At 44.5% G+C, this 72,089-nt stretch overlaps 4 protein-coding genes across 23 annotated transcripts in view; 3 read left to right on the top strand and 1 right to left on the bottom strand.

Annotated features, from left to right (window-relative positions):
- clasp2 (cytoplasmic linker associated protein 2) overlaps window positions 1–22,654 on the top strand; it is a 145,329-nt gene extending 122,675 nt beyond the window's left edge. For 12 of the 17 annotated variants that reach the window (XM_079523486.1, XM_079523482.1, XM_079523481.1 and 9 more), the window contains 11 exons: window positions 4,954–5,094; window positions 8,088–8,231; window positions 8,781–8,887; window positions 9,758–9,808; window positions 10,474–10,615; window positions 14,800–14,986; window positions 16,242–16,435; window positions 16,991–17,119; window positions 18,173–18,379; window positions 19,372–19,488; window positions 20,437–22,654. In XM_079523486.1, coding sequence (XP_079379612.1) covers window positions 4,954–5,094; window positions 8,088–8,231; window positions 8,781–8,887; window positions 9,758–9,808; window positions 10,474–10,615; window positions 14,800–14,986; window positions 16,242–16,435; window positions 16,991–17,119; window positions 18,173–18,379; window positions 19,372–19,488; window positions 20,437–20,511 — 1,494 coding nt within the window. In that variant the 3' untranslated portion in view covers window positions 20,512–22,654. The remainder of the gene's footprint in view (window positions 1–4,953; window positions 5,095–8,087; window positions 8,232–8,780; window positions 8,888–9,757; window positions 9,809–10,473; window positions 10,616–14,799; window positions 14,987–16,241; window positions 16,436–16,990; window positions 17,120–18,172; window positions 18,380–19,371; window positions 19,489–20,436) is intronic. The other 5 variants (XM_079523487.1, XM_079523478.1, XM_079523477.1 and 2 more) reach the window with 1 other exon arrangement.
- A 7,879-nt stretch (window positions 22,655–30,533) lies between these two features.
- LOC306938737 (small ribosomal subunit protein eS27-like) lies at window positions 30,534–30,818 on the bottom strand (the record flags this gene model as incomplete). The annotated part of the gene is made up of 1 exon (XM_079523004.1): window positions 30,534–30,818. Exon 1 carries the CDS (start codon window positions 30,813–30,815, stop codon window positions 30,534–30,536), a length of 282 nt encoding a protein of 93 aa, XP_079379130.1. The 5' UTR covers window positions 30,816–30,818.
- A 549-nt stretch (window positions 30,819–31,367) lies between these two features.
- Window positions 31,368–33,955, top strand: LOC306938736 (serine/threonine-protein kinase VRK1-like; the record flags this gene model as incomplete). Its single annotated transcript, XM_079523003.1, has 1 exon — window positions 31,368–33,955. Exon 1 carries the CDS (start codon window positions 32,702–32,704, stop codon window positions 33,953–33,955), a length of 1,254 nt encoding a protein of 417 aa, XP_079379129.1. The 5' UTR covers window positions 31,368–32,701.
- A 13,101-nt stretch (window positions 33,956–47,056) lies between these two features.
- Window positions 47,057–71,233, top strand: ubp1 (upstream binding protein 1). 4 transcript variants are annotated; one of them, XM_079522697.1, is made up of 15 exons: window positions 47,057–48,472; window positions 54,773–54,924; window positions 56,044–56,120; window positions 56,293–56,398; window positions 57,892–57,998; window positions 58,454–58,606; window positions 58,944–59,054; window positions 59,988–60,095; window positions 61,247–61,353; window positions 62,142–62,199; window positions 62,741–62,834; window positions 63,351–63,441; window positions 64,038–64,156; window positions 65,778–65,972; window positions 66,485–71,233. In XM_079522697.1, exons 1-15 carry the CDS (start codon window positions 48,357–48,359, stop codon window positions 66,520–66,522), a joined length of 1,632 nt encoding a protein of 543 aa, XP_079378823.1. In that variant the 5' UTR covers window positions 47,057–48,356; the 3' UTR covers window positions 66,523–71,233. The 4 variants fall into 4 exon arrangements, with proteins under 4 accessions (XP_079378823.1, XP_079378822.1, XP_079378825.1 ...); XM_079522696.1 differs by having other exon boundaries at window positions 62,124–62,199; XM_079522699.1 differs by lacking the exon at window positions 59,988–60,095.
- The last annotated feature ends 856 nt before the right edge of the window (window positions 71,234–72,089 follow it).

Here is a 72,089-nt window from a genome sequence, read left to right as displayed (position 1 = left end):
TTGTTGGGCACACCGAAGCGACGTAGACAGTTGCTTCTCTAGGGCTGCTTTCATTGCACCCTTTTACATGTTCTGTCTATAATTTCTGGGCCTCGAACCCCAGAATTCTGCCTACCACCGTGGATACGGTTGGGTTACTGTTTCAGTTATGTACAGGCATTTAAGCGTGCTTCGCTCTACTGCCTACCATCTCCAGCCAGTGTCTGTGATGTACTGGGCCAGTGTGCAGTGGACTTGGCCCTTGGGATGTTTAGACTTTGTTCGTAACATGTTATGTCAACAGTCTATCTTCCGACCCACTAAGGGGTCGCTCGATCCAGTCAGTCTCTGCAGGAGGTCTTGCCTCATCTTGCTGGTTTCATAGCAATGCTCTTGTTGGGTATACAGTCCAGGCGGCGGACATGCTTCCCATTTAAGCCTCTTGGATCCGATGATGTTTCGTATCACTGGGCATATGTACGGCAGAGCAGGATCTTTGGCCTTGAGCGCTTGGCGCGTGGCCAACTGTAGTTTTCCCTTCCGGCGCTGACCGTTAGGGCAGGACACTCTGGCCCACCCCTGGCCAGGCGACTTCTTGTAAGTCTTCTCTACACTGCCACTTTTGGTGTCGTGTATCCTTCACAGGATAGGCAGAGGCAGTCGCACAGTAGTATGGTGCCACCATACTGGTCAGGAAGTATGAGTTTCCATGTTTCCGCCTCAATTTGTTTTTCATATTGGGCGGGCTATACGCGACTTGAGGTTCGTTTTTGGTTACCACTGCAGCCGAATCATCTACTGCAGCTTCTCGATGAAGTGCTTTGGCCTCCCCACAGACAGAATCCCCTGTCACAGTTTAGGGAGAGGGTGCATTCTCACCCGGGTCACCTTCGGCTGCGTAAACTGACCACTGACAATCATGCCTATTGTCCGAACCCTACTTGATTCTTGTGCATCCTGCACCAGGGCGTTGCACGCCAACACAAGTAAACTGTGGTTTAGTTGAGACAAAGCACCACCATGTTGCTCTGTGTTTTCAATACCTGCCTGTGATATTGGCAGCCTTAACCTCTCCACCAGGAGAGTAATTGTGATTGAGAACTGTTATGAGAGCCTATTATGTTAGACCTACCACATGCACTTGGTGGTCAGAACGGCTCTTCATTGGCTATGATGGCTCTAATAAAGGTTGCGCTCTCTCTGGACAGCGCCTGTCACACTTTATTGTGGGTATGCCATCAGCCACGCTGACGGGGCGAGCAATCGCCCCCTACCATCTGGTACGAGGTACCACTCTACCAGGTTTGGATGGACTTTGTCCCCAGCCCTTGGATCGGGCCGTTCTCAAATGGCTATCTGCTAGTACCATTTGCCCTCACTGCGACCCTACGGAAGTGAGTAGGTTGTCTTCAGGCCCTGCCCAGTGCCTGAGACTGGGATGCCGATGGGTCTGGGTTTACCATTCGCTAATCCCTCTTATGTCTTCAAGGACTTTCTGCCTTTCACGTTGGCTAGCCTATCATTTTTAGTTTGCTCCACAGCCAGGCATGGAGCATTCTAGTACCTGCCTATTGTGCCCTGTCCGGGCTCTGTGGCACGGCATAGCTGTGATGGCTGTTTGGTTGTTTTTGTATGAGTAAAGGGCACAGGAAGGGCTGTGCCTTGATTCAACAGAGACTAACGCAACACTTAGAGGTACTTTGATTGTTGCGTTGAGGTAGATTTCTTCAGTAGGCCTCAAGGCCTCCCCAGAGGCATTTTGACATGCCAGACCAGGGGGTGGACATCTGTGCTGCAGTGCAGCCAAATGGGCTCCATCTGTTTTGGGCTTTTGCCAAGAGTCAGCCAACCTGACTCCCTCACCCTGTGGTGACGGTTGTTTGGCTGTCCATTAGATCTGCAAACCGACCTCGGTAAGCGCAGATTCCTCGTGACCATGTTGGTATGAGTCATCCAGGTGATGAAATCACCGCCCTCTGGCGGTCAGTAGGTATGAAATAGAACGCAAGTTATGTATATAACTATGGTTCTATGAATACCGGATGACCGCCAGAGTTCATTGTCACTCGGAATCCCGACGAAAAGATTTCATGAGGATGAACCCTGTGAACTGGGCACCTATATCGGTGGCTCACGCCCACAGGGGGTCACGAGTGACAGTGTTGGTATTAATATTCGACCTCTGCGCGTGCGCGCGATGTATATCCAGGTGATGAAATCACCGCCCTCTGGCGGTCATCCGGTATTCATAGAACCATAGTTATATACATAACTTGCGTTTCCCCTAATATAAGCCCTCAATGGGGGTTGGGTTTTTGTGCTAATTTGCTTATTTCCATTGAAATAAGTAGTAAAGTGTGCCGCTTGGGATACTATTTACATTATGAAGAGAGGATATATACAAAACAAATGGAAATAAGCGAATTAGCACAACACCCCAATGCCCCATTCAATTCAATGCAATTCAATTCAATTCATTGAGGGCTTATATTAGGGGAAATAGCCAATAATGCGCTTTTGCACAAAATAACACCTGGACCTCTTTGGTGGGGACGTAACAACTACAAATAAAGGTAAGAAAGCCTTCTAGCATGGAATTCTCCTTTAAGCTAGTGTAGAGTAATGTGAGCCAATCTGCAATTTAATGATACCAGTGTCTGCACACCAATAAGCTTGTGGCTCTTTAGCCTGTAGAAATTAAAAGCACACTGGTTTGCACCAGCCCAGAACTACAACTCTGTTCATGTTGATGGAAATCAACAGTGATTGATTGTGTGCGTGTACGTGTGTGTACGTGTGTGTACGTACGTGTGTGCGTGCATGTGTGTGTGTGTGTGTGTGAGAGGAGGGGGAGGGAAAGATGCGAGAGAGGGCTGGGTAAGACTTGGTAACCATGGTAACTGTTGCACTGATATGACCTCATGCCTGCCTGCGCTGGCAAACCCCCCACCTCCCACACACACATGCACGCCTCCGGCTGTGATTGGACAACAGCTGATGGTGGCTGGCTTTGTGCTGCAGTCCTACCCACACCTCCCTCAGTGTACACCTCCCTTCTCTACTACCTAACAATAAGCACCTCCCTCAGTGTGCACCTCCCTTCTCTACTCCCTAACAATAAGCACCTCCCTCAGTGTACACCTCCCTTCTCTACTACCTAACAATAAGCACCTCCCTCAGTGTGCACCTCCCTTCTCTACTCCCTAACAATAAGCACCTACCTCAGTGTGCACCTCCCTTCTCTACTCCTTAACAATAAGCACCTCCCTCAGTGTACACCTCCCTTCTCTACTCCCTAACAATAAGCACCTCCCTCAGTGTGCACCTCCCTTCTCTACTCCTTAACAATAAGCACCTACCTCAGTGTGCACCTCCCTTCTATACTCCCTAACAATAAGCACCTCCCTCAGTGTGCACCTCCCTTCTCTACTACCTAACAATAAGCACCTCCCTCGGTGTGCACCTCCCTTCTCTACTCCCTAACAATAAGCACCTCCCTTCTCTACTCCCTAACAATAAGCACCTCCCTTCTCTACTCCCTAACAATAAGCACATCCCTCAATGTACACCTCCCTTCTCTACTCCCTAACAATAAGCACCTCCCTTCTCTACTCCCTAACAATAAGCACCTCCCTCAATGTACACCTCCCTTCTCTACTCCCTAACAATAAGCACCTCCCTCAATGTACACCTCCCTCCTTTTCTCCTTACCGATACGCACCCCCCTACTTTTCTCCTAACGATGCACACACCTCCTCCACATTCTTCTAACGGTGCACATCTCCCTCCTCCATCTCCTTTTAGTGATGCAAACCTCCCTCTACTCTCCTCCTGGTGAAGCACTCCTCCTGCCTCATTCTCCTTCCGACAGTGTTCACCTCCCTCCTCCTCCTCGTTGTAACGATGCAAAACATCCCTCTACTCTCCTCCTAATGCACGCCGCACTCCTTTTCTTCTCCTAACTTAACGATGCACACCTCCATCCTCTGCCTCCTCCCTCATTCTCCTAACGATACACACCTCCCTCTCTTGTCTTACCCCCTCTCTCTCTCTCTCCCTTTGTCCCCTTCTCTCTCTTTGTCTCTCTCTCTCTCTGGACACGGTGCACTCTCCTCTCCTCTCTGTGAAGCGGAGGAGCGGGTGTTGCGGGCGAGGGCGAGGCAGGTCAGGGTCCGGGCTAAACTTGTTCCCCCCCAGAGTGCGGCGCCACGCCTGCTCTCTGGACGAGCAGGTCGCAGCCTGGAACCAGTCCTGTCAGGTAGGTTTTAGTGCGCTCCGGGGGGGAGCAAATTTCGCAAAGCGCGCAGTTTTTCTTTTTCTTCTTTGTTTATTTCATTCTTTTTTTCTTTTTCCTTTTTTAACCGATAGTGGTTGGTTGGTTGGTTGGTTGGTTAGTTAGAGGAGGAGAGGTGGAATGAGGAGGAGGAGGAGGAGGAGATAAACGACGTCGTTTGTTGGAGGTTTTTGTTTCTGGTTGTGTTTGTGTTTTGGTGGTGTTGCCCGTCGCTCGCTTAGCGTCACCGTCATTCCTCGCTGTTTGCCATTGGTTCCCGTTTCGGGTTCATTTGTGTTGCGAACACAGTGGAACGGCATGTCCATTATGTGCACTCTAACCCCACCCATCACCCCCAAACCCCCAACTCTCATTGTCATGTCCCTTTTTCCTCACACAGGGAACCATCCCCAGCGTCATTCCTCAGAGAACCTACGGATGGCGCTGTTCATCTCCTCTACCCATTCATGTTGACTGCAGTCCCCCCTTTCTTTGTCCATGCATTTCCTAAGTGTATATTTGGGTGTGCAGAGCGAGTATCACAGCATTTTGAGGATACATCTGTCTAACAGCCTTTTGCAAATATGCGTGTGTTTGCGTGCGTGTGTGCGTGCGTGGGGGGTGTGCGTGGGCGGTGTGCGTGTGTGTGCGTGGGGGGTGTGCGTGTGTGCGTGCGTGGGGGGTGTGTGTGTGTCTCTCAGGTGAAGGTTGCCATCCTCAAGTACATCGAGACGTTGACGCTGCAGATGGACGCCCCGGACTTCGTCAACTCCAGCGAGACTCGCCTGGCCGTCTCGCGCATCATCACCTGGACCACGGAGAAGAGCTCGGACGTCAGGAAGGTACGACCTCGCGTCACACACATACTGTATTATATTATTGGCCAGAAATGGCTCGCTTCACAACGCATCGCAACGTGACATGCTGTGAGCGGCATTGATGTGGCCGTAAAGGGGTGTGTGTGTGTGTGTGTGTGTGTGTGTGTGTGTGTGTGTGTGTGTGTGTGTGTGTGTGTGTGTGTGTGTGTGTGTGTGTGTGTGTGTGTGTGTGTGTGTGTGTGTGTGTGTGTGTGTGTGTGTGTGTGTGTGTGTGTGTGTGTGTGTGTGTGTGGGGGGGGGGGGGGGGGGGGGGGGGGGGTTGCTGATCGCTCTGTTCTAATGTAATATTGATTTCTCTGCTGTCGGGAAGATGAAAAATCTATTTTTCAGGAAATGAAGAAAACTTTATATATATTTTTTAAACAAAGCAATTCTGACTCATCAAAGTTGATATTGTGACTATATTACTTGCATGAGAGAGGGAGAGGTGGTGGAGTTTGAGGGACCAATGGAGTTAAGAGGTTTTGTCCAAACGAAGCGCTTTTTACTACTTTCCATTGGTTCAATATTTTGTTTTAACCAACACACGTAAAGGGTGTTCAATAGCACTTTATTTATGGGAAAGAAATCAAACCTCAAAAATTCAACAATTTCTAACATACAGACAGCCCAGTCTCTGTTCTAATGTAATATTTCTAACATACAGGCAGCCCAGTCTCTGTTCTAATGTAATATTTCTAACATACAAGGCAGCCCAGTCTCGGTTCTAATGTAATATTTCTAACATACAGACAGCCCAGTCTCTGTTCTAATGTAATATTTCTAACATACAGACAGCCCAGTCTCTGTTCTAATGTAATATTTCTAACATACAGACAGCCCAGTCTCTGTTCTAATGTAATATTTCTAACATACAGACAGCCCAGTCTCTGTTCTAATGTAATATTTCTAACATACAGACAGCCCAGTCTCTGTTCTAATGTAATATTTCTAACATACAGACAGCCCAGTCTCTGTTCTAATGTAATATTTCTAACATACAAGGCAGCCCAGTCTCTGTTCTAATGTAATATTTCTAACATACAGGCAGCCCAGTCTCTGTTCTAATGTAATATTTCTAACATACAAGGCAGCCCAGTCTCTGTTCTAATGTAATATTTCTAACATACAGGCAGCCCAGTCTCTGTTCTAATGTAATATTTCTAACATACAGACAGCCCAGTCTGTTCTAATGTAATATTTCTAACATACAGACAGCCCAGTCTGTTCTAATGTAATATTTCTAACATACAGGCAGCCCAGTCTCTGTTCTAATGTAATATTTCTAACATACAGACAGCCCAGTCTCTGTTCTAATGTAATATTTCTAACATACAGACAGCCCAGTCTCTGTTCTAATGTAATATTTCTAACATACAGGCAGCCCAGTCTCTGTTCTAATGTAATATTTCTAACATACAGACAGCCCAGTCTCTGTTCTAATGTAATATTTCTAACATACAGACAGCCCAGTCTCTGTTCTAATGTAATATTTCTAACATACAGGCAGCCCAGTCTCTGTTCTAATGTAATATTTCTAACATACAGACAGCCCAGTCTCTGTTCTAATGTAATATTTCTAACATACAGACAGCCCAGTCTGTTCTAATGTAATATTTCTAACATACAGACAGCCCAGTCTCTGTTCTAATGTAATATTTCTAACATACAGACAGCCCAGTCTGTTCTAATGTAATATTTCTAACATACAGACAGCCCAGTCTCTGTTCTAATGTAATATTTCTAACATACAGACAGCCCAGTCTCTGTTCTAATGTAATATTTCTAACATACAGGCAGCCCAGTCTGTTCTAATGTAATATTTCTAGCATACAAGACAGCCCAGTCTCTGTTCTAATGTAATATTTCTAACATACAGACAGCCCAGTCTCTGTTACATTACATTACATTACAGTCATTTAGCAGACGCTTTTATCCAAAGCGACTTACAATAAGTGTATTCAACATAGGTAGGGAACAAAAACTACTAATCACCAGAAGTCTTTAGTGCATTTTCTGCAAAAACAAGCAACCAAGAGTATACCTAGCGCTAAGGTAAAAGTGCAATATATCAGCTACCTATTTCCTTAAACAGATGAGACAAAATAGCTAAATCAAATGAGCATGAGCTAAAACAATTAAGTGTATCGACTAAACAAGATCATTTCTAACATACAGGCAGCCCAGTCTCTGTTCTAATGTAATATTTCTAACATACAGACAGCCCAGTTTCTGTTCTAATGTAATATTTCTAACATACAGACAGCCCAGTTTCTGTTCTAATGTAATATTTCTAACATACAAGACAGCCCAGTCTCTGTTCTAATGTAATATTTCTAACATACAAGACAGCCCAGTCTCTGTTCTAATGTAATATTTCTAACATACAGGCAGCCCAGTCTCTGTTCTAATGTAATATTTCTAACATACAGACAGCCCAGTCTCTGTTCTAATGTAATATTTCTAGCATACAAGACAGCCCAGTCTCTGTTCTAATGTAATATTTCTAACATACGGGCAGCCCAGTCTCTGTTCTAATGTAATATTTCTAACATACAGGCAGCCCAGTCTCTGTTCTAATGTAATATTTCTAGCATACAAGACAGCCCAGTCTCTGTTCTAATGTAATATTTATAACATACAGGCAGCCCAGTCTCTGTTCTAATGTAATATTTCTAACATACAGACAGCCCAGTCTCTGTTCTAATGTAATTTTTCTAGCATACAGGCAGCCCAGTCTCTGTTCTAATGTAATATGTCTAACATACAGACAGCCCAGTCTCTGTTCTAATGTAATATTTCTAGCATACAGACAGCCCAGTCTCTGTTCTAATGTAATATTTCTAACATACAGACAGCCCAGTCTCTGTTCTAATGTAATATTTCTAACATACAGACAGCCCAGTCTCTGTTCTAATGTAATATTTCTACATGCAGGCGGCCCAGTCTCTGTTCTAATGTAATATTTCTACATGCAGGCGGCCCAGTCGGTGCTGATCGCTCTGTTCCAGCTCAACACCCCAGAGTTCACCATGCTGCTGGCAGCACTGCCCAAGACCTTCCAGGACGGAGCCACCAAGTTGCTACAGAACCACCTGAGGAACACGGGCAACGCAGCGCAGGTCAGAGGTCACCACACACATAAACACACAACACAACACAACACAAGAATCATCCAGAAGACACGGTCCACTCTCCTCTCCTCTCTGTTGAAGCCTGGGAGGAGCGGGTGTTGAGGGCGAGGCAGGTCAGGGTCCATGCTAAACTTGTTCCCCCACAGAGTGCGGCGCCACGCCTGCTCTCTGGACAACATAATAGGTGTCCCTCTCAGAACGTGAGGCCCTGAGAGACTCCAGTAAACCGAGTATAGGGTTTTTACTGGTTAGGTGTTTGTGTTTATTTATTAGAATAACCCAGTTTATGGACTGTAGTTATTATTTTCTTCAATGTACAAGTCTTTTCATTGTTCAAGCGTTCAAAATGTTTGGTGATGACCATGTGGTCAAAAAGATAATGATTATACTGCAACATAAAATACTGGGGCTAAAAACATAAGTGGGAAAGGCAGTCTCTGTATTTACCACAATCTGTCACACGCCTACATTCTACTGTAGAAGTGAATGATGATGTTGACTGTATGTATGTATGTTGTTGATTTCCTTTGTGTTCAGGCAACGATGGGCAGCCCTCTGACACGCCACACGCCACGCTCACCAGCCAGCTGGTCCAGCCCGCTCACCTCCCCCACCAACACATCCCAGAACACCCCGTCACCAAGGTAACACACACACACACACACACACACACACACACACACACACGTTATCAGATGATTTCATCGCCATCATAAACCCTTATCAAGACCATGCAATGGAGCCAGTATGGACATTTCCTACATATTGACGTTGTTGTCAGCCATTGTCCGATGTCTCGTTGTCCAACTACTAAACCTATTACTAACCCTAACCTGGCTCAGTCTTAACCGGCTTTAAAGTACATAAAGCATACCGCATGCACAGTTTCATGTTGTTTTCGCTCCGGCGGCAGTAATTTCACTGCGTAATTTCACCGCGTTTGCTAGTCACCTACTCACGGTAGGCAGTATGTAGGAAATGTCTATATTGCTCCTTTGCATGATCTGATAAGGAACATATTGGTGATTATTTGTTTGAGATAACATTCAAAGCAGGTGCGCACGCACGCACACACACACACACACACACACACCAATCAGCCTTGTTAGTGGGTGGGAAGGAAGCCAGGAGGAGAGGTTGATCTCTCACCTTAAATTAAATCCTCATTTCCTACACCCTCTCACGGAGGAAGCATGTAGGAAACGAGAATGAGACTTGACATGAGTAGCAAAACGGCCCTGAGCCAAGAAAGTATGGGAACCCCACTGTATGACCTACACCGACCAGTAGGGGTCAGTAGTAACAAGTGAATTGCTTGTACCGATTCTCAAAGCAGTCTTTTAAAGGTAGTGTAAGTGTTTTGTTAAAACAAAATAGTACATGATAGAACATGAGGTTAATGTAACAGTGTTTAGAGCATGATGGTTAAAGGACAACCAAGGTTCATGTTTGGTGGTTATGAGAGAAAGTAAAACATGAGTTAATTTTTCATTTACTGCTTTCTTTCATTTTAGCGATTTCAGCATTTTTTTGACGGGGGCGGGGGCATTTCTCAACACCAGCAGGTTAGCCATATTATTTTCATAATCATATGTGCACAGGTTAGATTAACCAATTGACTTGAACAGAACTTGGCTGAAATGTGTCCCAATAATGTCTGTCTGTCCGTCCACAGAAAATGAAGAAAATCTTCATTTTCGTTTTTACGATCTTTAGCTGCGTTTTTTCGTCGGTTTTCCGAAAAACGTGTCCAGTGTGCAACCACCTTTAGTGTGTGTGTTACAGTGCGTTTGACTAGGAGTCTAGGACAGTGGTTTTCAAACCTTTTCATATCAAGGTCCATTATTTATTCTGCATTTGAGCCACGGACCACAATTTGATGACATTTAGCCTCTCAGACTCGAGAGATAACGGGCAAACAATCAAAAGAACAATTCTTATTGTGTAGACCTTTGGCAAATTAAGTAATGCAGATGTTTAACAATAATTTAAGTCTTGAGAGCGTAAAATGAAACCAAATGGACACTTATGGGTCCATTTGGTTTCATTTTAAGCTCTCAAGAGTTAAAGACCTAATGGGTGCATTTGGTTACCAACTCTCCATCATTTACCTGGGTACCACCTGGAACCCCCTCAAGGACAACTGGTGGTCCCGGGATCAGTGGTCTAGGACACGGAACATGGTGTTAATGTAACTGTAACATATATTATTCTGTGTGTGTTTTCCCAGTGCGTTTGACTACGACACAGAGAACATGAACTCGGAGGACATCTACAGCTCTCTGAAAGGAGTCACAGAGGCCATCCAGAACTTCAGCGTCCGCAGCCAAGAGGACATGAACGAGCCAATCAGGCGGCGGGAAGGAGAGGAGGTAAGGGGAGGGCGTGTGTGTGTGTGTGTGTGTGTGTGTGTGTGTGTGTGTGTGTGTGTGTGTGTGTGTGTGTGTGTGTGTGTGTGTGTGTGTGTGTGTGTGTGTGTGTGTGTGTGTGTGTGTGTGTGTGTGTGTGTGTGTGTGTGTGTGTGTGTGTGTGCGTGTGTGTGTGCGTGTGTGTGTGAGAGCCTGTGGTGACGTCAGTTCATGGTAACACGATCAATAAAAATGCATCCTGGTGTTAAAGTTTTCAGTCGCCACGACTGATTTCAGTCATATGGATTCCATTGTGGATGGTCTTTTTTTCGATTTACCGTAGTTATTTTAAAATTTGAGTATTTTAATTCAAACTATCAAAAGAATACATGTTATATAGAACAGCGGGAACAACCAAAACATAATCATTCTACTGTACATATTAGGACTTGGCCTGACAACATGTTACAATCGTGCGATTTCATTTAGCTTTAATCCACGCATCCTAAAACCTGAGTTATACTTGGTTGTGCGACGCACACACTGAAAACAGCTGATCTACAAACTCACACCGTGTCACAGCGGCCATACATTGTGAGCTTGTAGATCGTCTATTTTCGGCGCGTGGCACCAGCTTGCAAACTACTTGAAATGGCCCTCAAGGCCTTCTACAGCTGCTCATGCATTCTTTAGTCGGCCTGGTTTTATTACGACGGCTGGCAGTTTTCACTCACGAAGGGTTAAGTGCAGGTTGTCCGCTCATTACAGCTATAATATTTGGTTTATTTTTAATATGCCGTGGCGTTACTTTTACACCACTTGCCAAGCCGGGTGTCTGGTTGCTCTCCTGGCTCGTCAGATGGATGGCAGAGATAGTTGAGGTGAGTCTTTTGACTGATTGATATCGCACAAGGCAACAGATCCCTCCCAGGGGAGGCGGCAGCTAGTAAGAGGTTAAAATGTCAAGTGGCTTCTTCCCGGCTTTACGGATGCCACGCAAGCCCACCTTCTGCCACTCTGACACCGGATCTGTCCCGCCGAGCCCTCCCATGGCGTGGGAACTGGGAGATGTACAACATGCACCCGGGGCCCCGGATCGAGAAACGGGCGTTTTTATCGTCCAACACGGATACGGGAGGCTGTGAGCGAGAGTGTCGAACTCGTGTACATGTCAGCGCGTTATTTTTTCTCGCGTGCTCATTCAGAACAAATTTATGACGTGGAGTAAGTGTACGAACACCCACTTAAGTTCGCTCTTCCTTAAGTTCCCTCATGGAACCTTATTAAGGCACGGCATGGTCCCTGGCATGGGGTGGGTGGGGGGGGGGGGGTGTTGACATTTGACTGACATTTTCCTACTCGAGGTGAGCCTGAAATCAAGCTAATCCGCCCTCTCTACATACTGTACACACGCAGATGGACACACACGTTATCAAGCCAGCCAATCAAATCACAGCACACTAGAGTCATCAAGTTGCCACTAAGAGAACGGCGCTAGTTGGTAAACATAAACGGAGGAAGGGGTCATCGGCTGGTCTCATGTCCCTCCCAACGATACACAACAATACTTGGTAAACTTGACCACCGTTGGCTCTGCATTTGGTCTGCTATTAACCCATTTCAGGCGGGAACCCCTTTTGGTGTTTTAAGCACTATGTTATACTATGTTATAGCTATTGAAAAATAGCAGATCTACAAGCTCATAGCGCGGCACCGAGTGCCGCGCTACGAGCTTGTAGATCTGCTATTTTTGAAAAATCGTGAAAATGTGGCGCAAATCTTTGAATATATATATATATATATTCTTTCAGAGCGAACGTTTTAACTCAAATCTTTGCTTCTGAGGGGTCCCTGGAACAACATATTTTCAGATCGGGGTCGGCGGCCAAATACATATCATTCTGGGGCTCTCTTGTTTGAGAGCCACTGACATAGAAACATATTTTTTTCAGAAAACTGTCAGAATTTAGAAGACATTTACTGTATAAGCTCAACACATCACGTCGGGGACGTGTTGAGCTCTTGTTGGTCTGCCTATAGAGCGCCGAAGTCCTGACGTCACTCGCTCATCCCCTGGTTCACGTCCTGACGTCACTCGCTCATCCCCTGGTTCACGGAAGTAATTCCTCTATGGAGAATAACATTGGGTCATCCTAAAATCGTCTCTTATAAGCATTGTGGTCCAAAAATAAACAAACTGTCTCTGCGATATTGTCTCGGAAGTGTCTTTGTATCGTTAATGACAGTCAGTCACTCATATTTGATAGTCTGTTTCTAGAGAAAATGTAACTAATTCTGCAGCAGTAACATTAGTATGTTCTTGTAGTCAGTTGATTCTTCATATCCATATGAGTGAAACGGCCTGGATGATTTGTTTATTTTTCAAACGCAGTTCTTATATGAGGAGATCTAAAATTCCCCCATGGGATTTATAATGCAAATAAAAAGTACATGAACCCGTGGACTTAGCGCCCGATAATATTGACCTCAGACTTCGGTGCTCTATTGTTGACAAATGTTCACCCCGGAATAGGGATGCAAAATAAAGTGATGGTACAGTGTTGTTATGCAATGATCTCAGTACAGCGAGCCAACACAGGCTGATGAAGACATCAACGTCATGATGAAATGTGAATGGGAGCAGACCAGGACTGCTTTGTCTCCACCTCTGGACTCTCCTCAACGTTAACTACTTAAGCCCTCTATACTTTACCGTAAAACCAATAGCGAAAACGGCCATTGTGAGCTTGTAGGTATGTAGATATTACTACTTTGGCTGTTTTAGAGAACTAGATTTCGCCTAGTGCGCCCTGAAGAATTAGCAGTGCCGATCAGAGCACTCTACAGTATGTCACCGTGAAGCTTGGCCTATACAATCCACATGTTAGGTTTTGTGACATCCACCTTTATTTTTCTCCCTCTTTTTTTTGTCAACATTTTTGCCTATAATGTCATACCCAATAGGGACACAAGCCTGAATGTGGTTAATGGCGCCGTACTCAATACATCTTACAGGAGGGAAAAGTCCCGGTCTGTGTTGGTGTGGCTTTCATCTTCATGTTGAAGTGTCCGCTGGCAGTGCCAAACATTCTGTCACCCTTCCACGTGTTCAGAACGGGGACAATAAGGACAAACATTCTGTCACCCTTCCACGTGTTCAGAACGGGGACAATAAGGATGAGACACGTGTGGTTGTTACTAGGGAGTCCTGGGGTGATGTCACAGTGGAAACACTGTCCCAGGTGACTGCTGTGTGTAGTTAAAACCAGTACTGACATCGGGTTCACATCAGGACATCATGCTACAGCACTGCTGTACACGGACACTGTGTTTCGCTCTTTCTTCAGCTGCATATACTTTACCTCGACATTGTGTTCACATTGTGATCACAGTCTCTGTCTCCATGTTTAACCCTTTTTGACCTGAGATCAGATTCTAAAAATGTCTTCTACATCCTGACAGTTTTCTGAAAAAGCTATGTTTCTATGTCGGTGGTTCTTCGATTTTTCAAAAATAGCAGACCTACAAGCTCGTAGCGCGCCACTCGGTGGCGCGCTATGAGCTTGTAGATCTGCTATTTTTCAATAGCTAAAGCATAACATAATGCTAACACCAAAAGGGGTTAGGGTTAAAGGTTAGTGTTTTGTTCAGGGAAAGCTACAGTGTCAGCTTGGTGGAAAATACGCCACTATTTACTACTACTGCTTACTTGTAACAGAGTATTTCTATCACTTCTAGATTGAATACATAAATGATCCACCCACTCTCAGCTTTTCTTTTTTTTTTTTCTTTCAGAATATTCATCTGAACTATTGATAATCACAGAGACTTCTGTGCTTTAGCAGATTATTATTATTTGTATTTAATTTTTGTCAAACCGCCATCCGTTCAATAGTTGGCATCCATTGAGAATTGCCTGAGACAAAATAGTGATTCAAGGACCCCCGAAATATGTATTCGCCCATGGACTCTCATCTCAAAATATTTGTGTTACATGGATCCCCAGAAGCAAAGATTTGAGTTAAAACGGTTTGCCTTAAAAATATAGGACTTTATATATTCAAAGATTTGCACAAATATCACGATTTTTCTAAAATAGCAGATCTACAAGCTCATTGTATAACTGCCATTTTTGAAGAAGATTACATAACACAAATGCTTTCCCGGGTTTCACTGGTTTAATATTCTACCTTTCATCTTTCTTCCAGGGTGGCAGCTCAGATGGACGCTCGGACTCGGTGGACAGCGGCCGCATGGCCCTGGACAACAAGACGTCGCTCCTCAACACTCCCCTGCTCTCCTCCAGCCCCCGGGGATCCCGGGACCACTTCTCGGACTCTCCGTTCAAACACAGCATCAAAGACAGCAGCCCGGACCCAGAGCATCTCTCCGATGGTACGCTCACTCATTTTATACACAGCCATGACGTCGCTGTCCGGCAGAAAACCTATCTACATATTCTACCTTTTTCTGTTTTCCGTAAATTAATTACACTAGCCCTTACCCGTTGTGAGATGTTCCACCCCCAACCCCCCTGTACTGCACCCTGGGTGCGTTTTTAATTCACTAATAAATTCATTATTAATTTATAATTTGTTAAATTGGAAAAAGGGCTTCGTTAAGACCTCCATATTATTATGGTCAATGCCTGTGTGAAAAGTGGGAGCGATTGGTGCAGGCGGTGAGGAGATAAGGCGATGTTTCTGACAGACACACAGACACACATTCAGACATTCGGTTAATTTACAGCGTCACACCAAAGGATTAAAAGTAGCGGATCTACAAGCTTGTGGATCTGCTACTTTTGCTGCTTTTGAATTTGTAAGTAACAGTTTTGGACATATGAGGTTTCCACCCGACAGACGACATGAAAAGATAACATTCTTATACGGTTGCAAATAGCAGGTTAGCTATGTGTTTGTGGCTGCCTTTTATTAATAATGTATTGATATTTGAATCACTACTCTGTATCTTATTTAGTTAGTTAGTTATTATATTCAAAGGGACCTTTTTATTAAGTGTTTATTTACTCTGTGTCATACTTAACATTTTATTTATTGAATTGCTTTGCTGTTGAAATGTGCTGTAAAGATATTTTTGCCTTCCCTAACACGGTTACACCTGATTTATACATGGGTGCACATCGAAAATAGCTGATCTACAAGCTCTCAAAATGCGTTGTGAGCTTGTAGATCTTCTATACCAGACACACCTAAACCTAACCCCAAGGTTTACCAGACAGTGGCCTTGTGGTTAGAGTGTCCGCCCTGAAACTGGGAGGTCGGGGTTCGATCCCCGGCCGGGTCATACCAGAGACTGTAAAAATGGGACCCAATGCCTCCCTGCTTGACACTCAGCATCAATGGGTTGGATTGGGGGTCAAATCAACTAATGATTCCCGAGCGCGGCGCACGCTGCAGCGCACCGTTCCAAGAGATGGGTCAAATGCGGAGAACAAATTTCACTGCGGTAACGTCTGTGACTAATCGTACGACTTTGACTTTGACTATTGTCAGTGTGCCACACCCACGTGCAACTTCTGTAACGTACGACTCAGGATTTAGAAACACGGTTTAGAGTTGTAAATATAACATGGTCGGTTCTTAGGCTCACTGCATTCTCCCCATTGGCTTCCTCCTCACTTTAACAGACAGAGGCCTTGACCAATCGGAGCTGGTGGCCGAGCTGCTGAAGGAGCTGTCCAATCACAACGAGCGCGTGGAGGAGAGGAAGGCGGCGCTGTGCGAGCTGCTGAAGCTGATTCGTGAAAACACTCTGCAGGTCTGGGATGAGCACTTCAAGACCATCCTACTGCTGCTGCTGGAGACCCTGGGAGACAGAGAGGTATACACACACACTAGGGCATTAAGCAACTAGTCGACTAGTTTAATAGTCGACTAGTAAATCCACTAGTCAACCTTGTTGGTACTAGTTGACTAGTTGATAAGAAGGGAAAAAAAGTAAATTTTTCCCGGTTTTGTAGGCCTCAAGATCAGGTAGATTATAGTTATAGTCACCATGTACACAGTTGTTCAATGTACAAATATTTATTTTTAAAAAAAAAGAAAGAAAAAAAAAGTTTATTTTTTTAATTTATTTTATTTTTTACATAATAGGTAGTTAAACAACTAGTCGACTAGTAAACTAGGCAACTAGTCAACTAGTAAAAATGACTAGAAGTGAATGCCCTAACACACACACAAGTAAAAGAAAACGTGTTAAACTGATTTTCAAGATAACGTGAGCTTGTAGGTCAGCATGCAGTTATCTTTTGCTATTCGTCATACAAAAACAATATACGAAGGTTCAGTAATATCATTCAGAGCAGCCAACACTTGTGATCACCACTATCTGGCCAAATTGTCCACCTCCCTCCTCTCATTGTCTCATTGTCTCCAGCATGTGATCCGGACGCTGGCTCTGCGCACGCTCAGAGAGATCCTGAGCAAACAGCCCTGGAGGTTTAAGAACTACGCCGAACTCACCATCATGAAGGCCCTGGAGGCACACAAAGACACGCACAAAGAGGTACGCACGCACACACACACACACACACACAAAGACACGCACAAAGAGGTACGCTACGCACACACACACACACACACACACAAAGACACGCACAAAGAGGTACGCACGCACACACACACACACACACACAAAGACACGCACAAAGAGGTACGCTACGCACACACACACACACACACACACACAAAGACACGCACAAAGAGGTACGCACACACACACACACACAAAGACACGCACAAAGAGGTACGCTACGCACACACACACACACACAAAGACACGCACAAAGAGGTACGCACACACACACACACACACACAAAGACACGCACAAAGAGGTACGCACACACACACACACACACACAAAGACACGCACAAAGAGGTACGCAGGCACGCCACGCACGCGCTCACACACACACACACACAAAGACACGCACAAAGAGGTACGCAGGCACGCCACGCACGCGCTCACACACACACACACACAAAGACACGCACAAAGAGGTACGCACGCACGCCACGCACGCGCTCACACACACACACAGACAGACACGCACAAAGAGGTACACACACACACGCACATACACACAAAGACAGTTCCACAGCACATACACTGGGCATACAGGTGAGCAAAATTCTGTTCTCCACAACTCATGGTGCTTCACATTTTAAGCCAATTGACACATAAAAACATTAAAAGGTATTACATGTATATACACAGCATATTACAGAGGACAGGGCACTGCACCCCGTGGGGGAGCAGCAGATCCAGAGGCTAGCAGTAATACAAACCTGCTTGTGTGTGTGTGTGTGTGTGTGTGTGTGTGTGTGTGTGTGTGTGTGTGTGTGTGTGTGTGTGTGTGTGTGTGTGTGTGTGTGTGTGTGTGTGTGTGTGTGTGTGTGTGTGTGTGTGTGTGTGTGTGTGTGTGTGTGTGTGTGTGTGTGTGTGTGTGTGTGTGTGTGTGTGTGTGTGTGTGTGTGTGTGTGTGTGTGTGTGTGCGTGCGTGCGTGCGTGTCTGTGTCTGTGTCTGTGTGTCTGTGTCTGTGTCTGTGTCTGTGCAGGTGGTGCGAGCGGCAGAGGAGACTGCGGCCATGCTGGCTCTGTCCATCAGTCCAGACCAGTGTGTGAAGGTTCTGTGTCCCATCATCCAGTCGGCTGACTACCCCATCAACCTGGCTGCCATCAAGATGCAGACCAAGGTCATAGAGCGGGTTCCCCGTGACGGCCTGGCCGCCATGCTGCCCGAGATAGTTCCAGGACTCATACAGGTTGGTAGTGGCACACATAGATAGTTCCAGGACTCCTACAGGTTGGTAGTGACACACAGTACACACACATAGATAGTTCCAGGACTCATACAGGTTGGTAGTGGCACACAGAGATAGTTCCAGGACTCCTACAGGTTGGTAGTGGCACACAGTACACACACATAGATAGTTCCAGGACTCATACAGGTTGGTAGTGGCACACATAGATAGTTCCAGGACTCCTACAGGTTGGTAGTGACACACAGTACACACACATAGATAGTTCCAGGACTCATACAGGTTGGTAGTGGCACACAGAGATAGTTCCAGGACTCCTACAGGTTGGTAGTGACACACAGTACACACACATAGATAGTTCCAGGACTCCTACAGGTTGGTAGTGGCACACAGTACACACACATAGATAGTTCCAGGACTCCTACAGGTTGGTAGTGGCACACAGTACACACACATAGATAGTTCCAGGACTCATACAGGTTGGTAGTGGCACACAGAGATAGTTCCAGGACTCCTACAGGTTGGTAGTGGCACACAGAGATAGTTCCAGGACTCCTACAGGTTGGTAGTGGCACACAGAGATAGTTCCAGGACTCCTACAGGTTGGTAGTGGCACACAGTACACACACAGAGATAGTTCCAGGACTCCTACAGGTTGGTAGTGGCACACAGAGATAGTTCCAGGACTCCTACAGGTTGGTAGTGGCACACAGAGATAGTTCCAGGACTCCTACAGGTTGGTAGTGGCACACAGTACACACACAGAGATAGTTCCAGGACTCTTACTTTTTCGGAAACCTCTCATTCTACTGCTCTGCCAGCAAAATGTGGAATGCCTTGAACACCATCCATTAAAGCCAAGGATGTGTAACACTGGTTTCTTTCAAAACTGGCCTGACACAGGGACAGACCCAGCCAGGGACACACATTGCTGGCTCAAAAATTACAAAAACTGTAATAACCCTTTAATAATTGCTGTGTGTGTGCACGGACAGGGCTACGACAACTCTGAGAGCAGCGTGCGGAAGGCGTGCGTCTTCTGCCTGGTGGCCATCTATGCAGTCATAGGAGAGGAGTTGAAGCCACACCTCAACCAGCTGTCCAGCAGCAAGGTGACCACGCCCTGTCCCAAGTTATCAGTCATTTGGATCTGTCTACAATAGCTTGTAGATATTTTCAGTAGATATTTAGATTGTTCAGTACTAGATTTGTAGCAGATATGTTTTCAGTTTGTTTATTTATTTATTTATTTTTGACCATATAAGGAGTTCCTCCCTGTCCCCAGTTAACACCTGGGGTCAAAAAACCTTAGGTTTCGTTTTTAGGCTAGGTGTCCCAGCCTTCATCAGGATAGAGAGGGGCCTTCCGCCAATCATGATCGAACGGGGGCGGGCCTTGGTGTGTGTGCTGTTGGCTTGTCGCGAGTCCCCCCACTGTAATGCGTGCATGTGCACATCTTGTTACCGGGGCGGACCAGGGTTTTTTCCAAATCACTGAATGCTCCTTTAAGATTAGAGCATTGGCAGTGGCCATTATGTTCAGAAGCATCAATCATAAAGGTTAAAGCCTCAATCTGTGATTTCTTCACCTACATTGGAAATATTTTAAAGGGTAAATGAATGGTAAATGGTGCATTTTATCCAAGGTGCATTACATAGATTGTGCCGTATGTAGAACAGCAGGAGCAATATTACTAAAACATCATAATTGTACATATTGTGTTCATTGTTTAGGAATCGGTGCGAGTGTGGGAAGCTCCTTTCACATTGTTTAACAAATAGCACATTGGCCACAGGCGCGTAGCGTGGATCAAATGATTTACTGGGCAAATTAGCCAATAGGTGTGAACGGATTTTGCCCACTTTTGTTGTTTTTCTTGTATTTTTCGCCCCCCCTCTTCAAAGTTAGACTGGGCAAGCTCTAAACTGACTGGGCCACGGCCTGCGTGGCCCAAGGAACCCTACGCCGGTGATTGGCCATACAAAGTCGTTTTATTTAGCTTTTATCCATGTGAATATTCATTCATTCTTTTTCCTACATCTCTCTCTCTCTCTCTCCAGCTCAAACTGTTGAATTTGTACATCAAACGCGCCCAGTCTGGATCCAGCGGCGGTGATCCTTCTGATGTCCTATAGGAGAGACAACGCCCCCAACAGGCCAACTACAGAACTGCAACTCTGCCCACCCCCCCAACAACAATGCACCCTAACCATACACACACATACATACATACAAGGAAAACACACTTTAACACAAGCAAACCGCTTTCACACACATACTCGCTTACACCAATGCGTGCAGATATTGTTCTCTTGAACAGGTTTTTTTTTAACTGTTTTTATTTTATGTTCGAAATGAAATTAATAAAATTCATTGAAAATTCAATAAAATTCATTTGTTCATATTGCAGACTTAAACATACTTTCTCCAGCAGACACACACACACACACACACACACACACACACACATACAGTGTTGGGAAGCCCTTCGCCACTGTCTTCATCCATTTCCTGCCCTGGTGCTTGATGGGAGTTGTAGTACTACATAAGAAGAGGAATGTTGTTTTCCTGACTGACACTGATGCAAAGAACAAACTGGTTACGACTCCCTCTGTAAACTGTATACGGCCCCTGTGTACACACCCACACACCCCCCGACCGAGGCTTAATTTATGCTCAGTAGTGTGAGGGTGTCGCGCACCAAGCTTCACATTGCGTAGAGTAGCTATAAAGCACGCATAGGTAAAGTGTCACTATCCTCCGTCCTCCTGCACCTCATTTCTTCATCCGTGTGCCTCGTGCAAAAGAAAACACACCGACAACACCAAACAACACCCTCTGAACTACAACACCCAACAACACCCTCTGAACTACAACACCCAACAACACCCTCTGAACTACAACACCCAACAACACCCTCTGAACTACAACACCCAACAACACCCTCTGAACTACAACACCCTCTGAACTACAACACCAAACAACACCCTCTGAACTACAATACCCAACAACACCCTCTGAACTACAACACCCAACAACACCCTCTGAACTACAACACCCAACAACACCCTCTGAACTACAACACCAAACAACACCCTCTGAACTACAACACCCAACAACACCGTCTGAACTACAACACCCTCTGAACTCTTCACCCGCCGGGCTCTCCAAGAGCGACGGGGCAGGTGTGTGTGATGTGTGTAGTTCCCGGCGGCCAGGACGGTATAGGAGGTTATATTTAAGTGGTGTCACAGGCAGCAGGAAGGACCATATTTGGGGGCGATGAGGTTTCTTTTGCTGCGATATGCAGTACATACATAATACTCTCTCTCTCTGTCTGTCTCACTTTCTTTCTATCTTTCTGGAAAGGTGCTCATGAGTCTCCCCCCCCCCACCCCCAAGGTACGAGCCACCGACAGCAGCAAGGCAGCGCCCCCTATAGCCCCCCCCTCCTGGACAGAGGCGTTATGATGTGCTTGGCTATGCATGAGACACATTTTGTTTTGTTTTTTGGGGGGGGGGGGGGTCCCCCCAGTGGCCAGGGTGGGTCCTACAGTGCTCACAGTCTGTGAATAGGATACCGGGGGCGTGGGGCGAAACCTTTAACCACTTGAACCCCACTATCCATATTGTGGGGAAAGCTTGCGCAGAAAATAGCCGAACGGCGTCAACCATTTTAGGGTTTAAGTGGTTACAATGAAAAGGAACAATGTCCACCAGCGTTTCAAAAACTAGTGGGCGGTGCTCGCCATCCCCACCGCCCCCCCAACTCGTCTCGGATCCATCCGGCACCAAGCTAGGTGTTGCTTTAACGACATGGATTATTATCACATGGCGGATATGTATCTGTATATGAAATTAAAAAAAATAATTGGATATTCGATTATGGTGTCATTTAGGAGAGTCCACCCCCTCCTCCCCCCAGGGAGGGGTGCACGCGCACCTGCTGCCCATTTCTTGTTTTTATTATTTTGATGATTTATTTTCTCTCCGTTGCGCGTGCCGTAGTCTGTCTCTCTCAAAAGGCGATTTCTCTCTTGGTTGAGAAATGTGTAGAAATGTATTATTTGCAAGAGCTGAGAGAGGAAAACAAAAATGTCATGTCACCCTTTTCTCTTTCTCTCTCTCTGTCTCTCTTGCTCGCTCTCCTTTTTCTCATGCTTCTCATGTTGTGTCCGTTTTCTCTTGTGAGTAACATTCTAGTTTTCATTGTTGTTTCCTCTGCACATTAAAAAAAAGCTGTGCTTACAATAAAATAAAATGAGAACTTGTACAGACCATGATAAAACACTGTCCTGTCTGTCTGCTTTAAAACAACACATTGTTTTATAATGCATTTGTGCAAGGGCCACGTTTATGAGGCAATAGAGATTTCATCCTCACCATGGAAGGGCCGTAACAAGAGGACATCTCTACAGAAGAAACATGCGGTGCATGTTTTTGGTCCGACATACTAATAAGTCCGGCAGGCATTAGTCCGACACCCTTCCCAAAACCCAAAATCGAGTTTTAACCTGCCACGCATGTCGGGAGCCATGGGTTAGTTTAACCTACCACGGATTAGTTTTAACCTGCCACACATGTCGGGAGCCACGGGTGAGTTTTAACCTGCCACAAGTTAGTTGTAGCCGACCACGCATGTCGGGAGCGACGGTGTTGTCGGAGTAATGCCTTAGTTTTTCTTATTTTTTTCTTGTATACCAAAAATAGCCTATCTACAAGCTCACAACGCGTCGCTATTCAATCGGCAATTTTTTGGATTGTTTTTGAAAAACAAATAGATTTATGACTATGTCTTGCCCGGAGTAAAGATGCCATGTTGAAAGTTAAAGTTATGACGTGATGTGTTGCCAAAGCACAATTACAATTAAACATCACAACTAATGTGAATAAAAGCTGGAACTTGACAGAAACACCTTTACACAGAGAAGATATGTAGGCCTATGAACAGAAAACAATTGTGGTTTACAATGAAATATCTATTTTTAAGTGATAATTTCAAAGCACACTCAGTGAGGCACACCACATCAGTCGATTACAGTATATTCACACTGTTTTCAGAACATCAGATTTGTGAGCACAGGACATACATTTCCAAAATCTACAGTCACTGTTTCAGAATGAAGGGCTGTGGGGCTGTGCTTGTTTTACTGTTATGCCTGTCTGAGGCTGCCAGGCTGGAGCTGGGAACATTGATGTATCCAGTGTTGATCAGGTTTATCAGATTGGTGAGTAGGTGTGAGTAGCTGTTCTGCCTGTCTGAGGCTGGGGCTCAGGGGGAGAGTGGACGGGTCAAGGTTGAACCAGGAACCCTCTTACAACCTGACATTTGGACTGAGCTGAAAGAGCTCAGAGACATGGCAGCAGAACAATGACTGCAGCTGGGGCACATGGAGGCCAGGGTGGCAGCCAGCGAGGAAGAAGCCAAAGAGCAGAGAGACGAGGTGTGTCGTCTGGAAGCTACCGTGGTAGAACAGAGAGAGAAGCCAAGGAGCAGAGAGACAAGGTGACTGATCTTCGGGTGGAGCTGAGTGTCACCAAAAATGAGATGAAAGGAATGGCAAAAGAAAATACAGGTTAGTCTGATCGAGATGCTACATGCTTGTGCAAAGCTAGATTTAGAAATTGTGTTTGAAGAAGTTGTAAAGATACAAGCTGAAATTTGTTAATGTTTTCATAGTTTACAAGTGAAGAAAAGGCCGCACACTCAGCCACAATACATGCAGGATCATTTATTGAGTACCAATGATTCGACCTGGAAAGGTCGTCTTCAGGGATCATGTTTCATAGTTTTACATAAATGTTTCGCTGCCATTTTTGAGCGGTGCCAAACATGAGTGATCGCAACATTTAATATAGACAAATATGCAATAGCCTACTATGCAAGAACATCATATAAATGAGCAGAAAATGAAAATAAGAATATGTATAAGTAAACAGGTGGGGGGGGGGGGGGGGGTTATAGGCTTTGACTTTTACAGGGGCCAGTTCCGAGTTGCAGCCACCTGTAAGTGCTCTTTTGGGGCCGTTTTGAAGAAGAGCAGGGATTCACATTTTGTGTTTGACTGTTGGTAGGGCATTCCACATCTTTGTGGCATACGAACGTAATCCCTTGTTTGAGACAAATCTGGGTTGAACATGATAAGTGGAGCTCCCTCTGATGTTGTGACACCGTCTCCACACCTTAGCGCAAAATGGTCTTAAGCTGCGCGCAGCTTAAATTCTGAGTTTTTAGACAGCTGGTGGATGGAAAAGAAGCTCCACCTCCGCAGACTTTTTGCGCGGAGGAGAGCGTTTCCGGGAATCTGGCCGTCGCGCAAAAAGTCTGCGGAGGTGGAGCTTCTTTTCCATCCACCAGCTGTCTAAAAACTCGGAATTTAAGCTGCGCGCAGCCGAGAACGTGCGCAGCTCTTTCGATAGTGTGGCAGCACCTTGACTGTGTGGACGTCATTGACATTTTTGTAGTTTGATTATGCACTCAAATTAAACTGCATGAGAATTAATAATGGACTTGATACTGATTGATTGATTGATTGATTGATTGATTGATTGATTGATTTCAGCCCACCGCTGTCTACCATGGAAACAAAGGTAACTGCAACTGAGAGCCAATTAGAGGAACTGTGGAGTAAGTACATTACACATGTCCTCCACGACCTACACTGGTTCCCCATCAAACAAAATTCACTAGAAAATTATGCTCACCACCTACAAAGCACTCAACAACCTGGCTCCCCCTACCACTCAGATCCTCTCAGACCCTATAACCCCTCCCGGCCCCTCGGGTCCAGTGAAGCCAACCTCCCGAAGGTCCACAAGGCCAAGTACCGCACCTGGGGGGGGACAGGGTCTTCTATGTTTCTGCCCCCTCCCTCTGGAATGCACTCCCCAATCATCTCAGAGTTGCCCCCTCCCTATACTCTCCTTAAAAACCTCACTCAAAACCCACGTCTTCAAGATAGCTTTCCCCAGCTGAGGTCTGGTTAAGATGTCCCTGTCCTCCCATCCATTGTTTATCCTTTAAGTTGTTATTAATGAGAAATTACTGTATGAAATATGTTGTATGAAATATGTTGTATGAAATAGCGACCGCTTTGTTTCACTACTTTGTCTTGTTGAAGCTGATTGTTGGATGTAAGCTGCTACACTGCAACACAACATTATGTAATACATGAGATGGTGTTAGGTGTGAATTAAAAGTATAATATATGCTTTCATAATATTATAAACGATGTAATAATTAGTGCATGGGCCAACACTGATATTTTCACAAATTGGTACCACCTAAGGTGACCGTAATGTTTTTGTATTTTTGTCTCTAGTTCATATTTTGGCATGATACATCTTCCAAATCAGTAGCTTAATGCCAGTTATATGTGAACATACCATTAACAACCTATATAAGGCAAAATGTTCAAACTTTCATTATGCTAATGAAATTAATGATCTGGCTGATATTGGCCGACAGCTGGTTTTTCCTCGAGAGATTACTACAACCACCCTGAGACCTGACCTGGTGCTCTGGTCCCCTTCTCTAAAAAAAGGTGTACATCATCGAACTCACAGTACCCTGGGAGGACGCAGTGGATGAGGCTTATGAGCGAAAACACCTCCGTTATGCCGAGCTCGCGGCTGGAACGCTGAGGTCCGCCCTGTAGAGGTGGGATGCAGAGGGTTTGTGGCAAGATCTACCACCAGACTGTTTGCAGACCTAGGAGTCAGAGGCCAGAACCAGTGCTCAGCCATCAAAGCTTTATCGGAGGCAGCCGAAAGAAGCAGCCAGTGGCTTTTTATGAGGTGGAAAGACCCCTGCTGGGTCCCGAAGTAGCAAGCCAGGAGGTATGCTGTCAGCTTTGGCTTGACTCAGGGAATAGGACGCCCCTGCCATGCATAGTCCCACGAGAAGTTTGCCATGCATGGCTCTCTTTCTCGTGACGAGTCTGGATTAACGCAAGCTCAGGTCTGATCAGCCTGTAGCTGGCCACCTTGGGGAGGGTGTATAGCATAGAGCAGGGGTGCCCAAAAGGTAGATCGCAATCTACTAGTAGATCACAAAGGCTGTGCAGGTAGATCACATGACATGCCCCTAAAGAGTATTTAATTTAAATATATTGAAGAAAAAAAAAGATTAAAAAAAGAAAGAAAACATTTCTCCCCCTCTATTTCCCATTCCAAGTGCATTTGTCTTATACTGTACAGAATATAACACGAACTCTACTATTCCGAAGCCCCCTCAGGTACAGATTTAAACTATTTTCAGCAATGGTATAATAATTGATTTGGTGGGTAGATCTTGCCGAGCTGGTCATTTTGAAAGTAGCTCTCAAGTCAAAAAGTGTGGGCACCCCTGGCATAGAGTATATAAAAGGATAGAGACTGAACTGGCGCGAAGCTCCGCCCCCCCAGCTATTCATGTCAGTGGAAGTTGCTCAGTGGCGTTTTGAAGCACCCGGAAGACTGACGGAAGTACCGTCTCAGAACGTCTACTTCCGCATTTGACCACCAAATTTTGGTGGTCAAATGCGGAAGTGCAACCGAGCGCTCAATGTTAAAGCCCAGCTGCACAGGGTTTTCCGGTCATGAATCCACGGGTCCGCCTGTAGTCCCTCCTCCTACCACTAGGGCCCAGTGCTTCAACGTTGAATAGCCTCACTGGCCCCTTGGTGTATAGTGTCAGGGCCGAAACATCCCAAGATCCAAGGATACACTACTGATGATGCGTATCCAGCTCCCACCATTCACCACCACTCATCACCAAGACGACAAGATGACACCAAGACATTCTACCATTCATCACGACAACACTCTTAGGTATGTGCTTGCACAAAGGAATTTACATCTTATCCTGTGTTTGATAAACTACATTGCATTGATTAGTAATGTGACGTGTCAAACTAGGGGGTTTTCAGGATTGAATCCATTCCAAGCATTAGTTTTGCATGAAAAACACTCCTTGGCCTAAATTCAGCGATAGCCACTTGCCCAAATGTGCACAAAATGTGATGACCTCATCACATTTGTGATGATGGCTATGGACGTTTTTAGCCCAAGGAGTGTTTTTCGTGAAACCCCTAGATTGACATGTCACATGCTACTTAAAGGCATATTCAGTGATTTCACTTAATTCAAATATCACTTATTTTTTCTTATTTTTTGGATAATCCTCCCTACTATAAAGTGTGCTGACCATATAAGGAGTTCCTCCCTGCCTAGTTTCGGTTTGGGCTTTGGGTGGCAAAGCCTTCATCCAATCAGGATGAGAGGGGCCTTCCTCCAATCATGATCGAGTGGGGCGGGCATTGGTGCACGTGCTGTTGGTCTGTTGTACTTCCCCCCACTGTAGAGCGTGTGCATGTGCACATCTTGTTACCGGGTGGACCGGGTTTTTTTCCAAATCACCCCAATCACTGAATGCTCCTTTAAAGCATAATGACATTTTGAAGGATTTTCCTCATATAGGTTGTTAACTGGTCTACAAGAGTCACCACTAGATGCATTGGCAACGCATACAATCAAACTACAGGTATGTGGTGATTAAATCATGTCAATTAACTTTATATAATCAATTAGTTTCCACAAATTACATCTATCAGGCTATCGAGAGATTATTACTGTATAATGTACATACAACTTCAAGGTGTGTTTCCTACATAAACCAGTGGACAGGATGAGATGACAGAAGTTTAATGTCATTGGTTTTACGTGTGATTTAGTTTTCATATTTGGCTGCTGAACCCCATTCAAAACAATTCTTCAAGAGTTTTCAAAAGTTATTTTTATTTTTTAAATAGTGGCTCTACAAGCTCACAACATGTCTCATCATAACGTTGTGTGAGGTTGAGTACACCTGCTATTTCTATTACAGCCCAAGTATAAAATAGGGTTGAAATTGTTAAACATATTTTGCTGGAGACCCTGGTAACCCCCCTAAGGATCGTTGGGGTCCCTGGAACCCATTTGAAAATGAGGTGTCTTCAAAGCACCAGCGAAAGAAGTCTTATCACTTCAGATTTACTGCCTCTTCATCAATCACCGGCTTTGCAGATCCAGATGTATAAAAATTAGCAGAGACTCTTTCACAACACTGGTTTATATGCATGGGAATTATGACTACATATCTAATGGCATCAACATAGAGCTGGAGGTGGGAGAATATTGTGCACTCTGCACAATAATATACACTGTAGATTTCTTTAAACCAATATCGATATTGATAACTTCCTGCTTCTCAGGACCCATACAGATACTAATAACCGATAATAAATATACACATAAAGAATACATACTAGTCAAAAGCATTCTTGTTTGTCTTCTTGTATGTTTTACTCGTTATCCTTTTATCGATTCTGTTTAGACTATAAAACATCTAGAAGACCAGAATGATGAAGTGTTTTTTTGCGGCTTACGCCTTTTATTGGTTTTTGAAGGGACAGACAGTAGGCTGACAGGAAACGGGAGAGAGATGGGGGAAGACATGCAGTAAAGGCCGTATCGGGCTCGGGAGTCGAACCCGCGGCACACTGCGACTGGATTACCAGTCGGGTGCCCAGACGGTTACGCCACCGCCTGGGCCTGATGAAGTGTTTTTGACTTTGAAATGTATACCCTGAGAAGACCACATTTACAGTTGTTTCAGTCAACCTATTTGTGCTAATAACGCAGATGACAGGACGTTTGTGCAGTGAGCACTTCAATGGTTGATAGGTTGGAAGTTGAACAGCAGGCGTCACACTGTGTGGACATATTTGTGACAATATGACATGCCCTAAATAGAGATGCCATGTGGAAAGCAGATGAAAGTATGTTATCCTTTAACATATTAAAAAACAGACGAGGCGTCAGACCTGAAGATATAACCATAAGATAGATATCTCCCCTTGTGTGTATTGTACGTATATTGTCTTGTCTTGTCTTGTTTTGTTTTGTTTTCGGTTGTATGTATTGTCAATTGTCAGTCGTTTCGTTTACATGTATGTTCGATTAAAATTCAATAAAACATAAATTGAAAAAAAAGATATGTTTCCAGTCGCTTCAATCGCTTCACTTTGATCGCGCAGATTGGTAAATGGTGCATTTTATATTATGTAAATGGTAAATTTATATAGCACCTTTTATCCAAGGGACTTTACATAGACTGTGCATTACATTCACCCATTCACGCACACATTCATACACTGATGGTGGAGGAAACCATGCAAGGCACCAACCAGCATCAGGAGCAATTAGGGGTTCAGTGTCTTGCTCAAGGACACTTCAACACTAACTATGGGGGAGACTGGGTTCGAACTGGCAACCTCACGGTTACTATCCAGCCACTCTACCCCTGAACATTGGCTGTAGGCCCGCTGACACCGTAATTTAACTTTGGGACTGTGTAACCATGGACCTGCTCGTTCACCCAAGACGGCTTGGTTCTTATTATCTAACACAATTCCTGCTACTATATCATTTATGAGCAGCAAAATTAGTTCTCATGTCTTAAGTTTGCAAAGGTTTGTATATTGTTTTTTCCACTGTTGCCGCAGAGTCTCGGTGGTCAGTTCAGTTGGAACTGGATGAAACCAAACAGCCAGAAACATTTCCGGGTTCCGGACAACATCAATGCTGATTAGCTATCAGGACGCGATGGGTGGAGTCTGGGCCGGGGGAGGCAAAGGTCGCTTTAGTTGGATTTTTCCAGCCGGGGCGAAGATACAGGCGGCCATTTGCGTCGCCCCGTGTCCATTCAGGCAACTTCTCGTGTTTGCCTTTTATTTACTTTTCTCAGACTGACTAACTATAACTGATTGCTTGAGAATGAGATGATGTATGATGACGTATGATGATAAGAGCGCCCCTCACTTCACACGGGTGTGATTTTTAAATATTTCTTTGAGGGAATTTCTGACTTTATTTCTGCCTTTTTTTTAATCTCAGGTCACCCCTGTAAATGACTTTTTTCGTCCCTCTTACTAGAGGGATTACGTGGCTAAACTGAAGTGATAGATGAATTCCAATTATCAAAGTGTTCTGAGGCACCTCTGGACTTGCGTCGCTTACGGCACCCACTTTGAGAACCACTGCAGTACAGTGGAGAGAAACAGGAAACGGGCAGAGTCGTGGAATCAACCCATAACATAACCGAACCTCTCTCTGCTTCGGTTCCAAGTGCTGCAAACTAGTTCTGCTTCTGTTGGTTCACGTTGTGGTGAGACTTCTTCCTGAAGGAGCAGCCCTCTGTGAGTCGTGCCTTTCCTCCCGACGGCTGACAGAGGGCCGTGGCACAGCGGCTGCAGAGCACCACCGACTGGGCGTGGCTGAACAGGGTGATGATCTTGGCACATCCTGGACACTTCACGTCCATGAAGTACGAGTTGGGACTCTGCACGAGCCGTTTCTTCTTGTGCGTTCTCCTCTGCTCCTCGGGGGACGGGTGCAGCAAGTCTCTGGCGAGCGGCATGTTGGCGAGGAGGAATCAAAAAAGTTGTTTCTCTCTCAAAACTTGAAGAAGTCAGGGTGTAAGCCTTCTCAGTAAAGCTGCTCTCTTGACTTTCCCACGCTTAGGGTTGTTCTGTGTCTTAAATAGGCTACTGTAGGCTAAAGGAGTTCTGCGCTGACATCACACACACAACACAAACTGTTGCCAGGCAACACCGATTTGTGCAGACTCAGAGGTATCCTGCAATGCACTAGTGTCTGGCTTGAGGGTCAATCTGACCTCGAGCTATATGCACACATAAGGGCAAATTGGTCATATATGGGCAATGCATTGGCATATTGCCCATATATAAGCACATGCCCATACCTTTATAATGTATGGTCATATGCCCATACATTATATGGGCATATGACCATATATGGGCAATTGGGCATATAGCCTACTGATGACATCACTGACTCATGGTGTATTTATCACATAAATGTTATAAATCAATGGCACGCAATAACATAACACAAGTTCCCATTACATAAAGAAATTAAACAATTGATTGATTGGGCATTTTATTAACATGTTGAAAAAGTATGGCAGGTACAATTTAAACAAGGTAGGCTAAAGCCCTCACAGCCACATCTGTGTCACTGTTATGCCCATATATGGAGATCCCCGATAAAGGGACTGACAGATATACCATAGGGATTATAGGGGGGGCATTAAAAGTCCATACTTGGCTGCCACATGACATCATTTCCAAAAGCCTTGTTTAACTCTTGTCATGCCGGGTTAAACAAGTATTAAATACTGAAACCTTTTTTTTTTTGAGGGGCGCCCCTCCTATGTCCAGCTTGCATATTGGGTGGGGTTATTCATTCCCAATTTGCATCGTGTAGTCCCGTATGCACCAAGTGTCCTGAATTTGGCATTGTATAAGACATGTGGGACAAATTAATTTAACATTCCATATCCCAGTTTCAGTCTATAATTTAAGCTGGCGTTTAGACTTTTCTTATAAATTCACAAATATGTGTGTGTCACAATGCGTGCATGCTGCGTTCGCAACTAGAGCGGTGCCCGTTGGGCACTGGCCTACTTGGAACGATGCAAGTTGGAAATGAATGCCCCACCCAGTTATTATGTTCGTCTCCCTTTTATGACCATATATAGAGTTCTTTGTCTGGCATGCCCACATATGGAGTCTATGCATATGTCAGAACATAATTGTGAAGAACAGGCCAGCTCCATATATGGAGATATATATATCTGGTCAGTATTTTCACTGAAATTGAGTTTGCTGTCAATATATGTGCCTATAAGTATTTAAAATTGTCTACTACCTCCACTATTTGTCCACTAATCGTAATGGACTGCACAGGTTCCTTTTCATGAATGACAAGTTATTTTGTTTTTGTCACATTGATCCCTAAGGAGCTTTTATCACACGGGTTCTGAAGAGATGACACATGTACTCTGTATGCTTCCTCCCCCGCTGTGTCCCCCTTCTTCAATATGGTAACCAGGGCCATATCATCTGCATATTTGAAACAAATGAAACATATCCCGCATGTTCTAACTGGAATTCATTTGTATATAAGGAGAAAAGTAAGGGGGATAAGATAGTGTGTAGAGTTTGTAGATTTATGGTACGTCAGTGACATCAAATCATAGACGTAGACTATCCTCCAAGTACTCTGACAAATTGGGTACTGGGAAGGACACGTGTATCCGTTTTTCGATATGCCCATATGGAGATGGTTGACATCATAGTACTGACGTCATACATGACTGATGATGACATACTGGCCACCAAATATGTTAAAAAAGGCTTTCACTGTATTCAGTACTTTCACTGCATCCAGGTCAGTGCCAGTGAGAGATTTGTTTGAACTATATTTGTCACGAAGTGTCAGATGACTCCTCCTAAGAAAGCCAAGGTGGCAGGGAAGAGGAAAGGTCCAGCTAAACGGAAGTTGGCAGAGGAGTTCCCACCCGGAGAGGTCCTCACAGATACTGTGCAGAAATCCTGGAAGCTGGGTGCTCCAATTGGCCAGGGGGGCTTTGGCCTAATCTATTTGGCTGATGAAAGTTCAGTAAAGGATGTAGGGGCCGATGCTCCGTATGTGATCAAAGTGGAGCCCAGTGACAATGGCCCATTGTTCTCCGAGCTTAAGTTCTACATGAGAGCTGCCAAGCCTGATCTGATTCAGAGTTGGATGAGGGCTCATAAGATGAAATATCTGGGAGTACCAAAGTACTGGGGCACTGGCCTGCACGAGAGAGGAGGATATAGGTACAGATTCATGGTAATGGACAGGTGTGGCACAGACCTGCAGAAGTTTGAGCAGAGCGGGGGGAGATTCCCAAGAAAACTGGTCCTGCAATTGGGTCTACGTCTTCTGGACATTCTGGAGTACATCCATGAACATGAGTATGTGCACGCAGACATCAAAGCCTCAAACCTTCTCCTTAGCCACAGGGACCCCAACCAGGTGTATTTAGTAGATTACGGGCTGGCCTATAGATACTGTCCAGAGGGTGTCCTGAAGGACTACAAAGAGAACCACAAGAGGTGTCATGATGGCACCATCGAGTTCACCAGCATCGATGCCCACAAGGGAGCCCCACCCGGCAGGAGAGGGGACATGGAGATCATGGCTTACTGCATGGTACAGTGGCTGTGTGGCCGCCTGCCCTGGTCAGACAATCTCCAGGACCCCATCTACGTCAGAGATTCCAAGATCAGCAGTTGGGAAAACATCTCCAAGTTCATGTCCAAGTGTTTCTCTGCTCAAGACAAACCGGATGAAATCCGCGAGTTCATGGAAGTGGTGAAGTCACTGAGCTATGCAGACACGCCACCATATGACAAACTGCGCTCCATCCTGCAGTCTGGCCTCAAGGCAATCGGAGCCCACGACGACGGCAAGCTGGAGTTTGCCACCCCGCTCAACAAAGCTGGTTCCGCGTCCCCAGTTAGGAAGGCTGCTGCATCCCCTGTGGCATCTACTGTTAGGAAGGCTGCTGCATCCCCTGTCAGGAAGGCTGCTGCATCCCCCGTCAGGAAGGCTGCTGTCAAGAGAAAGAAGGCTTCAGATGAGGAAGCAGGTGAGCAGATGAGCAAAGCAGACGGAAGTCCCATGAGGAAAAAAAAGAAGGTTCCATAGCAGGACGACATCAGAGAGGAGAAGGTTCCATAGCAGGACGACATCAGAGAGGAGAAGGTTCCATAGCAGGACGACATCAGAGAGGAGAAAGAAAAGAAGGTTCCATAGCAGGACGACATCAGAGAGGAGAAGGTTCCATAGCAGGACGACATCAGAGAGGAGAAAGAAGGTCCCATAGCAGGACGACATCAGAGAGGAGAAAGAAGGTCCCATAGCAGGACGACATCAGAGAGGAGAAAGAAGGTCCCATAGCAGGACGACATCAGAGAGGAGAAGGTCCCATAGCAGGACGACATCAGAGAGGAGAAAGAAGGTCCCATAGCAGGACGACATCAGAGAGGAGGAAGAAGGTTCCATAGCAGGACGACATCAGAGAGGAGAAGGTTCCATAGCAGGACGACATCAGAGAGGAGAAGGTTCCATAGCAGGACGACATCAGAGAGGAGGAAGGTGCTGACAAAACACACAGAGGTGAGAAGTCCCATGAAGAGAACAATCAGAGGACATCAAATCAGTTGGAAAGAGGGTGTGAGAAGACAAGACGGACGTTTTGTGAACATAAATCACACCTTGTGAAGTGAGGGGCGCTCTTGTCATCATACAGCATCATACAGCATCATCTCATACTGGCCAATCAGAATGCCTGTTGCCTGCGATTGGTTAGCTGATTTGCTCGTTTAGTACATTTACATAAAAAATGTCCCTTCAATGTCAATGGCGTTTAATGTTTTGATGTTTAATTTACGTCATATTTAGTAGAATTGACCTAATTTCTCTGTTCATTGTCAATGGCAAAACTTGAGATGTGTGGGGACAAGATTTAGCGGACATTTGACCTGAATTCCCCTTTCATTGTGAATGGCAAATCTGTAGAGACAAAAGCTGTTTATAGAAGGGGCTAGCGCCCCTTAAAAAGAGGACCCCAAAGAAGCAAAAAGAAAATGTAGCAAAAACGCCTGACAACCTAAGATAATTCCCAGACCCCGAAAACCTGTCAGCCCAATGTCTAGATTGGTGGAGATGGAGAAACCGACATTCACCGAGAAAGGACAAGAAAAACCCAGTGCCAGACCCAAGAAAAAACCTCATCCTCACCGTCAGGCCCCGAATGCCCATTACTCAGATTGAGTACATTTCCCAGTGGCCTGCCTTGTGTAATCTGATGTGGCATGCGAGTCATGGCCTTGCAAAACAAGAGGAAAAGGAGTTTTATTTAAATTCAGCCCAGAAACTCTGCTTGCAGTGCAGGCCACATCAGTGAACACGGCAGGCTGATTTTTTCATTTTCTTTCTTTTTCCCCCTCTTTTTTATGTGACCTGGCTGGCAGAGCCTGCTGCTGCAAGAGAAATAATAAGTCACCCGTCAGTCAAACTGTCTATTTCTTTCTTTTCTTTTTAAAAAAAAAATGTGATTGTTTTATATTGTTCTCCACCTGCTCCAAGACCAGCGCTGTCTGTCATAACCAGATGTAACGTGGTGTGTAAACAGAGGAGGCCGAGTGGCCGTGGAGCAGCTATAGAGGGTATGTGCGTGACATCATCATCATACCCAGAAGTTATGCAGGAACGACTACTGAGTGGCAAAAACGACTTTCTGGCTTTGACATCTGATTGCACTAAACAATGTTAAAATCACTTTGCCACTCAATTTTCCACTCACTTTATGCATGCGCATACCCTCTCCTACCCTCCTGTATTGCTTATTTACTGCTCAAAATATGTGTCCTGGATTCATGAACCCCAAGTCAAGATCCACGTATGGCATGATGTCAGTATTTGGGCATAATCAAGCGACACAAAACAGTCAGACACCTATCTCAAGTTTAAAGAAATCACACCCGTGTGAAGTGAGGGGTGCTCTTATCGTACATCATCCATTCATTGTCAATGGGAATTTAATCTATGTGTAGGACAAAAATAGCCGATTTGCTCGTCTACATATGACGTAAATTGTCCATTCATTGTCAATGGGAATTTAATCTATGTGTAAAACAAAAATAGCCGATTTGCTCAGACACGTAATTTCTCCATTCATTGTCATTGTGTTAGGACAAAAATCTACACTGTATAGCTCAATATAGGCGGGGCCCTCAAAATCTACACTGTATAGCTCAATATAGGCGGGGCCCTCAAAAACTTATAACAGGAATTTCAACACAGATGTCCTATACTGTACGTTCTACAAAAGCACTAAACCAGTTCTTTAGCTCGTTATCGTGGGGGAACCCTATTAGCTGTTATCGTGGGGGAACCCTATTAGCTCGTTATCGTGGGGGAACCCTATTAGCTCGTTATCGTGGGGGAACCCTATTAGCTGTTATCGTGGGGGAACCCTATTAGCTCGTTATCGTGGGGGAACCCTATTAGCTCGTTATCGTGGGGGAACCCTATTAGCTGTTATCGTGGGGGAACCCTATTAGCTCGTTATCGTGGGGGAACCCTATTAGCTTGTTATCGTGGGGGAACCCTATTAGCTCGTTATCGTGGGGGAACCCTATTAGCTTGTTATCGTGGGGGAACCCTATTAGCTCGTTATCGTGGGGGAACCCTATTAGCTTGTTATCGTGGGGGAACCCTATTAGCTCGTTATCGTGGGGGAACCCTATTAGCTCGTTATCGTGGGGGAACCCTATTAGCTCGTTATCGTGGGGGAACCCTATTAGCTCGTTATCGTGGGGGAACCTTACTTTAAGTTGGCCAGAGTAATGTTTACTGTTGAATAAGGATATGCACAAAGAAGGGGGAGGTTTATTGCAAACACATCGATTCAAAACAATGAAAAACTATGGGGTGTCGGTCACTCAGTGGTGTGTGTCACTGTATCGGGTGATGTTTGTGTGAATTGTATGATGTGTGCAAGATGGTGTTGTAACGTGTGTGAAAACATAACTCCGTAGGGCTGAGGCCAAAACAAACAACGTGCTGGTCCAAGGGAGAGAGAGTTCAAGGCTTACCTACCGCTGGGAGCCAGGTCTTCCCAGTTGTACATTGTATGTTGTCGAACAGGCTCCTGAAAGACCAAAGGAACAGTTAACACATACAGGCCCAAATCAAGATAGCCATCATAAATTATTCTATTGAAAAGAAGTTGATGTTTTTGATGGCTCGAGTCTGCAAGAGGCTGGGTGTCTAATATGAGAGTTGTCTGTGTTGTCCAGAGCTAATCTCTCAAACTGATGAACTGATAAACAGTGTACTCGGTATGCATAATAATACAAATCAAGTGATGGTGCGTGTGAAGTGAGGGGCGCTCTTATCATTGTACATCATCATGACGTAAAATAGACACTATGGCGTAAAGTGGTCAATTAATTGTCAATGGAAATGTAATGTTTGTGTAGGACAAAGTTTGAGCACATACACCAAAAGCTGGGCATAGGAGGGGCGCGCACCCCTCAAACATAATGTGTTAAATATACATTTTATATACCGGTAGCCTATATATAAATCAATGTGACCCCAAGTAGGGTTGTGTGGGAAGGTGATGGTGGCAACGGAAAAAAGGAAAACTTAAGATGCGTTGTAAATGCATTTTCTAATAAATATTCCAATTAACAGAATATTAGAAATTTCACAAATATTTCCTTGGTAAAATCGGGTCCTGGTATAAAAAAATTAAATACAAATATTTGAAAACCCCTGATGTTATACTTCCTCGATCACCTTTTTCATCACCTTGTCAGAATAACCTAACTAGTGCCTGCAGTATATTACCTACATGATAAGTAAAGAGCGAAATAATTGTAGTGATAAACTAGAACTGCACTCTGTCGAGTGCCTACTTGCTTGTTGCACACAAGTAGGCCATAAATGGCCTACTAGTGCGCAAGCAGAGCGCGCAAGTACTGTTGACCGCTACAAACGGTCAAATCTCAGCTTCTCTGTGAAAGAACGTTTGAAATATTGAATTATTAGGTTTAGCTATTTGCTACGTACCTAGTTTTTGGAGGTAAAAAAGTAGTAATGTAATTAATACGGATGAGTGACGGCTTTCGATGGTGACGTATATGTCGATCAGTGTCGGGTGGATTAAAGGAAATGACTATGTATATGTAATTTGTAAGTTGATTAGCGGTATAATGTGGTTACTTTGCATATGCCCCGTTTGATGCGTATGTATCGTAGCAGCATATGACGTCAGGGTATAACTGGTATAACTACTCTCAATGATGGCGTAATAAAGATGTGGATTAAAGGACCCAATGCCAGGGTGTAATTGGGATGGTGACGTAATGACGATATGTTTTAGTGTCGGGAGGATTAAAGGTAATGCCCCTATGTATACATGTATGTAATCTGACACCACTGCCATATCAAGCACAAGTAGTCATTACGTCATACGCTGGCATGGCGCATACACATCAAACGGCGGCATACGCATCGAAGCACTGGACGAAAACTATTACTTGTGCGCTCTGCTTGCGCAAGTAATAAAAGTAATAAAAGTAATAAAGGCAGTTGGCAGTTTACTGTCATAGTAAAAGCTGTGCTAATATCATTTTACACAAACCAATTAATAGAAATTGATTCAATAATGAATTAATGGTGGTAAATAAGTGCATAGTAAGTATAGTATACCTACAGTAGGCTATACAAAATGTGTGTGTACATATAACCATATATGTTTTTGTCCTGTGGCTCCTGTCCTGTCTTCTGGATATAAGTATAGCCTACCTGTGAAGTTGGTCAAGACTCCAAAAAGATTGTCAAAAGTCATACGTATACATACATACATACATGTATGTATGCCATTTTGGGGGTTTTATTTCTCCCCAAAACGCCCAATGGAACAATTATAGGCTACCATGACGGAAAAATAACACTAGCAAAAAATTTAAAATGCAAATAAACTTGAAGGCAGAAACTGAACAGTTACAGAAACTACAACAGGCTTTCTCCAAACGCCCAGGGCCAGGTAGTTCTCTCCTGCTTGTTGCTTCAAGACTAACCTGAACTCTCTGCAGTGCCAAGTTGCCAACCTGACTGTTCTATCAGGTGGAACTAATTAACTCATCAAGTGACATCAATTAGTAATTGGTATGGTAAACCCTTAACACTCATTATGAAGCAAACACACAGCCCAATGAGTCATTCAACCAATTACATGACATTTTGTAAAGCAATCCAGTAAGACATGTCCGGGTACCTATGAACTCAACTCAAGACTTATTAGACCAACATTTATCTTAAACATAAAACAGAACACCCCTCCTCCACTACAGCGGCCTACTTGGCAGTTGGCGGCTGGCGCTCTCCTAACTGACGCGTGCCAGCCTTAGAGTATATACTCTTTTGTGCCAGCACGGCAGAGGAGAGACAGGTGATCTGATCAAATATCAGACCTTGTTAGGTGTACGTGGTCAAATAATGCATTCAGGTGTTAAAACATCATGTGACACTTCCAATTGTCGGCTTTCTTATTTTTTATTTATTTGATTTGATCCCCAAATGTCCCCCAAAGGTCTCACATAGACATGAATTTTGAACTGATGATCAAGATGAAATGTATCCAGAGCAAGCAGACAGACTCTATAGTAGCTCAATGGTAAATATGTCAGCACTTGCACAAATCCTGGGTAGAAGAAGAAAGTTACATATAGTGTTGCTTTAACATTGAAGTCAATGGGCCTCATGCGCCAACCGTTCTTAAGAAGTTCTTAAGAGGAAATTTGTTCTTAGACCCACTTAGGAAGTTTTTAAGAAGGTTTTGGGATCCCTCAATCTTTTCTTAGCTGTGATTTGTTCGTAGGTAAGAACAGAATCTACGCACACTGTGGAGCACTCTTAGGGTGCCTTTTTCATTCTTAAGTGCAATCTGAAAACATAAAGGAAAAACAGCGCCATCTGCATGATGCTCAAAGTTTGGTCTGAGGACCTCAAGGGGTCCTTGAGGAAGTTCCAGGCAGTCCACAGCAAAATATGGAACATTTACCACTTTAATCCCATTTTATACTTTGAAAATAGCAAAAAATATCTACAAGCTCACAAACGCGTCCCATTACTGCCCATTTTGAGCTTGTAGATCGGCTATTTTCGAAACATTTTGATAAATCTTCAAAACATTTCCCTAGCAGAAAATATTTTCATATGGGGGTCTGCAGAATGCATGTCAATTTGGGGGTCCTTGACATAAAAATGTTTGAGAACCACTGGTTTAGAGTTCACAACCCAACCCAACGCACCATACCCACCACATAACCCCCACCCCATGCACCCACCATCATCCCCCTCCCCCCCAAGTTGACTATTGTGAGATAAATAATGAAATACATTCATGTTTATTGAAAATATTGAAATATTGAAATTTTCTGTTCACTTCAGTACCTCCACAGTATTATTGATTTTTAATGTTTGGAGTCTGGTGTTCCACCATATTTAGACTTTAGTTTAGGTATTCTTGACTTCACTCAACTTTATTTCTATGTGTGAGGTCCTGTGAGCTGCAATCACACACAGGTGTGACTGCAGGCAAGGCCATGGAGTCATGCAAAACTACACCCACCTGGGTGAACACAGGTAGGAAAGTGAATTCCCAATGCCTTATATGGGATTGGTGGGGCGGTTCCCTATGGTAATTAGGATGCTAATTAGGATATGTGGGGCGTCTACCTATGATAATTTGAATGAACTGGCACACCCCTTCAAGTTACGAGGATTTGGATTCATCATCATAAGAACATGCTTACGAACAATTCTGCCTACTTAAGAACGTTTCATGAATCTGACTGGACTTCTCTTAGGAATTCACTTAGGAAGAAATGTAAGAGGAAAAGTTAGGAAGTTATTGGCGCATGAGGCCCAATGAGACCATGTGGGTCACAGTGGGTGTGCCCAGTAGGCTACACGCAACACCATACAATGGCCAGTCGCTTCTTCTCGCGAGCATGCATTTCTTTTCGGGATTGTGTCAATCCAATCCAATGGCCAGTCATTGTTATAGAGTGGTGCCAAAACTCTTATTTGTTGACGAAATTGACAACATATTTAGACTTGTTTATATACATCATAGCTTAGTTGTCTCCACCAGGCCGAAGGGACTTGTGGCCAGCAGCTCATTGGGCCTCATGCGCCAACCGTTCTTAAGAAGTTCTTAAGAGGAAATTTGTTCTTAGACCCACTTAGGAAGTTTTTAAGAAGGTTTTGGGATCCCTCAATCTTTTCTTAGCTGTGATTTGTTCGTAGGTAAGAACAGAATCTACGCACACTGTGGAGCACTCTTAGGGTGCCTTTTTCGTTCTTAAGTGCAATCTGAAAACATAAAGGAAAAACAGCGCCATCTGCATGATGCTCAAAGTTTGGTCTGAGGACCTCAAGGGGTCCTTGAGGAAGTTCCAGGCAGTCCACAGCAAAATATGGAACATTTTACCACTTTAATCCCATTTTATACTTTGAAAATAGCCAATCCACAAGCTCACAAACGCGTCCCATTACTGCCCATTTTGAGCTTGTAGATCAGCTACATTTTGATAAATCTTCAAAACATTTCCCTAGCAGAAAATATTTTCATATGGGGGTCTGCAGAATGCATGTCAATTTGGGGGTCCTTGACATGAAAATGTTTGAGAACCACTGGTTTAGAGTTCACAACCCAACCCAACCCAAACAAACGCACCATACCCACCACATAACCCCCACCCCATGCACCCGCCATCATCCCCCCCCCCCCCCCCTTGACTATTGTGAGATAAATAATAAAATACATTCATGAATATTGAAAATATTGAAATATTGAAAATGTCTGTTCACTTCAGTACCTCCACAGTATTATTGATTTTTTAATGTTTGGAGTCTGGTGTTCCACCATATTTAGACTTTAGTTTAGGTATTCTTGACTTCACTCAACTTTATTTCTATGTGTGAGGTCCTGTGATTTCTGTGTGCTGCAATCACACACATGTGTGACTGCAGGCAAGGCCATAGAGTCACGCAAAACCACACCCACCTGGGTGAACACAGGTAGGAAAGTGAATTCCCAATGCCTTATATGGGATTGGTGGGGCGGTTCCCTATGGTAATTAGGATGCTAATTAGGATATGTGGGGCGTCTACCTATGATCATTTGAATGAACTGGCACACCCCTTCAAGTTACGAGGATTTGGATTCATCATCATAAGAACATGCTTACGAACAATTCTGCCTACTTAAGAACGTTTCATGAATCTGACTGGACTTCTCTTAGGAATTCACTTAGGAAGAAATGTAAGAGGAAAAGTTAGGAACTTATTGGCGCATGAGGCCCATTGTCTCCCAAACACCCAAACTGAACAGTTGTGTTCCCTTTTTGTTGCTGTTATTAGTTAAGTTTCAGATGGGCTGGTCGTAAGTACTGTATTCTTGTCCATCAGTCCCTGTTTTGCAATGCAGGATTTTAAATAAATGTGTAATATCTTTGTAAACTTTTGATCTGACTTTGTGTCCTTTTATGTTAGCCCTTGGTTGAGCCAAGTTTAAAGGGCCGTAACAATTCTAGAAACTGATTTGTTTAGTGAGAAACATGTATAAAGAACTTGATCCTGATCAAATCAGGTTCTTTACTCATGAATTGATAGATTATTTGATGTTGTACAACAGTGATTTTGAAACAAAGACTGATTTGGACACCTGGCCTTTCAGTTCAGGTTTTTTGTGTCCTGAAAGGATTCCCTTGCATGGATGGTTCTGGTACCGGATGGTACCCAGACCTGGCGAGCCGACCCGGAACTCTGAACCCCCCCCTTCACCCACAAATGTGGTAATCTGGTTCTCCAAATTGGAGAAAGAGACTGAACGGGGACTTTTCAATTCAACAACTTAAAGTGGGCCCCATTTGTTTGTTTTTCATGAATGTTCAAAGCTGTTTATTTTCTGTGAAGTTTAATAATATTTTTTCAGTTAACCTTTTATCAATTCATTTACCCACCTTTATCATTAGTTATCCTTGTGCAACTTGCTACAAAAACACTGAATGATTTTGCTTGTTAGCTCGGTAGGTAGAGCTCTTGCCTTTGCAACACAAGGTCATAGGTTAAAATCTGGGCACCGCCAACTCTGTGTATGAATCTTCAAGAACCTGTACCTGCCCCCCACTATAAAAAACCGACCCTGTCACAATTCCATGGTCTTTTTCTCAAGTTTAGTCTTCCATGTTTCTTGTGCATATTATTCTTATTGCCTTCCTGCTTGGTCCGGCCTTATCGCTGCTTGCAGCGATCCTTTTCTAGTTATTTGTATTGTATCTGGAACATTTGCACTACATGTCACCATTATTATTTTTTCGTTTTATATTACTTACTCATTTATCTGTCAATAATATTTTGAAGTTATGTCAAATACAAATGCCTAATAAAAACAGTATTTTAAAAAAAAAAGAGCAACCAGTGGAAATGCCTCCTTGCTTGAGGAGTTAACCAATTTAAGGTGTCGTACATGACATGACACAGTGATGTGTCCGGTAAGGACACCTCAAAACAAATCTACAGATGCTATTGTACACAACATTCAATGAATGGAGATGAGCCTCAGTAGTATTCTGATAAATTATATCACCATAGTCAATGACAGGAAATAGGAGTTGTTAGTCGAGAATGGCAATATGTTTGGGTGACCGAGTAAAGATATGATTTAACCCTTTACTTACCCTACAGTGACACTTACCTGAAGATACATGAAGATTTAAGTTGAATTAAAAACCTACCTGGAAATCCAGCGACGATCCTCAGCGATGACAGCGACCCCTACATGTGGAAAGAAAGAACTGTTTATGTTGAACCTGCAAGAGAAAAAAGAAAGAACAGTTGTACATTTCAAATTCTGTGAATTAAACGCCACTTGTTTTGGCATACTTTGACACGTGACTCCTGAGTTTGGTGTACAGTCCTCACAGATGTCATCAATATGACATTGTCAATATGACAGCATTGAGAACAACAACTGAGATCCACAGGGAATCGACCCCGTCACAGATTCTGTATCCTAGTTGGCTGTAAGTAAGTAGCCTTGCCAGTCATGGCTGCCAGTTCCCACCTGATGTTGTGAGGGAGTTCAGACTGTTCCAGATCGTACTGAATAACTGCTATGTTACATAATTTCTTCAGGCTAGGACTGAAGTCTAAGACATACAGGCCTTCAGTGTCTCCTCCAAAGAGGATGATACGATCTCCCACCATGCAACAGCACATTCTATATCTCGTATACGGTCCGATACCCTTGGGCTCAACCTTCTTCCAGGAGTTGGTTTCTGGACTGAATTTCCACAGATCATTGTATTTCTTGTAAGCGATTTCACCACCATGTATGTACAGCTCTCCATTGTAGGTAAAGTCTGAATGATTCCAGCGGCTTTGTAGAGGCTGTGTAGAAGGTGTGTTTATCCAGTAGTTTGTCTCTGTGTCAAACACTCTGATGTTGATGCAGTGGCCGCGTGAGTGGCCCCCAAATACAAACATCTTTGTCCCAATGATGGTGGCAGAGTGACATGATGTAGGAGGTGGTGCAGTGCCTCTGGTGTTAATTAAGGACCAGACCATGGTGCTGGTGTCCAACTTGTAGATGTCATTAGTCCATCTAGTCAGATTGATCAATCCTCCATGAATAAACATGACCTTCCCCAACACACAGGCTGAGTGGTACCAAATCTCTGAAACAGACCCAGAAACCCTGGGTTTAAACCATATTTGGGCGTCGACATCAAATGCATAAAGCACATTGGAGTAAGGAAACCCTCCCCAGATGTAGACTGTATCTTCTATCAGAACAGCTGTGTGGTCACAGCGCCTGAGTGGCGCCTCAAGGTGACCGTCTCCTCTTTCAGGTTTCACTGGAGGTAACTTTTTCCAGCATAAAGACTCTGTGTTGAAGACATGGACATCCATCATCATCTGTTCCTTGTAGATCTTTCTATCACATCGGTAGATCTTTCTATCACAGAGGCCTCCAAAGGAATACAGTTTGTTCCTCACTGCTACAGAAGCATGACAGGCTCGCTTTGGTCCTCCTACTTTGGAAACGGTCCAACACAACATCACTCTGTATGTGGGTCTGGTCTGTGTCTAACTCTTTCTCGCTCTCCGTCTACTGTCCTCTTCAACACGGTGCATCATCTTATATATTCTGGTGTGAAATCACATGACGCAACACAAACTGTTGCCATGCAGGCCTAAATGATGTCAATTTATGCAGCTGTTCTCATATCCACCCGTTGACTCTGGCTTACTTAAAATAGCTACCTTTCGGCAGAGCATCCGTCCAAATGAAATAATCTAAACAGACTCAATTGAATGCCTCAACAACTCCTCAACGTGGGTGTGTTTATCCTCAAGGTGTGTGTGTGTGTGTGTGTGTGTGTGTGTGTGTGTGTGTGTGTGTGTGTGTGTGTGTGTGTGTGTGTGTGTCATAAGGAGTGACAGTGTAGAGTGTAGACCACTATAGTGCCTGACTGTTCTGTTGTTTGCCGGACATGCGTTTCATTTGACGCGGGGGCTTCCTCTTCTTCACTGAGCAAGTCCCAAGATTCCTCCACATCCGAATTTGCCTGGGACTCATCTTTCAAAGGGTTGCCTTGCCTGGGAAGAAAAGCTTACATTACTTACGGGGCTCAACGGGACAGGAGGACAAACTACTTATGTAAGGTACCATCCAACACTTGCACACATTGACTGCAACATGCAATGTAGAACGACAAAGTTGTTTGATAGAAATGGTGCATTTATATAGCACTATTATCTTCTATATATTCATTCATTCATTCATTCATTGCATTCATTCATTGCGCATTACATCCACGCATTGACACACACATTCATCCACCGATGGTGGAGGAAACCATGCAAGGCCACCAACCTGCACATCGGGAGCAATTGGGGGAACCCGGGATCGAACTGTTCACATCCGGCCTCTCTACCGGCCACTCTAACCCTGATCCACTGTTATTGTTATTATCAAACTGTGACATTTTAAAATTGTGTGTGTGTGTTAAGGCTGTCCCCGAACATTCAGGGGTTCGAACGTTCGCTCGTTAGGTTCGAGTCCTAAAAACAGGGCTAGGGTACAGCCTTAGTGTGTGTGTGTGTGTGTGTGTGTGTGTGTGTGTGTGTGTGTGTGCGTGTGGGTGTGCGACTGTGCGTGTGATATTTTTGGTAGGGTTTTACAAGTGGTTAACACTGCATTTTATTGTAAATGACACAGATGCCAGTGTATAGGAGGTCAGACAGTGGGAGACAGTAGATTGTTTGACCCATAACAGAGTGTAGCTGAGGTTTCAGAGGAAACCCAGCCAGACCAAAGGTCTGCTGTTATATTACTGTAGGTCCAGTGGCTGACTGATGAATGGTCTGTCCTCTGTAGCCTGACTGGCTGTCTCCTGACAGTACACAAGCAATGATGCACACTCTACCACAGCAGTACGGACACTGGATAATACGTTGTGGGTTTGCGCTTTGCGGATAGTAACCCACACTTGGGTCTAGGTAAACATGACGGCTCAGCCAAAGAAGGCCAAGACCTGCTTGCACTAAAAGCCTGATTTATACCGTGTTGCACATCATGTCTCACACCAAAAATAGTACCTTTAGCTGATTTATGGTATGTAAAACAGAGATTGTCAGGGGATCACTGAAATGACCATGAATTAAAGAAAGGTACAATAGTGTAGTGTAAGTATATAATCTGAAATTTTAAATCACCAAATGTCTCTGCAGTCTGCATTTGAAAGGCACCAGTTCCAGATAACTTCTGGGAACTTTTCCCATGTCTTTCTTACTTAATTTCAAATAATATTAATAATATTATATATTATAATATAATTTCGATATATTTGTCATTAAATGTTTGACGAAGAGGACCCCAATCCCAATGGAAACAAGCCAATAGGCTTCCTTGATTTAAATCCTAATAGCAGACCTTGTATTGAACTGTACTTTAATGTGTTTTTTTTCCTGCAAACTGTTAATACAGTTTAAAGTATGATTCAATGAATGAATCAATCAATTGAATGTCAAATTGGGGCATTTTTGGGACCGTTGTACTTGTCGCCACTCGAGCGAGCGCCTCTCGCCGATTGTGCCCCTGGTCACGCGCGGCGCAAGGCCGTGCGATTGGCCAATCGCCACCCTGCGATGCCCGTCGTCCCTCCCTGCGGCTGCTGGCTGGCTGCTAGCCACATGCTAATGCTACGTTCGTACGACGGTGCCGCGCCCCCCAGTATAGCGGATCTACAAGCTCACAGAGCGCCGCGTCCGCCACACGTGGTGAGCTGGTAGATCGCCTGTGTTCACACCGTGTTACGGACGAAGTATCCATCCATCCAGCGGGGCAGACAGAGGCAGGCTTCCCCCCAGACAGCAGAGGGTGCTGGGCGGACAGGACAGACGGACCGTCTCGCTTGCTGTGTGTCTGTCGGCGGAGTGGAGCCATGTTGATGCTGCCTTGCCTTTCGTTAACAGCAGCACTTCTTCTTTGGCTCGTTGAAAAATAAAATAAATAAAAGGAGAAAGGAGGGAAAAAAGAAGAACCACGTACGTTCGTCACGACACGGCAGCAGCAGCATCCCCCGGTCCCGGAGCCGTGGCATTTTGTTTGGGGGGGGGAATATAATAAAATGGAGTACACTGGTAGTAGGGTGGTGGTGGAACCGCGATGAAAAGAGGAGAAAAGAGGTTTCGGGGAGCAGCGCCGAAGCGAAGGAAGGAATAAAAGGAGGAATATACATTCTATTCATCCTCCTCCAGTGAAGTCCTCACATCAACAACAAGTTGTGTTGATGCTAATGCTAACTGAGCACCACCGCCACACGGGCAGACAGGAGGAGGCAGCACCGTGGTGGGATGCGGTGGACGCCGCAGCCGCGGCATAAAAACACCCGGCCTCTCTGCCTCTTCCTGGGGGTGGGGGCTTTATTGTTGTTGTGCTAACCGCCGTGAGCTAGCCTGGTGGTGGTCCGCCGGGGAGCGGTGTGTTTTGGCCCGCTAGCTTCAACGCTAGCCCCGTATGGGCTAACGCTTTCCTTTGTACGGTTAGCATGCTGAGTGATGACACAACCGACATAACCCTGCAAGCAAGCCAAGTGTGTGGACGCTAAACTTCACAGTGTGTGAGTGACACGGCACGGCTTGCCTCTCGATTCATTGTACTAAAGGGAATCTCGCTTAATAAAAAGACAGTATGGCGACACCCGCGTCGAGCTTCTATGGAATATTATTATCGGTTTCCCTCCTGCCTCACTTCCACAGGAGGAGCTAGCCGTGCTAGCTGCAGCAGCAGCTTAACTTTAGTTTCGCCGTGTTCCACCTTCAGCTTAGCGGGCTGCGGCTGCAGTGCGCCTGGCCGCTAGCTGATCAGAACCTCCTCCTCCTTCCTTCCCCCTGAAGCGAAGAAGCAAAGCTGGCGGCCCTCCGAATCGAGGCTGAGGACAAAGAGCTGGGAGCCATGGCCTGGGTGCTGAAGATGGACGACGCCGCCATCGAGTCGGGGCTGGTGCACGACTTCGATGCCAGCCTGTCGGGCATCGGACAGGAGCTGGGGGCCGGCGCCTACAGCATGAGGTCAGAGCATGTTGTAGTGTGTTAGCATGCAGTATGCATTGTATGGTTTCTTCCTTGTTCATCAGGCCAGAACACTGTCATGTCCACTTGGCAAATAGGAGATGAAAGGTACAGGTTGTTCCCTCTGCTGCTTGTGTGCACTAAAGTGTGTTTGTGTGTAGCCCACAGAGATTCAGTTTGGGAAGATCTGTTGTTGCCATGGTCCATTTCTTTTAGTGGTATGGGACGGGTAGTGGGTACTGTTGTAGGTGATGTGGGAAGAGACATTTCTCCTACTCCGTCCAGGGTGGCGTGATTCGGGTCAAAGACAAAAATCCCCCACCACACACACACATTAAGAGCAAGGATGTCTTTCTTGAGTGATGAGGCAAGCCAGGCATCTTCTTAGCAGCACTATTGACTGGCACATAAGACACCCCTGGGTTGATTGAACAGTGGTTCAAGGACCCCCTAACTGATACGCACACCCATTTGAAAAGATTGTCTCTGCCAGGGACAAAGAAGTGACCCCCATAAGAGATTTGTCAACAATTCCCCCAAAAAAGCAAAACAAGTAAGTGATTTTGTTGAGGGTTCCATGGACCCCACATTGAGAACCAGTCAGGTGTAGGGAAGACGGGAACAGACTATTGGTGCACTGGAGGAAAGGGAGACCCAGTTGTCCCTCACAGGAGCCATTGTATCACCAGAGCAGGGTTCTAGGTTCCCATAAGCACCCGTGGCACACGATAGGTTGTCGGATGATGTACGACGATGGTATCACCCACACATTGTCTCACGAGCATTGTCAGTCAGTGTCCGCCTTATGAAACAAATACCAGATCTGTATCAAATATGCCCATCGTTAATGTGGAGATTATTTCCAGTGTGCTTTGTCCATGTGTCGCCACCTTTCTCACTCTGTCTCGCCGAACAGGTTTCCTCTTCACTGCGCTTTTTGACTGTCTACATGTCTACTCTGACAAGTTGACATGTGCCAGGAAAAATAAGCTGGCCATAATAATACTCTGGGGAGTCTGGGTGGGCAGTATCCCTTTCCCTTTTGTGGTCATGCTGGGGTCAGAAGATTCATCTAAACACTAGACAATAATTAAAAGCCCTTTTGGGATTCAGTTTTAGTTAAGTGTTTGTCTGGAATTCCATTATACATGCGTGGGTGGGGGCTGTTGTAGGTCAGCATCTACTGAACCAGTTAATTCTGTGTGCTGTTTACTGACTGTCATGTTGTGAGAGGACAGGGAGGTCATGTTGTGTGATGTGGGTGAGAAGTTCCCAGGATGTGCAGCTGTCTTCTTATCAGCGGCTTCTCCAGCCATCTGCTTTTAATGTGCGTTTATCTGCATGTGACACAGGCGACCACATGAGTCCACAGATAGTTGATGAGTTTAGCAATACTTAAATCGTGTGTAAATGAGTTGGAAGGGAGAAAAGTGCATGTGTGAGTGAGGGTCTTGATTGGGGTGCATGTTTGGAGTGACTCCGTCAGCAGCAAGGTGGGTACAGTAGGAACAGAATGTCTCGCTGTGTGTCAGCGGAGCTTACTCCTCGGGTTTCAGGAAGCCGATGCAGTTTCCTGGGCAGTAGGGATAAACAGGGCTGCCCTGTGACTGGCACCCTGTGACTGGCACCGGCCGGGCATCCACCCCGGGAGGGTTATAAACACGGAACATATTAGCGAGTGTGTGAGAGAAAGTGATGTGCTGAGAGCCTGAGACTCAATAAAGTTAAAGTATGCAGGGTAGGGTTTGAAAGACCAGGGCTTGACATGGAGTGTTAGTTGGAAAAGGGTCCATAGAGAGGTATTGGAAGAATGGCTTTGGAGTTGTCAACGTTATTTTTATAGCATTGGCTTGGTTATAGAAACGCCGGCATCACAGACTTGCCAGTAACGGAGTGCTTCAATTAGTGTGACACCACGGTCCAAATTCCTTCCATCCTTGGCATGGATTGGAGACCGTTGCTACACTGCTGCAGTCTGGGGTCTTTACACACACTCTCACACACACCACTATGAACTCCCTGACACTTATGCAATATTTGTCAGGGTGACCTGAGGACAAGCTGGTGTCCATGCACCTGCCAAGCAAGAGGGCAACAAACTACAAAGTGTGTTTTTGAGTTTGTGTTTCTTATCTATGATTGATTGTTATCTGTGCTGTTTAGTTCTCTCACCCTAGTGTGGCTTTATGCATACCAAAAAGTCTTCTGAGAACATTAGGCCAATTATGTAGATTGGTCAGTATCTGCATAATTGGCCTAATGAAGAAGAAGAAGAAGACTTAGATTGATCAGTATGGGGGCCGCCCTAGTGTAGCGGTTAGAGCATATGCCTTTCATATCGAAGGTTGTGGGTTTGAACCCTGCCTGCCTGGGGTCGACGTCAGCAAGGAAGGGCATGCGGTCGCAACGGGTTCCCAACGCCAAATCAAATGGATTCAGATCTGAGCCAAGTCTCCTGAGGAGCCGTGCCTGTCTTAGTGTCCTAGTCTCCAGACGTAAAAGCAAAAACATGTAGATTGGTCACTCAGTATATGGATTGATAATCAAGTCAGTGCAGCTGAAGCATGTCTGGGAGGGCTTAACAAGGTAATAGTTATTCAGTGATTGATTTTTTTAAATTATTTTACATCTTGATATGTTGGTTAACTGTGGCATTAGGAGAACAGAACAATGACAATCAATTGTATCAAGACTAAGAGTAGATAAGCTAATGCTTCAGCCATTGATTCATTAAGACTTAGTAAATGATAGACAAGGAAGTCCATTCAAAATTGCTGCTCTACTCTACCGCAAAGTACAGTTCTCGTCGGGTCCCTCAAGTGTTGAGTAAGCACACAGATTGATTATACTGGTTTTCAGGTAAATACTAACTTCAGTTCTCCCCTGACAAACCGTTGTGTGCTTAAAGAAAAGCACCTGTTAAGGCCCACGCATACTCCAGTTTTAGGTGATAACCTACTCACCTTTTAGGTGTTGTCGGTTAGTAAAAACAGAGATGTGTTGGGTCACCCAACTAAGTGACGTCATGTTGTAGTTTTCCAACCACCGCTGTGAGTACACCTAAAAACTTGAGTATGCATGCATGGGCCTTAACAGGTGCTTTACTTTAAGCACACAACGGTTTTGTGAGACTAATTTTAAAGGTAATAATTATAAATGTATTATAACACCATTCATACAAAAATGCAGCCAAAAGTGTTTAGTATAATGGCAAGTTATTAAACGAATAAATAAGAAAAATCACACTTGTGTGAGGGAGTGGTGCCTTTCATCACAATGATGACGTCTGATGATGTCAACAACATGATGTCCAATCATATGAGCACATTCCGTGCTCGCTCAGACAGACAGACAGACAGACAGTCATACACACAAAGCTGTGCATAGGAGCGGCTGCACCGCTCAAAAATAAACAGAAAAATAAAAGTCAATACCTTTTACAATGTTTAATGTATAACTAAAATGTCAAAAAACAGCATGAGTATATGGAATGAAACCCACTACAACTAAACAAATTGATGGTTATGATTACTTCCTGCTGTTCAGCCAGCTTTCTAGAAGCTAACAAAAGTCTACACCTGTCTTTGTGTGAGTTTATCAGAAAGAGAAAGGGAGAGTGAAATTACATTATGTGAGCTTAGAATGATCTTTTGGACAAGTGGGTTAACACCTTTACTGTACTTACTTGGAATAACAGGCAGCCTTTGTTGCTCGGTAAAGGAAAATGCTTAAGTACCGGAGCTGTGATTCTACTACATTTTCAGTCCATTTTGTAGGGAATTTTGTAAAATAACGGCAGTAATAACTATTGCCTAAGGCCAGTAGTTGCAAATAGAGGTGCTCCGATCGATCGGCGATCGATATTTGATACCGGTATTCACTCCATATGACCTGATATCGCCAATTTACCCGATCTGGAGAAACCAAACTTTTTTTTTTTTAAATATTTGTTTTTGGCTTTTCTGCCTTTTATTGATAGATACAAGTAAAGATTGACAGGAAAGAGGGAGAGAGAGACGGGAGGAGACATCCAGCAAAGGTTGTCATGAACGGGACTCGAACACGCAACGTGCTGTCAGGCCAGAGCCTATATGTGGCATGCGCCTTGACCACAAGGCCAGCGGGCCCCAACAAACCGATCTTTTATACCTCGATCTTTGTGGTATAAAACTTAAAGTCAATCAGATATATAGTATAATATTGCTAGGCATCTTTGTGACAGGCCTAAACATTCTCCCCTTCCTCAGTTCCTCCCCACACACACAGGAACAGTCTTGACGTGGGTTTTGACATAATTATTTTGGAAATTTTCAAAAGTTCTCCTTAAGCACAAGATCGGTATCGGCTGATCGTGAGAAACAATCGGTGATCGGGATCGGTCCCAAAAAACCTGATCGGACCACCTCTAGTTGCAAATGTGTCAAATCTACCCACAACATCTTTAAAACAGAACTGGATGCTGAATGCTGTTGTGCATGCCTCAGTTTCCGCAACGCCGGCATGCTGTGTAAAAGCAAAGCACACAACAGATGTTGTTTTGGTGCTGTGTTAAAAGAAAAAGACAAGCACGCGTTAATGATGTCTCCTCTCTTCACACCATTACTGTTGTAAAGTGGCTTATGTTCAACTGCATCTCCAGCATGATGAGTGATAATCATATACCCTTTCCAGTTATGCCCTGCTTACCCTCCCCCCCCCCCCCCCCTCCAGCAAGTTGTTATCCAGCTAGGAGAGCAGACCGTAAATCCTTAAATTAACTTTAAAGGAGCATTCAGTGAATTGGGTGATTTGGAAAACCACCCAGTCCGCCCCGGTAACAAAATGTGCACATGCACACGCTCTACAGTGGGGGGAAGTGCAACAGGCCAACAGCATGTGCACCAAGGCCCGCCCCCACTCGATCATGATTGGAGGAAGGCCCCACTCATCCTGATTGGATGAAGGTTTTCCCACCCGCCACCAAAACTGAAACTAGGGTTTTTTGACCCCAGCGGCTCACTGGGGACAGGGAGGAACTCCTTATATGGTCAGCACACTCTATAGTAGGGGGAAAAAAAGTGATATTTGAATTAAGTCAAATCACTGAATATACCTTTAAAATAACCTGCTTTGGTCAGTGATAGAACAGGAAAGTTGTCCTCCAGGTAGCCATTTATATGTTTTTTGAGTGCCGCCGTGTCAATTCCATCGAATAACTGAACTTGTCTTGAGTAATTCAGTTTTGGACTCACTCCAATATTAACCACTTAAACCCTATTTACTCTCCTCCCGTTTTCACTCTACGTCATTTACCGTACAACGTGATCCTAATGTCAATTTGTCATCATCATTGTTGTAGAATGTAGATTATTGTTTAGGCACTAGCTCATACCACTGCTAATGGAAATGAACACTTAAATATTCACTCCACTACATACCTGCACGGCCACGCCGTCACGGCATGCCTTCTGCACAGTTGCAGAGAAGCCCTTATGAGTCTCTCAGCCAGGAGGGCTCATGGGGAAGAATCCCGGCTTCCAAAGGTTTAAGTGTTTTGGGGAAATCTGCCAGAAAACAGGAAAACCCTTCCATGGCACATACGAAGGGGGTTTCTCCTGGCTTTTAAAGAGGCCTGGGTGGCCGTGTTGCCAGCAGGCTCACATGGAGATGGCAGTAGCTCACAAGTGCATATTAACAGAATCAAACACGAGTAACTCACTTGAAACTCACTTTTGAGGGAATGCATGCTAGTGCAACTCATTGTAGTTCATTAGTCAGGAGAAAATTGGTATATCGTCCCTGTCGGGTGGAAAATTGGTATTGTCCAAAACTTTTGATCCAAAAAAAAATGTATCCAGTGGATCTGGTATAGTAAGTTTCTTGTTTGGTGAATTAATTGTTTATAAAACCCACAGACACACACACTTAATATAATAACCACTTTCAGCCTGGCGTCCCTTTTGTCATTAGACTCATTAATGGTGAAAATGGCCAATCTAAAAAGCTCACAATGCATCGCATCATCGAGGTGGGTTGTGAGCTTGCAGAATAAAAAGATGAAATATATGGAGATGCAAGGTTTCTGCCTGACGCAGCGACGACATTACATGATTCTCTTTACTATGCACGGCCAGGACAGCTATACATGTTGACCACTGTCTAAGGAAGCTAATGGGGAACCTGTAGGCTGCTGCACACTGTCTGAGGCGACAGAATGGTCATTTCATATGGGTTTTAGCTCCATCTCTGTCTGTCCTCTGTCATCGTCCACCACTGATTGTCTCTCTCTGTGTGTGTATGTGTGTGTGTGTGTGTTTCCAGTGACGTGTTGGCCCTGCCCATCTTTAAGCAGGAGGACTCCAGCCTGCCTCCAGACGAAGAGACCAAACACCCTCCATTCCAGTATGTGATGTGTGCTGCCACGTCGCCCGCCGTTAAACTGCACGACGAGACACTCACGTACCTAAACCAAGGTGAGCACAGCACGCTGCCGCTTGTCTGCACTACACGGTCGTGACTTGTTCCAGCCCCCGTTGATGTTGTGCTTTGTAGATAACAAACAGGAGAAAGGTGCTAATGGCCTTGGGCGGTAAATATAGAAAATGAAGAAAAAGGTGCTTTGCAGATAAACCTAAGAAGTAAAAGTAAAGGTGTTTGCACAATGGGACGTGTTTTACGGGACGAATGTCGGAGCACGGAAATAAATAATGAACCTTACATAATGTCAATCATGTTTGCATGCTGCCGGCGAATATTCCGTCTGTATAAAAAGTTTTAGGACCAGGGTCGCGTTTTATCAATTTCTCGCAGCTGTCTTTCACATAGACATGGTCTTTCACCCTTTTGAGCAGTGCTGTGTCCTTCCAGACCAACATGATCTCCGCTGAGAAGTTGATCTCGTTGAAGAGCACAAAGTAGGCTACTTTATAAAAAGCTAGAGTGGGGGTGAAAATAGGCAGCAGTGAAAATAGGCCGAATGTTGGCAACTTGGCATCGGTTCTCTGTACCCAGCCCCTCACAGCAGTGTGTAAATCCAGCACTTTATGCCCCTCTGCTTGCTCCTCCAGGTGTGGCATATGCCAGCATAGCTCTGACCTTTGCCTAATCTTATTAGACATACAGTATGCTAGGATTGACCTGATATCATAGTTTCTTTGAAGCACTACACTGTTCTCTTTGCCCTCTACTTATGTGACTATTGACTAGGATTCATGCCATTTACATTGATTTGACATGTGTAAGTTGTGCTGGTTAAGAGGATCTGCTAAATGCCTACATTGTCTCTTGTGTTTTAGGCCATTGCAGAATAATTTGAGTAAATGGTCACGCCCCCATCCTACAGCGTGCAAGTTGCCGTGTCGAACATTGCGTTCGAGTTGCAACCCGGTATGGACAGAATGGTAAATCCTCGTCCCGCAAGTAGGGAATGTTGCGAGGGGGGGCGTGGCCATTTTCTGAAGGAGATTGCACATTCATTCACGTGTTAGAGAGACTAACAGTTTACCTTAGAGGCTACTTAACATGCACGTTCGATGTCTTGATGGCTCTCTCCCACTCTGTCCCACTGTCCCTCAACTCGTCCTGTTTCTCAGGCCAGTCTTATGAGGTGCGCATGTTGGACAACAGGAAGGCCGGCGAGTTACCAGATCTCAGCAACAATTTGGTGAAGGTGAGACTGACTGTTGGCTGACACATTTTTCAAATGCTCCTGCCGCCTAACAATCTATCTGTACACTGGATTGTGGAAGAGTGGAAGAGTCAGGCTTTAGACACAATACACTGGTAAACATTTGGTGCATACATAATACTGTGTGTGTGTGTTTGTGCGTGTGTGCTTGCAGAGCATAATCCGGGTGGTGTTCCACGACCGCCGGCTGCAGTACACTGAGCACCAGCAGCTGGAAGGCTGGAGGTGGAACCGCCCGGGAGATCGTCTGCTGGACATCGGTACATTTTGATTCTGGTTTCAGTCATTTGGATTCCATAGAATCCAGCATGTCTTCTATGAAATTATGTTGCGCACCAAAAATGGCAGATGTACAAGCGTGTTTATGTTTATTGAACGATCCCCATTAGAAACACATGACTGAGCCTCTAGTCTTCCTGGGGTCTTCCTGGGGTCCTGTGCTTGTACATCGGCTATTTTCTGCATATCATTAGTTCTATTATGATTAAAAGAGTATTTCAAGTGATCAAACTAGCAATAGTCAGAATACAACTTTAGCATCTTTCATAAACACGAATGGTCTCAGAAATGTCATAAGCCAAGTTTAAAGCCTCAACCTGTGATTTCTTCAACTGGTTAGGGGTTGGCTGTATATAGAACACTGTCTAATTGATAATTTATATTTTATTTTGATTATCACGTTTGCTATTGAGTGTTTGAGACGATTTCATTCCGCGAAGGGGGGCGATATTTAGCGGCATTTTTCTCTGAATCTTTTCTCCATCCGCGCCTGGATTGGCAATTAGGCAATATTTGGACCTCAATGAAAAATCTTCGATGCCCCGCGGGTAGAGCGCTCGCATTTCCACGGTGTTTTTTGTGCAGAGGCGGCCAGGCATGGAACGCAACACGCACAACAATGTTGTGCGTGTGCGCGGCACGGCAAGAGTTAAATATTTTAACCCTTGAACTCCCGTTGACGGGATTGACGGAATTAATCAATAAATCCAAACCTTCCGTTAACGGAATTGACGGGCTGTCAATCGGGAGCCTAATCGGGACCTTAATGTAGCAAAATGTACCATTTTTTGGCTAATTTGGCTAACGGCCGATGTAATGTTCCTAAAACCGGCCAAAATCCGCGCGTGCATGGTCGATCACGCACGTGCATGATCGCGCATGCATCGCTGCGTAAAATGCGATGCGTAAAATGCGATGTTTTGGGCTTGATTAGAGCTTAATTTGACTTAGTTATGAAAAATACGATGATAGCTTAGCATTCCGGACATCTAATAGTGTTGCACAGTAGCAAAGATACTACCGGATATTTTGATCGCAAACCGGTAGTCGTCATCGCTCTCTCGCTCTATTTGGTCAGAATCGGCATAATGGTGACGTTACCGCCACCATCAGGACTGATTGTCCCAATACTATGGTCTTGCCCCGTCAAAATGAGATATAGTGTGTATACCGCAGATTTTTCTTTTGGCATTAAAATGATGAATTCAAAATATGAATATATGTCACAAAAGGGCTGCTATTGGGGGTGGCACCCCAAAGGTTAACACGGAAAGATCACGTACACCCCCTTTTTTATGCCTTTCTTTAGAATTGAGAGTGGGTGGAGAGGAGGTGGAGGTATAATATGCTACCCAACTCCGGAACCACATTCAAAACAGGATGTCACAGTTATTATGTGGTCAGATTTGATCTCGACTATCTTATGTGTGCAGCTTGGTGTTCATATCTGTGTGTGTGTGCGTGTGTGAGACAGATATCCCCATGTCGGTGGGAATCCAAGAGCCCAAGACCAACCCCTCGGCGCTCAACGCCGCCGAGTTCCTCTGGGACATCACCAAGAGAGCCTCTGTCTTTGTACAGGTAAACGCATGGATCAAAGTTCTCAGTCGCCACGACTGATTTCAGTCATTTGGATTCTATAGAAGCCAACATGTCCTATGAAATCCTGTCGTGCACCGAAAATGGCAGATCTACAAGCTCGCAACACGTCGCATCACGGCGCGTTGTGAGCTTGTACATGAGCGTGTAGATTATTTTTCTTTAATCCATAAACGCAATGCAGGCTAGCTTCTGACCCTTCGCTGGATCTAAAAAAATTTGCAAATCTATGAACATTTTTCAACATTGAAACGATTATGCAAAAGTATTGCGGTTATCTCAAATAATTGTGATTAGACAATTATGTAATACATGTGACAGGCCTAATGATTACCGTATGGCGTATGTAATGACTGTGTCGGCTCTAACATGTACAGTAGTTGCTGCTGACACAATGGCGTTTTTTATTATGTCTTGTGATACCGTGTGACCACCAGGTGCACTGTATCAGCACGGAGTTCACTCCCAGGAAACACGGCGGGGAGAAGGGAGTCCCCTTCCGGATCCAGATAGACACGTTCACCATGGGAGACAGCGAGGAGCACACCGAGCACCTGCACTCTGCCTCCTGCCAAATCAAAGTCTTCAAGGTAAAAGCTACTCCCAAGCAGCTGGCCTCGCCATCAGTGTTAATGTTGTAGGCTAAAACTATGAAGAAAATAACGCACACACACACACACACACACACACACACACACACACAGTCACACACACACACACACATTGTGTGTATGTGTGTGTTGGTCGACTACTTTTTTCACTGACAAAACTACATAAAAAAACTAAGCTATGAATAAATATATAAAATTGACAATTTCGTCAACAAATAAAAACTAGACTAAAATGTTTAGCCTCTCTTACAGACATGCCTTGTCCAGTGTGAGCACTCTAACCCCTCCTCCTCTTCTCTGTATCCCCGGCCCTCAGCCAAAGGGGGCGGACCGCAAGCAGAAAACTGACCGGGAGAAGATGGAGAAGCGCTCGCCTCAGGAGAAGGAGAAATACCAGCCCTCTTACGACACCACTATCCTATCAGAGGTCAGTATGACCTCAAACACAGACCCCCGTCACCCTGTTGAAAACAAGGAACCAGAACCAGCCAGACCTCTCCCCTAGATCTGAGTTGAAGACTGGTCTGAAAGACTGTAGTATGGCTCTAGTATTAACCAGCTCTAGGACCTATTGCAGAAGTGCTGTGCATATGGAGCATGCAAGTCTGACAGCAGATACCCCACAGTTTAGGAGGAGGGGTGTTGTATTTTTCTGAATATCCAAAGCCAACAACACAAGAGTAGAGATGTTGCATTATGGATTCAACGGTGTGGAAGACCTCACTTGGGAGTAGCTTAATCCATGAACAATCTGCAACAACTCCCCGCCTCTCTCTCTGTCTGTATTTCTCTTTCTATGTCTTTCTGTCTCCCCTCACAAAAGAAAAGGATGCCTGTGAGCTCCAGCCAGGGAACAATCAAAAAGCAAACCGCACAAAAGAGCAGCACAGTCCCACAAGCCCATGTACACAACACCACACACACAACGCTCTAAAACGAAACCACGCTCTCCGCTAACCATTCTCTGTTCCTGTCCATGACTCGAGGGACGCACATACAAACAGACAGACAACACACACTAGGGCTCATAAATTACATTTAAATTTCGATCTTACAAATTGGACAATCTTCGATAATATTCGATAATGTTTTTAAATAGCAAAAACATGCAGAACACATTGCACTTGTAGTTAGAATTAGAATTTGTTTGAATCGTTACATTTTACATTTCCGGCGTTTAAGTTTTTCCAATTGTTTGTTCATTAACACACTCATAGCAGGCGTCGGTGTTGTATTATGTCCGGGTGGGAAGGAGTGCGCGGAGAGCCTGTGCGTGTTGGTTGTGTGTGTGTTGTTGTGTGCACGGCGCAGTGCGGTGCGGTGCTGGCTGGCTAACATGTGCCTGTGTGTCTGTGTGTAGATGAGGCTTGAGCCCATCATAGACGACGCAGGCGACCACGAGCTGAAAAAGTCCAGCAAACGGACGCTGCCGGCCGACTGTGGCGACTCCCTGGCCAAGAGAGGCAGTGTAAGCACCCTGCTCTGTCCCACTCATACTCACTCCTCCTCCACCTATCACTCTATCCACACAGACGGGTGAAGTACGGTAGGCTGCTAGCTAGGCTCTCCTCTGCTGTAGACTAGAGTGGGGGTAGATGCTGCCTCTTAAGCAGGAAGGTCTCCTTTCCCCCATTGCCAAACACCCCTACCCCCACCACCCTTCCACCCCCCACTCTCCTAGTACCAGAGTAGTTTGGTCCTGTGTTCACTACAGGAGCCCTAGAGCCCCTAGTTTGAGCAAGGAGAACATTTGCGTCAAATAGCCGATCTACAAGTTGATAACGTGTCAGGAGCTTGTAAGTGGCCTTTCCAAGCCACATGGCCCACAGCTTATCTCCTGTTTCTGTAGTGTGAGGTGGCTTGATAGAGAAGTGATGATGCTAGTGTCACACACACAGGGACTTGCCCCCAAACCTTGATGCGAGTACCATTGGGTACCATTATGAATAGTGTTTGGTATGACCAGGCCGGGGATTGTACCTCGATCTCAGGGCGGACACAATAACAAGGCCACTGAGCTGGTAACATGTTGTGAGCTTGTAGATCGGCTATTTTCAGCAAATGGATTTGGTGTATGGGGAAAAAAGGAAGGGAGCAAAGTATACATAGACCCCTGGGGGACCCCTAGTGGTCAATGAGGTGTAGAGTTTGAGTGGTTAGTCGAGGTATGTTCACACCGGACACACTAACAATTTATTGAGCGATACAATTCACTATGTGCAACCGCAAATTGTGCAAGTTGAAAAATGTTCAACTTCAGCGGTTTTCACTGAAGCAAATGGAGCAAATATCCAATGTTGGAGTTGGAGAATTAGTTTGTTTGCTGTGTGTGGATTTTCTGAGAGATTCATTCAACACTTGGTAAATGGTTCTAGTAAGAGAGAATTGCCTGTCCCTGGTAAACAAGCATTGTGCTCGCTTGTTTTACTGTGTTCAACAAACACACTGGCAACACACACCAGATTCCCAAATGTCGATTGATTGGCGATTGGCGAATGGCGATTGATTCTTATCGCGTCCGGTGTGAACGCACCTAGTGTGTGTGTGTGTGTATGTGTGTGTGAGCGCACACATGTAACTGTGGCCTTTATGAACGTGTGTTTGTGTGTGTTGTCCCAGTGTTCTCCGTGGCCCGATACTGCCTACGTCAGCAGCAACCAGGCAGCTAGCCCCTCCTTCACCTCCGCCCCACTCTCTACCTACACAGCCTCTACCGTACTGGACAGGTAAATTGTGTGTGTGTGTGTGTGTGTGTGTGTGTGTGTGTTACTATACTTGTGATTGTGAGTAGTGTTGGGATCTGGAACTGCAGGAATAAGATACAACACTGTCTGGGGAACCAGAATCGGTTCCATCAAATTTGGAATTTGGTTCCGTTTCCGGAACCCGGTTTTATCGCTTTTATCGTTAGACCTGGTACGTGGACTTCACGTCAGCTACAGATGGAGCGGCGCCCTGTAGGCCAGCTGTGGGCAATCAATGCTGCTGTACCCGTCGAACTGCGCTTAAAGGAGAATTCCATACTAGAAGGCTTTCTTACCTTTTATTTGTAGTTACGTCCCCACCAAAGAGGTCCAGGTGTTATTTTGTGCAAAAGCGCATTATTGGCTATTTCCCCTACCATAAGCCCTCAATGAATTGAATTGCATTGAATTGAATGGGGCTATGGGGTGTTGTGCTAATTCGCTTATTTCCATCGCTCATTTGCATATATCCCCTCTTCATAATGTAAATAGTATCCCAAGCGGCACACTTTACTACTTATTTTGATGGAAATAAGCGAATAAGCACAAAAACCCAACCCCCGTTGAGGGCTTATATTACGGGAAATAGCCAATAATGCACTTTTGCACAAAATAACACCTGGACCTTAAGGTGGTTAAGAGTGTACAAATGGAAACAAATAATTTGATTCCATCCTACAATGTGTAGTAATACAAAAGTGTGTACATTTAAACTCTGCATCTCATTGATGTTCTCCAACACTCTCTAAAAGCTGTCTGTCGTCCTCCAGTGAGTCGTCGTCACCCAACCACCAGGTGGCTGACCCTAGCAGCCTCTGCTCATCAGAGGTATGTACGTCGGTCATAAAGTTCAACACAACAAACACATGTTTTATACACTCTCGTGAGCCAGACTTTTGCCTCCCACAATGTTCAAATGCTTCCATCACACACAGTCTGGTGCAACGGAAGCTCTGAAAATGATCATGTCTTTTCAGTCGCTCAAATGTGTCCCAATATACATCTAAATAATCAAGGCTGTATAATGGCTTGCTGCTTATCAGAAATATCAGAAATTCTAACCTAAAATGGTAAGATGTTTTAAAATATATTTCTGTGAACTGAAATTACGAACAGATGACAGCTTATGTTCTCACTTCTCAGCTTTCGGGAGGTGTAGTTCCAGACTATATAGCATTTGGAGATTGTGGAATAGCTGTCTGGCCACGCGAGAGTATACATCTAATGATCATTGGTTAAATACTTTATTAACACTCTGCAAATAGTACAGTTATACAATGATGATAAAAAGATAACACAAAAAGCCCAGAGGTGCTTGTTTCCATTGTGGTCCGGTGTGTTGATGCTTCTGTGTTTTGGCACCTTGCAGCAGTTGAGTCCCACCGCCTCCATACAGGACACGCAGAAATGGCTGCTGAAGAATCGCTTCAACTCATACGCACGAGTCTTCTCTCACTTCTCAGGTACACAACGCAGTTTAAGAAAAGGAACGGGAGGGATTTGACGGTAGGAAGTGTAGGGGCGGCAGGGTGTTGGGGGTGGGGAGTGGGCTGGTTCAAAGGATCAGTCACATTCTTTCTTGATAGTGAGGTTCCAGTCAAAGTGCGTTTGTCGTCACACACCTGCAACAATCCATTTGAGTTCCATTTGTATGCTAGGGGTTCGATTTGTATACTAGGGGTTCTATTTATACACTCTGAGTTATGGGCAAAAAAAAAGAGAACCGCTGGTTTAGACAATGAATGAATTCCCATGATATGGAGCTTAGCATAAAATGCCGAATTGATGGGAGGGAAATGAATAGATGAGAGGGAATTTTGTTCCCAAAATAACTTGACTACAGACTGTTTACACAGTATTATTTGGCATTCATTTAACCAATTTGTGCAGCCGTAATATATCCCCTTATCTTTATTTCATTTTGTTCATAAATAATTGTTAACGTCTAATAAATATATGGTTTTTGGCTGCCTGTGCAGGTTCTGATTTGTTGAAGCTGACACGAGAAGACCTGGTCCAGATCTGTGGGCCAGCAGACGGCATCAGGCTCTACAACGCCCTGAAATCCAGGTGGGTCGACCACAACCAACCACAAATATTTTCTTCTAGAAACGAGGGTTTCTCCAAGATATCGGGCATTTCCTCCAAGAGGGTCCCTTAATTTAGCAAGGTGGTGTGAGTTTAGAATCCCTGTAGCAGATGATAATGATGGTTCTTCCCGTCGGACCGAGAGATGTCATGAGTTCAAGCCTAAACTATTCTGGGAGTTCACCGAAAATTGCAGCTATCATCAGTTATGTTCAATGAAGATATTTTGTGTAGCCCGTGGGAATGCAGTCAGCAAAGTATAGCACCCATGGCTATTTGTGTGAATATTGCGGGCTTGCGGCCCCAAATGGCAAAACAGTAAGATTATAATTATTCCCACCACCTATCCCACTCTGTCCGAGGGAAACCCTGTACGTCTTAAAACGTATTCAAAACGGCGAATTAAACGATGAAAACACTCGGGACGGAAGCTGTTCCTTCAACGCTTTTCTGGATTTTTCCAGATCCAGAAAAGCTTGTGAACTGCTGGCTTATATAATATGGAGGCTAATGGCGTTGCTCACAAAATGCTTATTGCTCTTGAGTCTTAACCCCTGTGGGGTGTGTTGTGTACACAGGTCAGTGCGTCCCAGGTTGACGGTGTACGTCTGTCAGGAGTCTGCAACAGAGAGCCCCTTGCTGGAGAGACGGTGTAACAGTGAGAATGGAGACCACACCAACCCGTCCAATTTATACGGTACAACAGCTCTCTCTGCCTGGCTAGCAGTGTTCTATTACGCATGTGTGGGTTTGGTGTATCTCAGCACCACGCTGGATAGTTTGTGTACTAGTAGTATTGTATAGTGAGGGTCAAATGTCCCCACAAGTGTATATATACTAGTAGAATTTGATGAATAGACACTTCTAGGACAATGTCCTTACGAGAGGACGAGTTTTTAGGTTTTTAATGAATTAAGTTGTATCGTGTTCTGATCTAACGTCCGAATAGCTCTCTGTTGCTGGGCGATCGATAAACCGGAAATGGTCCCTCCGGCAGTGAACCGTTTCAGCAAAAACGAGTTATCTCGGATTCTTTTCCCAGATTGCGGGAACAAGTTTTATTCACGGCTCATAAATAAAGCGTTGCTGGTTTCGGTTACAAAATGTATGTTTCTGGTGAATTAAAATGAGATTGCGAGAGATTTTACACCGCTGTTTTTACTTGCGGTTCACGGCCCGGGATTTAATGGTCTTCAAAATCAGATTTCCGTCTGAAAAGACCATGGCAGTGACTGGACAGTTTGGACACAGACTGAAAAGACCATAGCAGTGACTGGACAGTTTGGACACAGACTGAAAAGACCATAGCAGTGACTGGACAGTTTGGGCACAGACTGAAATGACCATGGCAGTGACTGGACAGTTTGGACACAGACTGAAATGACCATGGCAGTGAATGGACAGTTTGGACACAGACTAAAATGACCATGGCAGTGAATGGACAGTTTGGACACAGACTGAAAAGACCATAGCAGTGACTGGACAGTTTGGACACAGACTGAAAAGACCATAGCAGTGACTGGACAGTTTGGGCACAGACTGAAATGACCATGGCAGTGACTGGACAGTTTGGACACAGACTGAAATGACCATGGCAGTGAATGGACAGTTTGGACACAGACTAAAATGACCATGGCAGTGAATGGACAGTTTGGACACAGACTGAAAAGACCATAGCAGTGACTGGACAGTTTGGACACAGACTGAAAAGACCATAGCAGTGACTGGACAGTTTGGACACAGACTGAAAAGACCATAGCAGTGACTGGACAGTTTGGGCACAGACTGAAATGACCATGGCAGTGAATGGACAGTTTGGACACAGACTGAAACAATTCTGGCAGGTAATGAATTAGTTAAGAAATCTAATCAGGCAATTAGAGGTTTGGAGAAGTAAATCGTCCATTATAAAAGGATATGTAAAATTGTACCATTCAATGTAACACTTACTTTTCTTACTTTCTGGGGCTGTGCTATGAAACAAAAGTCATACCTCAATTCTTATGCCAAATACCTAGCTATAACTATGGGTTCACATTTGTTATTTGTGTAGCTCTAGCAACAGTGAAAACGGCACATTATAGGTAAACAGTGCTCTTATTTTACACATTGCCACGTTCAGATGTTTATACAGATATCTCGTGTTGTGTTTATAGACCGTTGCGTCCCCTCTCAAAAAAGCACTTGCGCGGTCGGGCAACCTGAAAGCAAGCTCCACCTGCCCGAACGTTTTATTTACCAGCCAGGGGCAGGTGGGCAATCCTTAGTGTCGACGCCTGTCCTCACAAGTATATTAATCCAAATGTGTGTGTTATCAGTGTATCATGCTCTGTACCTGGAGGAGCTGACCGCAGCGGAGCTCATCCGTAAGATGGCCAGCGTGTGCAGCCTTCCACTGGGGAACATCAACCAGGTGTACCGCCAGGGTCCCACCGGCATCCACATCCTGCTCAGTGACCAGATGGTTTACAACCTGCCCGACGAGAGCTGTTTTTTGATCCACATTCTGAAAGGTGAGTCCCCGCAATGTGCCACCTATAACCTGGCTGTCTTTTAATGTTCTACGTTTAATGTTTAATGTTGTTGTTGTTAGATGTTTACATTTGAATGCCACTAGGCCTAGCATTTTTCTGCAGTCAGGCAGTAATCTTATGTTTTGTTTAGTTTTTTTATATAAATGAATGGCCTATTTTATACTTCGTCATTTGACAGCATCGTGCAAAATATAGCAAAAATGGCATGCCCAGAATAGGGACCCCACACACCAATTTGAAAGCTGTGTGTGTCTGTGGGTTTTATAAATATTTAACCAATGAACGGTTATATTAACAAGAGCTACATTGGATCTGCTGGAACATAGGTTTTTCTTATTTCCATTTTCTGAAAAGTAACCTTTTTGGTCATGCAAGGTTTTCAAAGAGTAACAATATAATAAGTCCACCAACTTTTTGGTGCTCGATAGATCCTGGTCTTTTGTGAACTGAACACAACTTCCCTTTCTCTCTGTCTCCGTCTCTCCCTGCAGATGAATTGGGGGAGGGTCTGCACCTGGTGTTGAAGTAGCGTTGAGGAGGAGAAGGGCTGAGACCACATCACTAACACTCCATCCTCTTTGTTTTCAGAGCAGAAGACTCTCTCTGTCTCTGTCTCTCACGCACACACACACATAACTTCCTCCCTCTTCACTCTCTCTCTCCATTGTTCAGGTGGTTGGGACGGATAAAGGCACAGAGACTGAGCTTAAGCCATGTAAATGTTAGAATCTGACATGGGTGGGTCCATTGTTTCATATTGAAAACACCATTAAGAGGAGGGAGGTGAGTTTTTAAAGGAAGTGACGGAGGCGGCACTTGTGATGAGCTATGTCGTTTTTTTGTTTTTTTTTTTTTTGTGGGGGAGGGGTGTTTGAACAGTCCCCTACAAATATAGGGGGACTTCCAAGTCATAACACAACCCCTACAAAGGCCAGTAAAAGTACAAATAACCTCCATCCGCCAACGTATAGTATATAATATACATATATGGGAGAAGGCATCCTCTAGCTGCTTTGCCTGCGGAACATTTTGAGCATTGGGCTGTGTTGTTGTTCTGTGTTCCCTGGATCACTGCTTCTCAACATGGGGTTCAGGGACTACCCAGGGGGTCTTAATTAGACCCTTAACTGGTCTGTAACCCTGGTGGGCTCTGGACCAGATGTTGAGAAATCCTTTAACCATGCTAGTTCACACCTGGCTTTAAGATGGGTCCCGGTGGGGCATGGGGGCCCAGTAGGATGTAAAAACAGCCTGAGAGACGCACAGTGTATTTAGATGATCTAGTTGGGCTGTTTGACGTGTGCGACACTGTGCACAACCGAGTAGAACTCTTCCGTTTCAACTAGCGGGGAAGTTTTAACATGGCAGCTGTGAAAACCAGTGGCAACAGTGCTTCTTGCTAAATGTAAATATTACAAGGAAGCGATGGTGATGGCGATCCCTATTTTTCCGAGGTGTCGATCTGGCTGATTCATTGGCAATTATTGGACGTTTTGGATTACATCTGTATCAGCAATCATGCAGCCAATTTGTCTCAAGTTTTAACCACTTTGAACTTGGCATTATAGGTAATAATACTATATATATATATGGTGTATATATAATAAAAAAAAAGACATTGGCTATTTTTGAAAATCCCACCAGTTTTTATAATTTCTTTCAAAAAACGTACTGGTTTAATTTTCATTCCCCACCGGTCGGGCTCTTAATGGCAGCTTGCTGTGTGATGTATGTACGCGTGTAGTCTTTAATGTTGGGTGTAAACGGAAGCCGGCTGGAGAATATCTGGACATTGATAATGAATATATTTGTCCGAAATGTAAACGGCACGAGGTACAGTCAGACATTTAGGCTTAATCGAATTACACAAAAGTCCTGGGGACTTGGGGACAGGGACTGACGGTCCCGCCGCGGCCGATCACAGCATCCTAGAACAGTGGTCTTCAACCTGTTCTGGATCTGGGCCCACTAGAAAATCTTTAAATTGTTTTCTCGGCTCCACCATCTCTGACTAAGATGGTTGCATTATTTAGTTTATTTTAAATGATCAATCGATTTTGTTCCGGCTTGGATCAGTGGAACTACTGTATTGTACTTTTAAGTTCCTTGTTATTGGTATCAACAATGAAAACAAATTTTCAGGGTTTTAGAGAAATACTTTCTTTTTTATATATATAATTTTTTTTTTTACACAATCCTGCCCAGCCCTCTAGGCGGGATCGTGAGGCCAGTGCCAGAGAAATGTGCGAAATAAGCAATGAAGAAGAGCCACATCCGCCCGACCCAGAAGTGATAGCCCTCCATATCTGTAGTGTAGCCTCACTCCAGGCTGTGTACTAACTAACGCGTGGACGATGTTCTTAGCGCGACCTCAGATTGATGTTTCATTAAGCTATTAACATGGTACTTTATCCCATTCTGAGCACAAAAACCACTAATAAGTGCATGGGCGTGTGCTCTTTAATCAAAGCTCGTAATGTCGAGGTTGGCACAGATGGATTAAATAGCTAGCTATTCATGAGATATCTCGAGGGTGGCACCGATTGGGTTAAGATATTAATGTTATATTATCATTAAAATCTTTGCAGGCCGACTTGTTCTCCCCGGTCCACAGGTTGAGAATCACTGTCCTAGACCTAGAAAACATAGTGATTTCTGGACGTTGTGGCTCACAGGCCTCAAACTGTCCGTCTGTCATGCTCTCATCATCACACACACACGAATGAATGAATGATTGTGAAGATGTCCAGTCAAACCTGCTGTGTCATCCTACCTGATCGTGTTCTCAGAAACCATATCGTTGCTGTCGGGCAGAAACATCATCTCTCCATATTTATTTTCGTAAATGAACGCCCTACTTGATCATACTACAGCGTCACACAAAAACACCAAAGGTAGCACATCTACAACATTGTAGATCTGCTACTTTTGCTTTTTAAAAAAATATATTATATATAAGGTTTCCACTCGACGTATACGATATGTTTTTATGGAGCTACACTGCTACAGCTTTTATAGTTTTTAGTTGAGGCTCTCTCTGGACGCTGTCGTGTAGAATGACAGCGTGTAGCGTGTAGTTACCACTGCCATATGGGCTTGTAGCTCTCATTTAGCATTAAACCTGATAAATGCATTTGTGTTCAGCTGCAAACCGTAGGTGTGGAGAAATGACGGCACACACAGTAAGCATCTAATACCTGCAAGCTCTGTGGGGTCCTCTGAGTGAACACTGGCCTGTGTTGCTACCGTCTGAAGTTACACGTAAACTGTGGGTTTTGAAAGTTGCCATATGGGTTACTTAATACTTTTTTAATTTACATTTTTACTGTCCCTCTGGGTTGAACAGTGTATACCGTGTGTGTGTGCACACCATGTAAGACTGACTGCGTGTGCATGACGCCTGTCGTTTTCCCTTCTTGGAGACGTATCCACTTAAATAAACCCTATAATATACTTCGCTGTACGTCATGGGGCGAAAATGGCAAGATCTCCCAGACGCATGTGAGCTCTTTTCGCTGATTGTTTGTTGGCCTTTTTTTTTTGGCCGAATGTTCACCCTATTGTGAGACGCCGCCCAATGCTTGGGTTCATGTCGTTAATTAACTATTGTTTACCTGTAGTCACATGAAGTTTGTTTTCCCCTTGTCGGCATGGTGATAATAACCGTGTTTAGTTTGCCCATGTATTGAAGAGCATGGAGGGAAGATGTGGGTGAGAATGAGAGAGCGAGGGGGATATTTTTTAAATCCCATCTCTTTAACTTTTGTTTTTATTGTTCCACAACCTTAAAGACCAAGTCTGCACTGAACACCACAGAACCTGAACCGTATGTAGTCCCCCTAGTCCTTACAACGTCATGCCCGATCTATACTTGGTCGCACACTGTGTTGTGTGCCAAAGAATAGCTGATCCGAGGTTTTAGATTGGATGTTTTTCAATGCATAACAACCGGGCGCAACTTAAGTTTAAATCACCCGTCTTCACCGTTCACTTTTTTTATTTACCCATGAGGGAGGTTTTTAAAAAAAAAACAACCTGATCAGAATAATGTCAAAACGTAAGAGAGAGGAGAAACACAAAGCATCTACATTTATTTATTTATTGTTGGGTTTGTTTTACTTCTCTACCCATCTTGTAAACTCACCAGTCGCCAAACGACAACGTAATTCGGCCACATAAGGTTTACCATCCCTGGTCTGAGGTGCCGGTGGAATTAGGGGTGTGTTGTAACCCATTTTCCAACATCATATTGCATGTATTCACATGATCCTATGGATGGCTGAATATAAACGGCACACTTCATTTTGACCTAAACTGTAGAGAATAACAGGTGGACAAAACCACAGATTGGCACAGCAAGCACAACATAAAATTACAAAAATGTTACGAAAAGCAACACTTTGAAGTGCTGCATGTTATGTAGTTTGTTTCAAGAAGTCAGATTTTCAGCCACAGTACCCACAGCCTCATACTAAATCGGTATTAAAACACAGCAAACAAAGTTACACTTTTCTTTTTCTTTTTTTGCAGAAACCAAAAAGAGGAAAAGCCAATTTGCATCTTTGCTCAAGGGCCCTGTCATTCAGAGATGCCGATTGGCTCTTCCACTTTTGGTTTCTGCAAAACGCCCACCCAGCGCTTGGGGCCAGAACACTCTGCAGTGATGATGTGAATTCACACGACCGACCGGGATGGTTTACCAAAAGAAACGGCCCCAATCCACCGGCAATTCAAATAAACGTATGCAACCAAATCCCAGAGCTAAAAATCTCCCAAGTGTGGTGACTTTTGGAGGTTACAGATGAGGCTACTAATCTCACACCAGAGGACTGTTGCTACTGGGGGATGAAACACGGGCACTACAGTATGGTAGCAAAGCTTAAATCAACACCATTACTTACTGGAATTTACTGAGTACTTGAAACTAATTGAGAGTGATAGTCAAGTAAGTCAACACTTCTTTGCCTGATTTATGCTTGGTTGTGCATCATGGAAATGGCTGATCTATAAGCTCACAACGTGTCGCAGTAGATCTGCCTTTTTAGGTGTGTAATACCAGCGCACATGTTCGATTCCCCCACAGAGCCACAGGTCCTGTGTGTGTGCGAGACAGCAGGAGAGATGACCACAATTTGTTGTACATCCTAATGTTCTTGATGATGATGATGCTTATGTGCACAGTAGCGTATATGCTGGAGATGTACACAACCACCTCTACTGGAAATAAATGATTTCATACATTTTCTTGTCTGCTTTTTGCTTTCGTTCTAGAAGAAGGGTACATGTCAGAAATGTCGGCGGAAACCAATTATGTCCAAAACATGTGGTATTTGATTTGATTTGATTTATTTAGAAAAGCAATCATAATATTTATAATTATAATCAGCGATTCAAGGATTACACAGAAAAGTCCAAAGACTTATTTCCACTGAGGTCCGCTCACACTGAACGGAACAATACTTTAAAATACATCACAAATACATAACAGTACATATACATTACATACACAACACAAGTACGACCCTATCCATCCCTCTAAGATGACCCTTTATAGGGGAACCTTTTCCAGTAGTCTTCTGTTTAAATGTCCTCAAATTGGAGGTCAGTTTAACACTGGTTTCCAGGCTGTTCCACTGTGTGGCTCCTATATAAATGAATGAGCCTTTGCCCACTTTACTTTTAAAAGCAGGGAGCACCACATCTGCAATACTGGCTCTGGTGAAATGGTTGTGTACCTCGTTTACCTGCCTGGTACCGTTTCCTTTTGTAGGAAATGGAAATGGAACTTGTGTTCCAAATGGAAACGGCAGTTATTTAGTCACAAGCACAAGTCAATTATTTTCATTGATTAACTCTAGAACACTAAACTGGATTATGTTTATGTGATTTTCATAATGCTGATGTCTGAGGTGGGTGGGTCCATGGGTAGCTTCATGATGCTCAGTGACCGTGACATCATAGAAGGTATGTTTGTTTCCCTGCCCACATCGCTTTTTTTTCTACAGGCAGGTGTTTGGGTGAATTTCACCCGGGTTTAGTGATAGAAAAAGAAACCCCCACAATGGGCTTTCCCCCTCTCACTGGACCATGTGGACC

The sequence above is a fragment of the Electrona antarctica genome (assembly GCF_951216825.1).
Source record: "Electrona antarctica genome assembly, chromosome: 15".
Taxonomy (NCBI): Eukaryota; Metazoa; Chordata; class Actinopteri; order Myctophiformes; family Myctophidae; genus Electrona; species Electrona antarctica.
The sequence above is the reverse complement of the archived record's forward strand: the minus strand, read 5'-3'. Positions and strand labels throughout refer to the sequence as shown.

Excerpts from the sequence above, each read along its gene's own strand:
- ubp1 (XM_079522696.1), top strand. The coding sequence starts at position 48,357 with ATGGCCTGGGTGCTGAAGATGGACGACGCCGCCATCGAGTCGGGGCTG. Across the intron at positions 58,607-58,943 it reads GCCAAATCAAAGTCTTCAAG|CCAAAGGGGGCGGACCGCAA; the intron begins GTAAAAGCTACT and ends CCCGGCCCTCAG. Across the intron at positions 60,096-61,246 it reads CCCTGGCCAAGAGAGGCAGT|TGTTCTCCGTGGCCCGATAC; the intron begins GTAAGCACCCTG and ends GTGTTGTCCCAG.